The 67,295-nt window shown below is 36.2% G+C and overlaps 1 protein-coding gene across 1 annotated transcript; it reads left to right on the forward strand.

Annotated features, from left to right (window-relative positions):
* The first annotated feature begins 44,795 nt into the window (after window positions 1-44,795).
* On the forward strand, window positions 44,796-48,219 carry LOC127873933 (uncharacterized). Its single transcript, XM_052418039.1, has 3 exons — window positions 44,796-45,642; window positions 45,751-47,425; window positions 47,764-48,219. Exons 1-2 carry the CDS (start codon window positions 45,330-45,332, stop codon window positions 46,245-46,247), a joined length of 810 nt encoding a protein of 269 aa, XP_052273999.1. The 5' UTR covers window positions 44,796-45,329; the 3' UTR covers window positions 46,248-47,425; window positions 47,764-48,219.
* The last annotated feature ends 19,076 nt before the right edge of the window (window positions 48,220-67,295 follow it).

Consider the following 67,295-nt stretch of genomic DNA (forward strand, 5'->3'; position numbering starts at 1 on the left):
AGTCATTTTAAAAATATGTATGAATGAAAACGACTTCATATGTTTGTACAATTGACCTTTCGACAGCCGATTGATTGACAGGCTTATTAACCAATTAGATTACAGCATAGATTAGGCCCGTTTCTATCCGCCATTTTGTCCGTCAAACTCGCTGTTGTCCGACACATAAGCTTATACGTAATTCTGTGTTTTAAACAAAGAAAATGATTTAAAGGTGCTGTTATGGCACTTGTAATTCAGACACAAGTTATCCAGAACGGTTAAAAGATGGAACTACGTTTTTTCCGTTCCCTAAACCTGGTACTTATCTTGAAAAATGCAAACGTTGGATTCGTCTTTGTGGTCGTCCACACGAACAGCTTAATCTCAACATATTAAGCGATCGCCCAAAAGAAAAACACCTCTATGTTTGTTCTTAGGTCGTTATAATAAGATACTACGCGAAAATAGAAAATGTAAGTTTTGCAACGGGCACGCTATAGAAAACGAGTATCACTTTTTTTACTTGTTTGTCCTCTATATAGAGAAATTAGAAAGGAACATTTAAAACCATATTTTCAAAGGTAGCCAACATTAAATAAATTTGACATTCTAATGCAGTAGGCTAATAAAAAAGACATTATAAACATTATAAACTTTGCTAAATATTTTTTTTAATGCTAATGAAATGCGAAATAATAAAGACAATCGGTTATAGTTTTTAATAATATCACATAAAATAAAGCACTTTTTATTTCTTTCGGTTTAAGTCTTCCGAATTTAATGTAGCTAGTTTTATATCGTTAAAAGTTAAGAAACTATGTTAAAATGCGCAAGTAATTATCAATAGGTGCCAATAAGTGTCATTTTACACCATATGTGGGCTTTCTACTAATCCCTTATCAAAACAGACGCCGCAAACTGTGAATGACCCTTGACACTTGGATACCCAGGTTGATTAGCGATTTTTTTTGTACATGAAACTTATTTCAACTTCTTATATTTAAAACATTGTAAAAAATAGTTTAAGAGGAAATTAATAATATATAATAGTATATTGTGTATGCTACTTTTTTGACGACATTGACTATGTTATACGATTTTAACAAAGCTCATGGGTCATTTTGATATATCGGATTTCAATAAAACCTTCTTCGTCTTCTTTTATAATAAATTTACTTACCTGTGCCACATTTGCGATGTTGCCATCGGTTGCAAAATTAATGGCTTTTAATTAAAAAACTGAAACATCTATTACTCAAGGAAAAGTATTGTGACAAACGAACAATGCATTCTGTATGCGATAATTGGCGATAATTTTGCCGACTTTGATTATAAAATTAACGGCTTTTAAGTAGACTAATAAAAAAGTTACGACTATTTAATAGATTTGATAATAATCTTCAGCATAACTATTCAATGATAATAACAAATATTGTATGACCTTACCTGTATACCATGAGGCCTTTTTGGTTCACTTATGCGGCCTTTTTGGGAAGGTCTTTTTTGGAAAACGGCCTTTCTGGTACTATATCTTTGAGGGGAGCTAAACACCCATTTGATACATTACACTTAAAGCGGGTATATACGATTTTTTTTATGTGTTTAATTGTAATATATTGATAAAATATGTTACAATAACACAAAATAGGCAAGAAAAAGTATACATTAAAGCTGAATTTCATAAAATGCAGCAAAGACAAATTAGCGCCCGAGCCGATTGTGACGTACATATTTTCCTACAATAACCGAAGCATTAGTCTTTGTATTAGTGTTCGCGTGTCGTATATATATATATCGTTGCAGGAATTGAAATAAACCGTTAAACTAAGTTTAGATTCACATCGTACATGTATGGTATACATGCTGGCGAATTCGGCTGAATAGCCGTTTTCAATTTCAGAATTAAATATCTGGCTTATTTCGCATTTTTCGACACATGTTCTTCTTAACTTTTATTTTAATGTATATTGAAATATATATATAATAAGTTTTGTACACATTTTATATAAATTCGTAAATATTTGACGAAATCCGCTTTAACACATTTTAAATAAAAAATGATAGCAATAGAAAAAATATCATGTAATTTGGACCGAAATCATCGGGAATATCTTCCAACGTACCGATTACCGATTCGCGTAGCCATTTTTATGACGGACTTCGGCGGAGTGACCTCCCTTGAAATCGGGGGGCGTGGCTTCACTCTCGCTGTCGAAAGGTCAATTCAATGACGTAACTAAATAGTGAACTTTGTACTTAGAAGGGCGGAGTATTGAAAAATATAGATTACGTCCAAAAGCTTGAACCAAATCAATCAGAATCGTGTTAGAATCGATGTAATATTTTTTTTTATGATGGTTTGTTGTCGAATAACCCACACGTGTGATTTAATTCCTACGCATCTATACCAGAGGGCCATATAAGATTTTAAACAAAAGTGATTGCTGTATTGTGTACAAGACTGCTTTTTTATAGCGAGTTAACACTACATGTACAAATTTATTATTAATTGTGATCCTTTGAACATAAATACTCCTTTAAATTATCGGATTTTGATTTTACTCATTAATTAAAAATTTCATGAGTGAAATACCCCTCGGCTGAAAAAATTATCTGGAGCTCTGATCTATACTCCTTACTGTGGGTTATTGGACAACAAACCTTGATAGAAAATTATTATTTCTTAAATAACCTATATGATAGCGTCCACACAGTGCTGAACTTAATTAAGTGTCCTCAGTAAAGAGGAAGTAAAACTACTGTCGTATGTCATGAAAGTGATCAATAACAGGTATAATACAGGGAATGAACAAAAGCTGACGATACACATGGTAATATGTAAACCTTGAAAAGCATTTGTTTATAAACGATACGTGGATAAGTATGCGAAAAAAGGCAAGAATGGATAAGAAAACTAATGATTATCAATGCTGATGGCAACGCTGTACAAGCATATTGTGCATACAGCAATTATTTGTCTTTATCACAAAGGTTTATGGCCGTTGCGAACTAAAGAAAGTAGTGATAGAAAATGTGAAGAAATCATTCCGACATTGAAAACATTTTATGGAAAAGTGACAATTTATCAGGCGTATGTTGGTGACCTCGAGGAAATTTAGGTACACTTGTGTCGAAATCTATTGCGCGACGGTAATCAATTATAACGTTAATTTTGTAGTTCAGATTCTGAGCGAATTTCATCCAGGATTGACTGATTAAGTTATATATCATGGGAGTTATTTGGTAGGAAATACCAAAGCATGTTAGCTTATCAATCGGATTGGACAAACCATTAAATATTCTGGTCCGATAAATCACTTCGGGGCTATGAAAACCAATTCAATAATAAGTATTTTGTTGTTATTATTTGCCTTTGTAAGTCAAGTTATTTGAATTATTGTGTACTACTTAAAGAATTCGAAATTTATTTAAGTTGTATACATATACTTTTTAAGTTATATTTTGTTTTATTCCTTTTATTGCATGTGTAATCGGACTTCAGCTACTTCGCGTTCATTCGCGGTCTCAGTACCGCCTCCATGCAAACATAATTGATCTACATGCATTTACATGTATTTAATATGATGTAAGCATGGTTCACACGAAATAAACACGGTGGGGACTTGGATATTAACATACGCATTACACTGCTCCAGACATCGTGCAAGGTATGCGTACATAGGAGCAACTAGAAAGTATAAAAAAGTTTTAGTCTCGAACTACACAATAGCAAAGTACCATTTTGGCGTCTATTAAGTTGTAACCTTTGTTAGTGGAAATATAGACGATCAACTTCGTATAAATATTTACGACTTGTTTATACAAATGTTCCATAACACAAATTTCTCGTTTTAAATTGTGAATTGCAAGGTTATTTCGTCCCAAGGGTTTGTTATAGAATATTGTGCACAATAGCAGGTCATTGATCAAACAAGCCAACCAAAGAGAAGAAGTTTTGCCTACAGAACCTGTCCACACAATGATTATTTGTCAAGTTCATCTCGTACTTGCTAGACGAAATATGAGTTGTTACATCAGCAATACGAATCAGAATATATTGACATAGTTATGTATGTATATTGCTTGATAAGAATATACATTAAAGATGTTAAGTTAGGAAACACATGCTCATAAACCGAATTGAGTATATTCGAATTTTTTAATTTCTTCATAATATTAACTTATTAGAAGTTACTTGTTTATGTTTTGCTTATACTGTTGCAAGTATAACACAATTGTTTCCGTAGATGCCTGTTAAAAGATCGGAACACTTAGTTTGAAAACATATCAAATTGCCACAGTGTTTATGTTGACTATGGTCGATTAAGCCAAATACAATATCTCAATGACAGTGGATGACTCACGACTTATATGTATATTATAGCGTCTCTGTCGTACCACAAAAATCTAAGACCGCTGTAAGTCACAGTTAAGGTTTGTAAGCTAACAATTACTATTAAGCAAGTCTAATAAAAAATATGTTATAATATATATTCTTATGGAATCATTTTTGATTTCATCCATTTACTTACGCCCAAATTCGCAATACTCTGAGCTTGATATTGACAAGCTCGCAATTTGCTTTAGGAAAATCCGTTTGTGGACAGAAAACAATAAGAACACTGAACCGTAACTGGCTACTTCCTTAATTTTGATTAATGATCTTATTCTCATTTGCTGCGATGAATCAAACATTGGCCTCTGAGCGATGTTTTCAATGTTCATTGAATAGTATTTTTAGTTTTCTCATAGTTGGTATTTTGCAAAGCTTTATCTGATACTTTATAACCGCAATATAATTCAACAAGCAAAAGCATTCATGTAAGTTAACAGTATATATTTTTTTTTAAATATTTTTAAAGCGTCGAACGAAGCATAAACGTATTTCGGATTGTGTGTTTGGCATTCATAATTGTTAACTTCTATAGGAAATAAAAAATTCGCTACGACATGATTACAATTTCGTAAAACGTGTTATGGGTCAGAGTGGTAAGAATTCGATACTAACGCTATCAAAAAAACAGTGTGGTTTAAAAAACATTTCGATAATAGGAAAGGAAGAACAGAAAATGGACCTAAACAAAGGGAGGGAAGAACTTATTGAAATACGCGTGCAGGCCGGGAACCTCGCTCTTTCTCTACAACAACATCCTTATCTGTCAAGTTTAAGAATTGGTAAGGAATGATTCATGTGTTTGCAATTTACAACATATTTTGTTGATTACCCCCATTAAGTGAGTGAAACAATAGTTACAGGGATTTACAAGAAAAGTATTGATGCAAAGCATCAAAGGGCGTCGGGAATTTCAGTGTAAAAGGCACTCAATGAAGTAACATGGAACGATTTTTTTTCTACTGTAAATATTAATAAATGGCCCGATTATTTTAAACAAAATCGAAAAAGATACTGGTATAACCATTATCTATGATTTTGTGTAATAACCCCCAAACAACCATTATCTATGATGTTGTGTTATAACCCCCAAATAACCATTATCTATGATTTTTTGTTGTAACCCCCAAATATTTCATAGTTCATTTTATTTACATTGGTTTCCTTTTTATACTGGCATCCTTGTGCAGTTTTCATGAATGGAACAGAACTGTGTAGGTTTTTTTAAAAATCTGCTTCATCTTGTAAGCGTAATTTTCTATTTTTCTCAACTTCAAGGGGAGATGATTCTGAACTTATTCTTACGTTGCTCATTTACGATAGGGGTGGAGTACTCATTGATATGAAAACACTGTAAAAGTTTTAATGTGTTTACGAAACCCCCCACCCTCTCACACATATATTTCATGGGCATCAAATAAACAAAAAATGGTTACAATAAAACAACATATTTATTTTAACTAAAATGTCTACATCAAAACAAAAAGTTAACATAGAACACAAATAAAATAATTTGATTCTACTGGGGCTCGAACCTTGAACCTCTCACATGTGCAGCGAGCGTGTAACCACTACACTACGGAATCGCTTGGAAAATCACCTTCTAACTAAGATATTTATAAGTGACTGTAGTGTAACGGTTATCAATAAAGCATTAAACCGTGTAATTGCTGTCGTCTTGTAAAATTGAAGAAAATACTCGTTAACCAAAACTCGAACAGCAAAAGTCTGCGCTATTGTTACAAAAAACCACAAAATAAATATATTTTGATTATGTTTTGTTTTTTATACAAAACCAGAAAATTTCACCGGTTCGAGTATTTGCCGAGTCCCTGTGATCTTTTATTATTACCCAGTCCCTGTGATCAGTTATTAATTAAAAGAATTAGCTTTGCATTATTGGCAATAAATGTTGTAGTAAATGTAATAGGCACAAATGCAGCACTTATTTACAATAAATTACACAAAAAATCACCACTATGCAAGATATTCTGACAACAAAAATACATACATTGATCCGTAAAATAACTTCTCCTTCCATAAGTGAAAAAAACAACAACGTATTACATACGAGTCGCCGCACTTCGTATGTGGACTTTGTCACACCTTGTATGTGAGAGCATCGATCAACAACTTTACGTGGAGATTAGTTTTGTTGTGATTTCGAAATTAAGTCGCAGGATAATAAACTTTCGAAAACAAAATAAATTGTACACATCTTTATTGTCGGCCTATTTCAGTCTTCCGAGCTGTTAGCAGTACTTAGAGCTACAGTATTTATCGGCTTAGCTGTTTTTTCACAGCTTTTCATCTAAGATGACCTTTTAGATAATCCAGCTGTGTTAAAGTACCACCAATAACTGACTTTATCTGCAAAACACGAACTTGTAAAGTTGTGTTAATATATGAAACAAGCGTTTGTGATTCGCTATTCATTGATCAATAAGATCACATAACCGTCATCACTAACAAAATATTTCTGTCATTTAAAGCCTATATGTTTTAAAAGTTAAATTTATAAATACATTTTATTTGTATTAAATGTATTAGAAATAGGACAGGCTTTCTTCTATTTTGTATGTATTTAGACGAAGTATGTAGGTATATATGCTCTGTTCTATAAAAGTCCAGCCATTTTTCAATAATCTGACACACTTTTAACCGGTGCGTGACTCAAACATTCTGTTCCCGCGTTGTAGGCGAACGCGCTTAACATTAGACTATGTGAAGCTTTTTTGAATTGGGAGAGGGGCGTATTTGTAATGCAACTAAAAACTGGGACAGCGTGGATAGCGAAGAGGACGATGACTCATCATTACATATTGGGTGGTGTATTGGTTTTGAAAACATACTATACACAAGTCTGTTTACAAATGAAAGAAAATCCGACAAACGCCATTACATTTACAAAATGAACAAAAACATATTTCATTTATTTGAAACTGTGTGGCGAAGGTGCGGAAATAGACTTTCTGTTTTTTTTATTTTTTTAACTAATGTTTGCAACGAACCATGAGCAATTTGATACGGTAGTTGATTTAACACATTATGCTTATTATGGTAAATTAAATAACTTTTAAAAATAAAATTGAAAATATTTGCTGCGAGGTACAATTATGTGTCAATATATGTTAGACGACGTCGAAGCAAAGCGTTGCGAATATCTTTAAAAGTTGGGGTGACAAGGGCTAAAACACCCAGCTTCTGTGGAATCAATGCTATTTGTATGGCAATATATAAACAAAAAATGACATTCTTAAATATGATAACCAATTCGCTTACTATAAACGCTCTAGCTATGACATATGCAAATGGCCACATCATAAATGTATTGATATACAAAATTGATTGGAAACTTGTTGTATCCGCTTCACCCTAGTATACGAGATCAACTAGTCTGGGGTGGTATTTCAGTAGCTTCTTATCTTGTGGAAGTTTCCTTAAATAATAAGTTTTCACATAAAATAGCAATTTTTTCCTTAATATTTAATAAATTTCTTAAGTGGTATTCCATAAATTTCTTATATTAAGAAATTCCTTAAAACTGTTCGTTTTTTCCTTAAAATTTAAGAGACAAAATTCTTCCCTTTAACTCGTCCTTACAGTTAAAAACACGAACGCGCCCATTGTTCATTGACACGTATTTTTATATTGACGAGCTATTTTGGAGAAATTTTCATAAAGAGCGATTTTTTATTGGTAAGTAGCCTCGACAACTCGAGTTTATTTATAGTTAGTCGGTTGTCTTCGCTTGTTAAATCCATACTGTGTTGTGATAATTGCACTTTGTAAAGATATGAAAGTAGTAAACTCATTATGGCTTATTGCGAAAATAACGTTTCCAAGCGTTCATTGTTCAGGAAAAATGAAAAAAGCTAAACATTATGATTATATGTTTTTGTAATGATATTGTTTGCAAATTAAAAAGCCATTTGAATTGCATATTCATTTATCTTCAATGTCAATGAAATTACCCCACCCATTTTGAAATGGTGGTTGATTTTTATAATACCCGTTATTGTGACACGCGTTATGTTGTTGTACAAAGATTGGAAGGATTAAACTGCTGTGTATTGAAATTGTGTGATGTGTAATATTACAGAGGGATAATGGATATTAATAAATGAATGCATTCTCTGACAGTGACGTGTTTTATATACAAGTAAGCACTGGCACTTCTGAGAATTGTTCAAAAACTCCATTGGATTTTAATTGAAATCACAAGGCGAAATAGATCCATGTTGAAATGCAGGTAAGTGAATTTTATATTTTATTGTTATTTAATAATAATGTTGTATCGTCCTTTTTGTAGAAAATCATGCAAGTAAGAGAAAAAACAGTTGATCTGCTTACAAATGGTCAACTATTGGAACGATTTAGGTTTGATAGAAATGGGTTGGTGTATCTCGAACAATTACTGGGCCCAAGAATACAGCCAGCAACTCGCCGACATGATAGTCTATCTGCTAAGGAAAAAATCCTTTTGACCTTAAGATTCTTGGCCACCGATGGCATACAGTTGAATGATGCCGACATACACCATGTTTCACAGTCCACCGTTTCTAAGTAATTAATGAGGTTACACAACATCTTTCATCTCACCAGTTTGTAACCAGATTTATTAAATTTCCAACCACCATTCAAGAGCTAGATGTTCAGGAAGAAAAGTTTCATGGAATTGCCGGATTTCCAAGAGTGGTGGGATTAATTGATGGAACTCATGTGCGAATAAAGGCGCCATCAGAAGATGAAGCAGTGTATGTAAACCGTAAAGGTTTCCACAGTATGAATGTGCAAATTGTCATTGACGCTTTTGATAAAATCACAAATATTGTTGCACGTTGGCCTGGTAGTGTACATGACAGCAGAATGCTCCAAAACAGTGGTCTACGCCAGATGTTTGCAGATGGGCAAATTCCATTTAGAGGCAAATACCACATTCTGGGCGACAGTGGATATGCCTGGTCAGAATGGCTCCTTACACCATACCTGAATCCACAGCCAGGGAGTCAGATTGCCTACAACAGGTATTCATTTATTAAATAATAATTGTTAATAAAAAAAATGTTTGTCTAAAAATTTAACTTATAATAAAAGTTTATAGCATGAATGACGAACACATTAAAACAATAAAATTTAAGTGTTCATACAATTTATTGACAACACAATAATTTATAAGTTATAACACATCTGCGCCATGAATAATTTCATATAGAGCAATAAAAAGGAGATGAATTTTCTTAGGAATGTGTAGAGTGAAATTTTAATTAATGAGTGTTTCAATGTGTATATATTAAATCTTATCAATAGGTTGTTATGATAAAGTATCTTGATGAAATAAAATGTACAGTACCTACCAATAATGTACTGGAGTATAATTAGTTTGTTTTTACATATGTATTGTGCACTGTTTACAAAATATTTTCTTGCATGTAATAATAAATTAATAACCATGTTAAACAGATTTATAGTAACTTGCTTCTTTACATGTGCACAGACAGTTTTTATGACATCGGACAACTGAAAAGAAGGTGGGGTGTGTTACATGGTGAAGTAAGAATAAAACCAGAAAGAGTCTGCAGGTAAGAATATATTAAATGAAATAAAATAAATATTGCCTAGCCAAAAGCTATACGAGACAATTTGAAATAAGTTTGGTAACTTAAGTAAAGAAATAAATAATGATCTGACAATTGACACTTGATTTACATCGTTGCAAACTCAGAGCTGATCATCTGCCATCTTCAAAATTAAATATGTGAAATTCAAATATATTCATTCACGCCTACTGGCGGGAAAATTTCCCAACATTTCATTTCATATTAATCAAGGACAAAAACCTTTCTTAAACCTTTCTTTCAAAAAACACACAGTGATCAAGGGTGGTCAAACATCGATCTATATCGAAACCAACAGTCCATATCTCTTTTAATTCATGTGTTTCAAGCGTTTTTTAAGTGGGCAAAAACGAAAAAAGTCGAGCGTATACCAACATCATGCCGTTAAAAAAGAACATTTTCGTTATTTGTGATTTTTGGTCACTTATGATATAAAACCGTTTTGAAAAAAATATTTGTTATTCATCATCATCATCATCATCATCATCATCATCATCATCATCAACATCATCATCATCATCATCATCATCATCATCATCATCATCATCATCATCATCATCATCATCATCATCATCATCATTTTCTCTAACAGACCGGAACCATTTCCAAGTCAAAAAAGTTGCAAGTACGTATAAGGAAAATTTTCTCGACCCTTGATGGCCATGTTTTTCAATAGTGTAGAACCATTTTTGTATCAGCCCAGATATCATTAGAACATATGTTCCGAGCTTTTAAATGATGACTGAAGTAAACTGTGACTTTTAGACTGTTATCAAGGTTTCAATTCAGCCATAAAATAAAATCTAACCGCAACCTGATGGCAAGTTTTTTTTAATGGACTGAAACAATTTTCGAACTCGGCTGAGATATCATTTGAACAAATGTTCTGACCAAGTTTCACGAAGATTTCACTTACACGTGACTTTTAGTGTGTTTACAAGCTGTTCCTTTCATTTAACGCAATGACCTTTTTTGCGTCACATAACCCCGTTTCAAGCTCGCATATCAAGTGTTAAATTATCCCCTTTAGATGCTTTGCCACAATTGCTCTCCTGGTTTTATGACTTCACTTCTCCACAATTTCTACTTGGCCTGATGTATGAGCTGCAGCTATGATTACGTGACGAGTAAATCCTTGACTGTTTCTCAAAGTGTCTTCTCGCTTCAGAGAATCTCGTTTACCAAGTTCAAATTCAGATATGTACAACACATTTTACAGACTAGCATAATTTATTTTCGCAGTTATTACACTGGTAAGTCTCTGTTTTAACTTTTGCTTGATAAACTAGAAATATGTCCATAGGACACCGATAACACTGCTGATGTGTGCCATAAATAATGTGAGAAAATTGTAGAAATTATTACAATAAATACAGTTATTAGTAAAAATAATAAAGACGATAAACATACGAAATTAGTTGCTCTAAATATGATTACACATACTGCCAATTATATAGTTTAAAATTACAAAATGAAGATCTGTTGCGCGAATTTATTTCAAAATCCGCCCCCCCCCGAATATATTGTCATGACCCCATATTTGACATTTTAATTAAATAGGTCACGAGTACAAGTTTGTTTTTATGACAATGTTTTATATTTTAACTCTATGTCAAGTGTAATTTCTTATTGCATATAAAACTAAACATCCTATTATCAATGTCTACTATGCTTAATTTACCATTTGTTCGGTTCATATCCACGTAAAATCCATTTTTGGTGGTCACTACGATCACATATTTGGATAGACGCCATATTTAAAGGAAGTGACTTTTGACCTTTTTGTTGAATTATGGGTAGTGTACATTGACGACCTCTGTCAAACTTGTCAGCAGACGGTTTAATCTGGCATTTTCGCAGTACATTTCTTCAGTATGCGGAGGTTTGATTTTTATCAAATAATTAAAATAATGTGCATTTAAATGTTCTAAACCTTATTATAAAGTTTATTATTATACTTAAAGAAACATTTCTAGTCGTTTTAGTGAAGTTTTTATTGTTTAAACTTTAGGCGGTAACTCTATTTATTTTGAGGTGCTCGGTTACGCTCGGAAGACGCGCGGTAGGTGCGCGGTTGAGTTATTGCTCGGATTAATGTTATGACCGCGCAAGGCTCGGACCTGCTCGGAGCCTAAGTATAAAAACTCTGTTAATTTCACAGTCAGATTTTTCTCTGATAAATATTATTTTTAGACATTTTTAATTAAAAGTAAGTTAAAAACATCTTACATATTTTGCATACAATAGAGCTTTGAATAAGATTTAAGGCTAAGGTTTAGGGTTATCTTATCGTACATTTTATTGAGACTGATTGAGAATTGTACATGTGAGTTGAATAATTATATTATTTATGATAAATTGTTGAAGGAATTGATGTTATAATCTTGATGCAAGTTAGTTAATAATAAAAATTTGTTGAACTTTAATAGGTTGTTTATTATAATTATTATTTGAGAGTCATTAAATGACTTAGGCTGTTATCTTCAGTTTATTTTAACAGAGTCCATTTAAGTTAAAAATGTTTAAATACAACTTAATGAAAGAAAGGTTGGATTGACACCAATATCACATTGCAATAAGGAAAAGAAAAAGAAGAAACGCTCGTCTCGTTACATATTTATGGTGGCAGCTGCGGGGATAAAGTAACATCTTTATTCCAGTGATTGACTTCACACCTCAAAAGAAAATGTCAGATATTGACACAGATCAAGAAAATGAAAATTTCTTCAAAGATGAATTACAGCAAAGGGAAAGAACAACTAGCCATCAAGATGAGAACCAAGTCCATTAAGAACAAGAACCTACTGATCAGGATGATCAATGGTTAAAGGCAGCGTTCGGAAAATTAGTATACATGCAAGGACAAATGGTTGAAACACTCGAAGGAGTGAATACGATGATATCAAGCATTCAAAGGCAATATGAAAGTACACTTATTGTACAACATAGCAATATTCAACAACAAAATGATCTCCCCTCTCTTCATAGAAATAATAATTTTGCAGGAGAACCTGCCATACAGCACAACATATTACCTAGGTCAAGCATAAGCTGCTCCAATCATAAATGTAATAACAGCACTAAAATCCCACCTTTCAATGGGAAGGATGAATGGAAAGTATGGTTCAACAGGTTTGAAACTATTGCAAATAGACAAGGATGGAATGAAGAAGAAAAGCTAGACCATCTTCTACCAAAACTATAATGATCAGTAGGGGAATTTGTTTTCACACAACTACAAAGAGAGACCTTAGATAATTATGATGAACTAGTAGGGGAAATTAACAACAGATTTAGAATAATAGAAACTCCCAGAACGTTTGCAGCCAAATTTAGTCAAAGAGACAAGAAACAAAATGAGACAGCAGAAGACTACGCCGCTGAACTCAAAAGGCTATATGATCGAGCGCACAAGCGTCGTGATGGAGCAACAAGAAAAGAAGATTTGGTAAGAAGGTTCCTTGACGGACTGCGAGATGAAGATGTAAGGTGGGAAGTAGAGTATGTGAAAGAGCCCAGGGATATCGATGAGGCTGTTTATCACGTAGTAAACTACATTCAAACTAGAGGCTCAGGATACTCTAAAATCAATAACTGCATATTATTAGATACACAATACCAACCGCAAATAAAACAAGAAATACTTAATACAGTTCAAAATAGTAAAGATGCGAACCCAACACCTTATGGGAAGTAATTAAAGGAAATATACGTAACACAACAATTAGATACACATCATTTAAACAAAAAGAAACACGCAAACTTGAAACTGAAACCATCAAAATCATTGAAACACTTGAAAAACAATTACATGAAACAAACACAAACGATACCAAAGACATTGAGAATGAAATAACAAAAAAAACAACAAGTATTAGAAGGAATTTATCATACACAACTCAATGGAATTATATAACGAGCACCTGCACAGCATGTTGAACACGATGAAAAAAATACAAAATACTTCGCAAACATCGAAAAACGCAGAATTGAACAAAAAAACTGTACACAAATTAGTAGTTAATGGCGAAGATATAACACACAGAACTCAAATACTAGAAGAACAACGTTTATTTTTCGAAACCCTCTATAAACGAAAACATGTTGAAAATAACACCCTCTTTAAAAATAAACATCATGCTTTAAATCAAGAAGAAAAACAACTGTGCGACGGATTACTTAATGAATATGAATGTGGATTAGCACTCAATGAAATGCAAAATAACAAAAGTCCAGGATCTGATGGCATCACAGTCGAATTTTATAAAATATTCTGGAACGATTTTAAAACACATTTAATTAATTCACTTAACTATTCATTTAACAACAAAGACCTAACTTCGCTACAAAAACAAGGTATAATATCACTTATTCCAAAACCTGGAAAAAACCTAGAATCCTTATCAAACTGGCGCCCGATTAGTCTACTTAACAATGATTATTAAATTGCAACGAAAAGTATATCAAACAGAATCAAACAAGTATTACCATCAGTCATTTCAAGATCTCAATCTGGTTTTATTAAAGGACGATACATCGGTGAAAATGTACGTCTGATACAAGAATGCATAAATTATTTCAACCAACCAAACAATTCTGGCCTCATCTTCTTTGCAGACTTTGAAAAGGCTTTCGATTCACTAGACCATTCGTTTATGTTCTCTTGCTTAGAAAATATGAATTTCGGTGAAAGTCTAATTTAAATGGGTAAAACTATTTTATACCGATATTTACAGTATGATAATTAACAATGGCTTCTTCTCAAACAGTTTTAACATCGAACGGGGGGTACGACAAGGATGTCCACTCTCATCCTATTTATTATATGCATCGAGTATCTATCACACTATATCCAATCAAATAAACATATAAATGTAATATCGCTAGAATCTGACGAAGATATTAAACAGTCCCTATTTGCTGACGACGCAACTTATTTTTTAAATGACAGTATTGACGCATTCAATAATCTTTTAGAATCGCTTACCCTTTTTGGAATGGCGTCGGGTCTTAAACTTAAAAATAGTATATGCACTGTGCTATGAGTAGGTAAATTTAAACAAAGTAATATTCAACTTAAAAAAAGAAATGAAATTCCACTGGACATCAGATGAAGCATCAACGTTAGGAATAACCTTTACAAACAATGAAAATGAAACAGTTCAACAAAGCATACTGCCTCAATACAAAAATTTAAAAAAATTTTAAAATCATGGCAGCATCGTAAACTTACACTAATCGGAAAAAACACAGTGTTGAAAACGTTTGCACTCCCTAAATTAATTTATACACTAACAGTTCTCCCAAATCCACCAAATGATATTATTAAAGATATACAATCAGAAATATTTAATTTCATATGGGACGGTAAACCTGATAAAATTAAGCGAACTCAGTTAATTCAATCTGTAGAAAATGGAGGTATTTAATTAACGGACATCGACTCATTCTTGAATGCAATAAAATGCAGCTGGGTTAAAAGATATCTAGATAATACCAATACAAGTAAATGGAAATTATTCTACCAGGAAATCCTAAAACAATATGGTGACTCCTTACTTTTTGAATTTAACATCAGCAATACCATTTTGCATGAAATTGCAAACGAAAACATATTTCTATCTAATGTTTTATCGGCATGGACTAATGCTACTCATAATCTAGAAACCCAAATCACCAGTAAAATTATTTTATGGAACAATCAAGACATTTCTTCAAATAATAAGACTTTGTTCTATAAACATTGGTTTGAAAAAACATTAAATATGTTGACCATTTGTACGATTACAGAATTAAAGACTTCTATTCTTTTGAGAATATATGTTATATATACGGAATACCTTCAGGCAATTTCCTAATGTATTACACATTAATTAAAAGCATACCCATACATATTAAATCTACAATTAATACAAATAACACACCATGTACTCAAACATCATTCACGGAAAACATACTTGCAAAACAAAACAAAACAAACAAAATATTTTACAAACTACAAATTAAACACCCTGCAGAAAACTCCAAGATTCAAAATAAATGGCATAGCCTTCTTCGAGAACAAGAATTTAATTGGAAACAAATATTTATCATGCCATATAAAATAACAATAGATAGCACACTGAGAAATTTTCAATATAAATATGTCCATAGAATCATAGCTACAAATAAATACCTTTTTAAGTGCAACCTATCCAACACAAATTTATGTGATATATGCAGCGAACACATTGAAACAATAGAACACCTTTTCTGGGAGTGCAAACATATTCAAATTCTATGGAACCAGTTAACAACATTTGTAGAGAAACAACAATTAAAATTAAAACTGTCTCTCTTAAATATCAGTTTCGGTGTGAATACTTTTAAAATACCAGAAATTAATAACACTGTGAACCACATTATTATATTAATGAAATATTTTATATTTAGCTTCAAATGCAAAAAACAAATACCTACTTTCAACTGTTTTATAAACTATTTACAACTGAAGATCCAAATTGAAAAAGAAATAGCCATCAACAACGATAAACTTCATATTTTTGAACAAAAATGGAAACGCATTATCTTTCATAACCCAGTCCAGTTGTCTTCTACCGAACTCTACGCAACTCATCTATAGGATTGATTATTACATTTAAAAATAACAGCATACACCACATGGACCCACAGCAAAAAAACAACAGTATATCCTAGCATATCATGTATAATATGTGTTTGACATTATTACTGTTGTTTTATACCACTTTTGTTCTTGCTTATGCACATATTTACATTGTATGTTTTATATTGAATAAAAAAAAAGGTTATGGGCGGAAACGTGAAACTATACTTCAAAAATTTAAAACCTCATGCATGTTTATTTTTTTTAATCTTTTAAATATTTCAGCAATAAGCAACATGATAAAGATTCGATCGATAACAGCAACACTGTGTAGTAACAAAATCTTTCAAATAAAAACTTTTTCGATGATGAACTTCGTCATTTTTGATGTGGAACGTATGATATTTACAATGTTACATATGACGAGTTATCATGCGGCTGATTTTTCGTTCATGGAAAAACTGTTCAAATGTTCATAAACCGGAATTATAAATTTCAGACTGCCTTGTTTTATCAAAAGGGTGACATAAGAAGCTTATTCTTGAACATTATTGTTTATCAAATCCAATTTAAGAGTGTCATGTTGGAGACCTACAGTAAGGACATCTTTGCAATTGTCGGCAAGCATCAGATACGTGACGGTATTGAATGTTTACACGCGAAATTGAGGTTTCAATTATTAACTTACAGCTCTTGATAGAAAAGTGAAGGGTCTTCACATTATGTAGAAAGATTATTGTGTGCTTTACTGTGGGTTTTAGAGAAATATCAGCGAATTAAAACTTATAATTCACTGTTTCAAACAGGGCAGATGAACAGTGAAAATTAATTTTAAATTATCGATATTTTTCACTATAAAACTGTGAAATGGCGTCATGCTCATGACTTTATGACGTCGTTATTTTAGCATAATTAAAAAATAATCATTAGTAAGCATGACATATAAAGACACTGTGTTGGAATTGGTGGAATATCGATTTTAATTCACTCGTGATTAATAATGTTTTTATATGATCACTCGTGAATAAAAATCTATATTCCACCAAATCCAACAAATATCCTGCTTGCAATTGTCTTTTGAAATTAACATTATAACGGTTGTTTGAGGACTCCAGAATGCAAGGCGATTTTAAAAACTTTAAACGTCAAAAAGGCTTAAGAAAAGGCGAGAGCATAAACCAAAACAGTGGCCCATAATAAATTTGCGATCCTGAACTTGTAACACTCAGTTTATTTTTTACTTATTATGAAAAAAAAAATGTTTAAAAAAACAAAACGGAAGTTCGGACTTACTATAAGTTTAGGACTTTGTTTCCAAACATTATAATTTGATTGTTAATATATTGTGTCACATATATATGATTTGAATCGATAGTTTCTGGTCTGCAGCCAAAGTTTTATTCTATTTTGAGCGTATGTGTATGTTGTGTTATTCTTCCTTGCCATAAACTGACGTGTAGCGAGCATGTAAACATTTGGGCGATGAACATGAAACATGCTGAAAGGTATACACAAAGGCACAAAGACGAATTGATTATACGATTTCAATTGATTACCTATATTTAATCATAAGCTTATAGTAAATTATTGATTCCAACTCTGCAATATTACTTAAAACAGCATTAGTTTATTACAAAATGCCGGCAACACAACTCCATTAGCACACGTGTTTACACACTTCACAAATAAGATACATCGTGACTTGCTCGAGTGAGAATAATGACTTCTGTGCACCTCCACCTGTGCGTATGCGTATGCGGTCAAATCCATTGTAGCACGGGGTAAAAGTTGTTGTAGATTCGTCTTTTCAAATGTATGTTTCCGACATTAGAAATGTTTTAGTTGATTATGAAGTTTACTTTTAAACATTAACACATGTTCACACCTCGACAATAAGTTTATTTAACACTCTGGTATTTATTATGTATCGCAACAATTGTTAGGAAATAATCACTTATTAGGAAAAACGGGAATAAAAGAATAAAGAAAGCTACATAAATACCTACACTCAATACACTACATTGGGAAATAAAACCATACAACCAATTAATGGGATGTGATCTTGACGGGTCCCCTGTTCACAGTCAACAGACGGACTTCGACGCAATGACTTAAGGGTAACACAACGTTTACTGTAACTTTCGTAAAAAGGCCCTTGGGGTAATGTTTCTGTCCTGATGGTGCTCCTGCAATTTGTCTTGCTGGTTGAAATTTGAAATAAATGCTACTTACCGGTAATGTCAATAATACTTTTTATTGCACTTATTAAATGTGAAATCATTGCACTCAACTGTTTTTGTGTCTTGATGTATCTCAGCAACAGGGCGTGGGTACGATTGAAAGTTAATATTGATAAAACTAAAATAAGTAAATTGAATAGCAACCGTGTTAATCAGCGATTTATTTTTTTGATTTATTGACATTACAACATGCATTTTCTTGAAAAACTAAATCGGAATATGTTAATTTTACACCTGAGTGTTTTCTGTTTATACGTGTATATACAACCATTTACTAAGTGTAACCAAAAAGTAATGTTTTTTCAAATGAATCATGAGACTCGAAAAGATTCACCATGATCACAGCTCTAATTTATAAGACAATTCACATGTCACATATAAGGCTAACTTTAAAATAAAATTCTCGACACAGATGTTGTCCGTTGTGTTACTTAAACGACAACCTAATAATGTTCAAAGCACTCCTCTATCAAGTATACGGATGTGATACATTAACGTTGTATCTGACATAAGGTAGGTGTCACACAGTGCAAAATAAACTTAAGCGGTTGTTTAAAAATGAAATCTTTAATGACAGATGTACTCCATACCTTGACATCCTGTTTTTTTTTCATTTTTTTATATTCAATATAATACATACGATGTATACATGTATATGATCATACAACAAAGTGATTGTACAAAGTAATAATGTTCAGACATGTTATACAAGATATGCTAATATATATATTATTTTTTTGGTTTCCTTAAGATTAAAAAATAAATAAAACAACAAAAACTGGGTTAATATGTTTTTTCTTTGGTTGTTTGTGATAGGTGTTTTTTTTTTAAAGGAGAAAAGAAAAGAACAACAGAAGAATAGTTATAAAAATGATGAGTTGTAAAAAGTGGGAAGAAAGCATACTGGACTTGTGTGTTTTGTTGTTTATTCACAATCATCTTAAAAGATTTAAAAAAATATACACAAATATTTTGAAAGATAAACTAACATTAGAGTGAACTGTATATAAGTGGACAAACATTGTGAGAATTTAATCCGATTCCATTTTTGTTCAAAGATTTGTGATGTGTCATTACTGAGGGCTAATTTCCTGTTTTCATTGAGTAAGCAAAGAATTATGTTGACAAAGACGACAGTGAACCATGGAGTGATCCTTAAACACTTCTCCCAGGTGTTAGATCTGGGACATTTGCTTAGTTGGTAGACCGAAGTGAAAGGAGATAATCACCAAAAAGCGCCTTTCGTCAAATATTGTTCACGATGCAAATAACGAAATAAATCGCGGTTTATAAAGAGTAACTAAAAAAAAAAGTTCATGGAATATAGTCATAAATGAAACATATCTGTCTGTCTGTCTGTCTGTCTATCAATCTATATATCTATATATCTATCTATCTTGTCTGTCTATCTATCTATCCATCTATCTATCCATCCATCCATCCATCCATCCATCCATCCATCCATCCATCCATCCATCCATCCATCCATCCATCCATCCATCCATATACCCATCCATATACCCATCCATCCATCCATCCATCCATCCATCCATCCATCCATCCATCCATCCATCCATCCATCCATCCATCCATCCATCCATCCATCCATCCATCCATCCATATACCCATCCATATACCCATCCATATACCCATCCATCCATCCATCCATCCATCCATCCATCCATCCATCCATCCATCCATCCATCCATCCATCCATCCATCCATCCATCCATCCATCCATCCATCCTCTCTCTCTCTCTCTCTCTCTCTCTCTCTCTTTCTCTCTCTCTCTCATTCTCTCTCTCTCTCTCTCTCTCTCTCTCTCACTCTCTTCACTCTCTTCTCTCTCTTGTCTCTCTTCCTCTCTCTCTCTCTCTCTCTTTCTCTCTCTCTTTATATATATATATATATATATATATATATATATATATATATATATATATATATATATATATATATATATATATGAGAAAAAACCTGTATTTGTGAAAAAAAATCACATTTTTTGGTGTCTATAGATTGATAAAGACCGTTCTGTGCTTGTTATTATGATACCAAATTTAAAGATATAGCCCCATTACTTACTGAGAATCTTTTATTTTAGCAACAGAACTGCAGAGGTGTTTTGACGTTAACAACGTTTTCAAGTAAACCGCATTCAGATGTATGTTACATCAAAATCCACAATTATAAACAAGACATGAAATGAAATTTAAAAACACATTTATTTTGTTATATATATATATATTATCAGGTATCTATTTGTTCTAAAAATAGTTGTGATTCACAATAAACAGTTATCTTATCAAACATGCGGTGCTTAGCAACAAAGTCCACTTATATTTACATCGACCAGCAAACCATACAGTTTAAATATGTGTTTCTAAACCAATCTCTCATATTTTTACAACATATTTAGTTTTTCATAGGAAAACACACATCATGTTCAAAACAAACACTATCAATTACACCATCAATAATAAACGAACAATGATCAATAATTATAATAAAAATAATTTCATTGTGTTGAAATGTTACATTTTAATTTCCCAAAAGTGCTTTTCCTAAAAATTAAGGGTCGAGTAATCTTTAATAATATATACTTTTCACACTTAGCTATTTTTTAATAACTATTCTTAGCGTGTTCAAAATTCATTTATCATGCAGCTTATATTGTATGTAGAATTCTTCGTTTGACATGAATTCTATGAAACACGCAGAAGTGAATACAAATATTTCATTTTATATGAAAAAGTGTTATTTAAATGTGTTATAAATAAACCAATGTATTCAAACAGACATTTAAGGATGTTCAAAAAGTACTGAACAATAAGTTTAAAGTTATTTGTCATTCCACTGTAAATATTGACATAATAATGTGTGTAATATTTAGCCGTATATGCAGGCCTTGAAAAATCCACTCGACCGCTTGCGTATGCGAGTGAAGATGACGGTCGGGCGAGTAAGGTTTGTTAAATACTCAACCGACCGGGCGAGTGCTGTTTTTCAAGTTGAGAAATATAAATACAGATCCAGAACTCCTGCCACATCGATACAAATTGCGAACAATTTTTCGAACGAACAAAAAATAGGTTTAGTACACAAAGAAACTGCACTTTCGTTTTGACAATGAAAAATGACGTCACGGGCACAGTAAAAATAATTTTCGAAATCGGCGCGCTCTTTTCGTATGTGTCAGTGCTCTTAGCTAATCGATTAAAAGTGAAAACAAACCAGTTAAATATATTGGTCATTCCGTGAAGAATAAAATTTCATTGTAATGTAAATATCAATAAAAAATAATACATGACTGGAGATTATAATACTTCTTATATTTAATTAAAGATAAACAGAAACAATAATTACTAATAAACAGAATAATTCGTGATCGTAAGCCTTTGCCAAAATTTACCATATTGTAACCATTTGTCAATCAAGCGTGTTTTTCAGTAAAAGTTCGCCTGAAATATTAAAACTCAGCATGAAAAAGGGTTCAGAAAGAAGGGTCATCAAAACAAGAAGCGGAAAGTATTGAGAAAAGGAAAAAGGTGCAGAAAACGTAAGGAAAGCAAATAAAATCCACCAGATAATGTTAATTTGTTTGCAGTTTAGTGTCACTATGTTACGTAGGTTAAAAAGGTTCTGGTTGATCATAACTATAAATATAGATTAGAAATATATTTTTTGTATGCAGGGCGAGTAGATTAAAGTGAAGGGCGAGTGGATTGTCAGGCCTACTCGTCGCCCTGCAGGGCGAGTGTCTCTTGAAAATTTCTTCAAGGCCTGCGTATATGCCATAGATGCAACAACATAACTACTTGTTATGTTTCTGGGAAAGGGCAAGCAGCATCCTTGTAAGCATCGCTGAGATATGGCCTGACAACTTTGTACAAGTAGACCTGTCTGTTTCGGCTGAGTCCTTTGGCCTCTACAATCTGCGATTGTTGATATAGAATATGGTCGCCATCCATAGCCACAGTAACCTTGAGCTCTGGACATCCGACTCCCTTGCGCATTGTGACCACACCTGGCTCTTCCGTCGTCATGTGGAAGTACTGATAGTGTCTGAAAATAAAAATAAATACTATTTTGGCAAACATTTTAATACGTTGTGTAGGACAAAAAAAAAAGGATGCATTTGCGAATAATATTCACTTGCATTGATAACTATAATTGAAGACAATTCGCATGATTATGTCCGAGTTTTGTTTTTCTTTCGCTTTGTATTGCACTTTAGAAACTTAACAATTTTCGTTAAACAGCATCATAAACCCGTTATACTGAAAAAAATATTAACAACCTTACCGATGGAGTTTGTCCAAAGTTTCGGACAATGAATTGCCCAGTTCCTGTTAACGTAAATATGCCAATTATTAAAACATAAAATAATCGATACGTGTTTCTATACGCGAAATTACAGACTCAGTGATTGAATGATAGGAGACAATGTAGATCTATATGTGCGACATACAAGCTATTTCCTACCGAAACAAGGATAATAAGTGACAAAAATCTTCCAAAATTCTATGCAATATCATTTCCTCCATGCACATCTATTAAAATCTATACAGAAGTTGGACAAATAATAATTTAGAAAATATGGTCGAGTTTATAATAAACATCGATAACAAATACTAACAAATACTATTTTGCTCCGAATTAGAAAAACTGTTTAGCCTTTAGGATCGGCACAAGGAGGTAAAAACGGTCGGGTTATTGGACATACAAAAAATTGGACGCCTTATTATGTGTAACCCCATGGTTGCCTTTAAAGGTTGGGATAAACTCTCACAACAATTCATGTACAAATAAAAAAATAACAAACTTTTAGTCTGAAAAGTTCTACTACCGTAAATATAAAATTTTTATTCACTGAATATCTTAACAACGTTTAACATGGTGGTTACTTTGTAAACACGTCTAGTTCACTATATTCTATTAAATATTTAGATCAACAATTTTTTGCAAATAGCTAATAATAAAATATATAACTTACTTCTATTTTATTATCCATATCACTTCATTTCACTTCATTTCATATTAACGATGTTTCACAAATACAAAACTGCCCAAAACAGCTACACAGATTCACATGTTTCAGTGATGACGAAATCGCGCAAATTATAAAAAATGTTGACGTCACTTTACAGAGAATTTACAAACGCCATAACTGATGTCACGAATACAGGTTTTGTCGTGACACGGCTCATATATATATTATATATATATAATTTATACGGATATGACGTCGAGAATTTCTGGCGTTTCGCATTCCGTGCCCTGTTATAAAAGTATATTCTTCTGTATTCATGCCGTGTGGCCGATATGCCCTAAGTTTATATATATATATATATATATATATATATATATATATATATATATATATATATATATATAATTGTGTACATTATGCATGTATTAAAAACTTGTTATACTTTAAGCCATGAAGAGTAAACGGTGTAATCTTTTAAAGTAAAACAAGTTTTTAATACAAGTTTTTAAAATCTAAAAGACATGATAAATGACACATGTGATATATCAGTTATTTGGGACAAATCATTCCGTGCATTACACGAAGCAGGGTTGAATAAAACTTTTTTCGCCTTTCTGAAGCAATTTAGCGACGGTAGATTTCCGCCTGATAATTTAGCTCTCCGTTTGTTTGCCGATGTTGTGAAGTGGTTTTCGTGCAAGCAAACAACAGAGATGAGATATTCTCGTGAAAGCAAAATGTTTTGAAAGCTTGGGTATAGGCTTTTCGGGAGCAGATTTTTGCATTTAATGGGTGGGAGTTAAAATGTAGGATCGTCAGTATTGAATTCAAGTGGTGCAATTGATTTGGATCCGAGCAAGTCGTGTATAAACTTCGCTGTTCCAGGTGAAAATGTACTTCGAGAATTTGACCCGTATTGTCTTCAGAAAAACATTTCAGATTACTGCCCACCAGGTGTTCTTAACAGTATGATTGGCCATTTAAAGAAAAATATTGACAACGCATCTTGTTGCCTATTCTTGGACGGAAAAAATCTTAAGCAGGGTTTAACACCAACAAGCGGTGATATTGACTTATTTGGTTTTGAACCTAAGGAAAGTTTGTCAAAAAAGCACCAAAATGTTAAAGCCAACTCAACAACTTCAAGACATATTTTCGACCATAGACAATGAATATTTGTCATCAATAGAATCGGACATTCAAAAACAGGTCCTTGATACATACACTGTGCATTGAAACAGATATCACTTGATATTCTAGATGTGAAAGACCTTCGCACGAAAAAAAATGTACGCAAAGCAGAAACTTGTTGAAAGATGTGGAGAGGTAGATTGCAAAAATAGTAAGTTCGTGATGGCGATCAGCAACACGATGGCATACATTCACGATATTGACAAATATATAGCTGACGTCAGAGACGTTCTTGACGAGCTCATACTGTGTATATCCTATCTAAACAAAAACGCCTCACATCTGATAAGAGGGGATAATGGAAATCTTAATACGTTGGCAAGTTTTGTTCAGATTCCTGCCAGCAACGCTGACATGAGTGATACACGAAACGTAAAACAACGGACTGAAGAACGGCATCCCAAACGGAAGACTGCTAAGGTAACTGGAAGCACTATTTATACGGCCATTGGGTTGGATAGTGTACAGAAACAAAGCGACTATTCTGATGAACTGTTATGTGGGTTCCCAAAACACATATCAGACAAGGTCAATGCCTTTATGGCCTATGGAACAGAGAAAGAGCCAAGTGCAATGCTAACGCTTGCTGGCAAGGTATTGCCTGTACTGTTTCCTGACACACTGTGCTGTGAGGAAGGATTTGTTGAACTTGGGAAAGATAAGAATAACACTCCATATATGGTTGTTTCCCCTGATGGAAGTGTCAGATGTAATACTACCGTGGAAAGTACTATAATAGCAATTGAATTAAAATGTCCAGTATTCGAAATACACAAAACTTTGCCTACGCAATACTTTCTCCAGTGTCAAGCTGAAATTGCCGCACTCAATGTCGATTCGTTAGTTTATTTATGTTGGAGACCGAATTTCAGCAGTGTCTTTATTGTTACAAAGCAAAGTGAACTGTTTTCAAGAGCATACAAATTGTCGGAGAATCTGTACAACAACGGTGCTCCAAAACGTGCGAGGGTATTATCACCAGAACTAAAATCACAAAAAAAAGGATATCGAACATGCGTGTGAATATGCGTGTAGGTTTGTGGGAATTTTTCTATCGATTGAACACAATAATACAACTTTGAATCAGTTTCATACAGAAACATTTACTGTTCGCAGAAGAGAGTTGTTGTTAGCAGCAATGCACAGATTGTTCAAACTAAAATTTGAACTTCTACGAGAAAAGGCAACGGAAGCTATTGTGTTTTTGTGAAGTACGATGGAAAGATGCAACACCAGCAAGTGTCTTACTGCACCTGTATGTTGGTTTACCAAAGGATACTGATTGGACTGTTCGACGATGCGAACGATTGCAGAACATGTGATGAATGAATGTAGAAACGCAGGTATTCACATACCAGCGGTATCTTTTGATGGACAATGGCATGTCCTCTCAGTGAGAGATGACAATGATAAACCACTAACTGTATTGCAGCTGCAAAAAGATGTGTGGAGAGAAGTTGAGAAAAAAAAAGTGGACATTGTCAAAGAATTAAAGGACCTCAATAAGAATCCACAATTGGAAGTGCTTAAGAATGACAGATCAAAACTAACAGGATATATTCTCACGTCTATAAGCAGTGCAGCGTCCAGCGTCAAAACAGGTCCGACAAAAATAGCGATATCGAATGTGAAATAGAATCGACTTACCGTTCACAAATTGATAGTGTTTTAGAGGTTGTGCAACAGTTACCAGATGGAACTCATGAGGAAAACGAATTTGTGAACATATACGCTAATGCTGAAATTATTGATTCGACTCAGCTGGAAAGTGAATTAAACTGTGAAGAAATGCAGAAGAAGGTACTTGATTCACAAGACGCATCAGTTTTACTAAACATGCTTAAAACGGATCAAACAGTAACAACAAAAACAAATGGACGAATATTACCGAGGAACAATTCGAAGATATTTGCATAACAACAAAGGAACTGTCTAGGTTACGTGATGTTGATTTGAAAGTGATAGTCAGATACTTTAAGAAGAAAGGAATACCAGAGATGAAGGAAAGCGAAAGCAAATACCTTAAACTGAATAAATTATATAAGGCACTACAACTGTCCGATACATCGTCAGAAACGTTAAAAAACGTGAAAGAAAATCAAGAAGTAACGCTGTTGTACCGAGTTTACAGGCGTTAGCATTTAGCACGGTGGCGAAATATTGGAAGTGTGATTTGAACATAATTTATGTCGAATATTTATGGCCTTTAAAGCTGACTTAATGGCAAGCAAAGGCATATCAACTGAAAACTAGTTTGTATGACGAAACAGTTGTGGTTGAAAATGACAGTTGGGTCAGCAGTGAGAGGAATCAGTCAACAGATAACACAGAAAGAGACCAAATAGAGCTGCGTAATAATGGTTCTAACGTAATAATGGACTCTAGTTTCTTTTACGTACCAGCCTTCAGTAGTAAACGAAAGCAACACGAAGTAAGTTGCATTGACTCCAGTCACTTGTTAACCAGAACCAGGCGAAAGTGCTGCAAGGGCGGTTTAGATGGCCTTCTAAATGATGCTTGGAACATAGTTGCAAAGACTGGTCACACAAATTTATCGATCGCCATGACAGATTGTGTTATAGATCCAATGTCAGTACCATTAGCAGCAACACATTTTAGTGAAGAAGTGGAAAAGGCAATGATAGAAGAAGGATACATAGATGAAGCAAATCTTTGTCGGGATGTACGTCTTTTGTGGAAAGCAGAAGGTGCTCCCGGCATACCAGCACGCGAACGAATAGGAATGCGACTAGGTTTGCGAAGACGCTTGCTACGTCATGTTACCTTTGGTCACTTCCCGCCACCCGGAATTTTCATTGGTGGATTGCCTTCTCAGCTTTGGGAGGGGTTAATATCAAGCATCGACGCAAAAACCCTGTTATACTCATTGGCGAACGGCAATACCTACAATACAAGAGCATTTTCGAGTCTGTGCGGAGAGACAATTTTTCTCTGAACTAACGTTGTATGATAGGAGAGGGCAGGATACAGTAACCGCGGCCGAATTCCAATCATTCATCGGTACAACTGTGGAGATGATGTACATGAAGATGGACCCTGAAAGGTTATTTTTACTCAACTAGTTTCTCATAGAATAGATTTCTAAATTATTAGACTGTACATTCTTAGCATCGTTGTAAAACTATGGTAAACTTAGCTAACGTAAAAGAAAGTGTATATGACTATTTATTCATTGCTGGCTTGCTTGCCTTATATAGCATAAACATGATTGTCAACACTTTTTCAATTCTTGCTACAATCGAAGCAAAAGGGCTACGTGTGGTACATGTGCTACTTTCAATCGAATGTGACTTGTGTAGAATAATAACCCATTTTCAAAAAAATAACCATACACACAAAGATATAAATAATATTTCAGACCATTTGTCTACAAAACTAGTAGAAAAACGGTGTACAAACTATTAGACGAAATGGACTTCGGAGATGAACAAGCTGACAAAGACATACTTGTTAGGTATGCAAAGATTACTTCCAATATATTCACAATCTCTTACTATATACCTAAGTCTTTCCATACTACTACTACTTCTACTTCTACTATATATTATTTGTAATTGTTTTATTATTATTATTATTTTATTATTATTTTTTTATTTGTATTGTTATTATTATTTATTTTTTTATATTATTATTAGTATTAGTATTATTATTATTATTATTATTATTATTATTATTATAATTATTATTATTATTTAATCTAGCATTATTATTTAAAAAATAACTCATTTCAGTAACCATCTATATGATACTATTAAACGGAAAAGGGTAAAGGGAAGAAAAAAAAGAAGAAACAGTTTCACGAGACAGGAATGCTATACAAAAGGGGACATTATGAGAAAGGTGGGAGCGAGCAAGACGAAACGATAGCAAACTGTTGCCAACAACAAGAATGGGGATAGAAGAACACAATTGAAATTTTAACATATTTTATGTTAAAGTATACATGAACGTTCATTCTCCACCGGTACACATTAATGGCTGTATTTTATTACTTCGGATAGTGTATACAACCGTTTGTTTTTGTATTCGAACACAAATTCTTCTAAAGAAATTGTGTTGACTTTTACACAGGTTGACAAGAAAGGAAAGCCATGTTCTTTGCTGAGTAATATGTACATTTTAAAATCAAATTTGAAATAAAAACTGATAAAACAGAATCCACCGAACATATTGGTTTGTCATGGAATTGAACTTTGCCTTGCATCATTATGAAGGAACTTGAAACGACAAACAAAATTACATTGTCGAAATTTTCTTTTTTTGCTTTTATTTTAAGTTGAAGGTAACCGGTATGATTCACTAGAAATAAAATAATAGTCATAATAGTAAAATATGACTTTTATTGTAAATGTTTCTGTATTTGCCTGAAATAATAGAACATTTTGTTCTTTAATTAATATATGTAATTGTTTATATAAGGCATTCATATTCTTTGTATTAGTTTATTACATAGTATAGATCTTGACACTCAGTTACTATGTGTTGGTGTTAATGTCGTTTTATTCCGTGTAACAAGTGTATGCTAATCTTTAGCGTTAAATATTTTAAAGAGAATATAAAAAGCAAATGTAGAAATATTATATTAAATGATTATATATTCACGATTCTCCTCTTGTATGTTGTGGGATGCAGCTGTAAAGAATGACAAGAGGTATTTCGAATTCAGGAGTATTGTATTGTATACAAATTCTCAGAGCACACATTGTTTACTGTCAATTATCACAGACTAGAATGAGTATTAACAGGCAGTTAATAATGTAACTCAATCGTGAAAATCACTAAAATTAGGAAATCTGACTTCGAATGATTCAAGAATGATTTAATGCGAACTAGTTCGTGACAGCGTCATGTAAGATGGAAAACAACGAAAACAAAATGCCAAAACTTTAATCAAGTTATAGTTACAAAAGAATCACAGTTTAGATAACACAAATCAAAGATGCGATATGTTAATCTATAACATAAGTCAAAATTATTGCACACTTATTTGAGAATGATTTCAACAGAAACACACAAACAAACTGAACGAAACATCAAAAGTAACCAAATTCGGATAACTAGGATCATATTTGAAGGCTTCAACGCATAACAATGCGACAGAAAGAATAGTATTGACGGTAAAAAAAAGCTCAACAATTTGCAGTTTGTATTAATTACTAAGTCTTGACAAGCACACATACAACCACATTTATTAAATAAAACATAACTCGGCAAATGACAATAATTTACAATATTAGTCAAAGTTATGGCGATAAAATTGTACAAAACGTCAATATAGAGTTGTAGTACGCTAGTTCAATAGCTAGCGGCTAATACGTCTAGTCTATCATATTTAATGTTTCTAAAAAAGGTATACTGAAGTGCATATATATGTCGTGTTCTGAGAAAACTAGGCATAGTGCATGTGCGTAAAATGTCATCCCAGATTAGCCTGTGAAGTCCGCACAGGCTAATCCGGGACGACACTTTCCGCCTAAACTGGAATTTCGCTAAGAAGAGACATCATTTAAACGAAAAATTTCATAAAAGCGGAAATTGTCGTCCCTGATAAGCCTGTGCGCACTGCACAGACTAATCTTGGATGGCACTTTACGCACAAGCATTATGCTTAGTTTTCTCAGAACACGACACATTTGTGTAAATGGCATTGACCAAACACGAAGTCATTGACCAAAGACATTAAGGCTTATATTATTATTAATTGTTAAACCCGTTAGTTAGCTGTTTTCGAGAAAACATATTCTCTGGAATTTCTGAACAGGATAATTTATGCAACGAACGAGCAAAATATATTGTGTGAGATTCTATGTCAGAGTTATTATTAATATGACTCTATGTTGAATATTATGTTTACCCCCTGTACGTCGATAATCAAAACTGAGTAGGATAATTCAAGCTGAAGAAAACAAAGGCAAAATAAATAAAGACTCCAGTCATTCTTTTCTAAGAACACGTTTATTTAAGGTAAGTTGTGACATAATAAACGTTTCTTTTTGATAAAATATTATTTTCCGGATACAATGCGCTAATAAACCCATAACAATTAAAAACAATTACGTCGAAATAAAATGAATATGTTTGAAAATCTGGAAAAAATAAAAAAAAATTGTCGAAAGTTTTAGGCCAAAAACAATTGTAATCGAATGTTTTAATGCTTTGACTTATGTATTAACCTTTCATATATTTATGTACAAAATTTGATTGGCGTAAATGCTCGAAAACGCAATATGTTAGTATTTGTTTTGGTCAAGAATATACAAATTGGATAATGACCTAACTAGTGTATGGATAATTCCAAACTATTTTGAGTTATTATCCACAGAAATTTTCATATCAGTTTGGATATATCCATAAACTTTTATACCCGTCCTGCAAACACATGATTTTAACACAGAAACACACTAGGTGTTAAAAGTAAAATTTTAAAGGACATTCATGATATAATTTGGCATATCTCTGTTACAGTTTCGTTCGCTCTTTTGTCAATTAACGTGTAAATAATTCAACACATAGGTCGCATTTCATGAAAATTAGCACTTTCCGAAGACAAAATTATCGTTTTTTACTAGAAAACTGTTAAATCATTGCAAAACTCAAAATGCATGTGTGTGTCAGACATTCATTATCACATGTGTAGAACAATTACGTCCTTATAGTTACTAAATTAGCAGATATGATATAATAATCACCTACCTTTCAGTTTCAGTTTCGGCCGACATTTTTTTTCTTCAGTTTGAATTATCCAACTCATTTTGGATTATCGACGTACAGGGGGTGATGTTTAACACTTAAGACAAAAATGATGTATTACCTAAGTCTTCTCAACAAAGTATCGGACCAAGATTTCTATGTAGGTGCCGACAAATCGGTGAACGAAATAGCACACACTATTCTTTGAAAGTAAAACAAAAATAAAACAATGAATAAAATAACGTAAACCGATAATCAAGTGGCAAAGAGAAGCTTCCAGGGTAAAATGTAAACTGTTAAGACGTGTGTGCACTCTTCACGGATGTGTGTGCAGTTCGAACGTGTCGCGACAGATTGGTCTTATGTTTGTAGGTCTTTAACACTCCTCGCATCAATAATTTTTATCCGGCATGTGGGTCTTGGCGTGCTCTTTTAGGTCATTTGCACTCCTCACTTCCAACCCACACTGGTCACATTTAACGAACCCTTCTTTACTTTCACTTTTTTCATGGGCCGTTAGTAAGAACTTGTCCGCAAAGCTTTTGCCACACTTAACACACACGTGACATTTGGAACCTTCGTGTTTTTAGGCCCTATGCCTTCAAAGATGGTAGGCATCCTGAGAAAAATAAACATGAAACCCCATTTTATTCACGTGTCATTGAAATGCGTTCTTTATTTTAAAGCTACCAACGATTTGACGATAATTAGGATATTTTAAAATATTTATTAACCTGATACACGAGATATATTGCATATGTGTGGGGGGTTTTCCGAGCATATCCGTTCATCTGTTTGTAAGTATAACTGTGTAAAAAATATAACTATGTTTAAGTTGTTTTAGTTAACTTAAATGCTTTCACACAGCAGTAATAACTCCTAGAGTGAGCGTGTGTCCTAGTGTGGCGCAATAATCCAGCTCTGGTCTTTAACATTTTTCCGCACTCGGAGCATTGAGTCATATCTTAAAGCAAATGTTATACTTAAAATAATATACGATACATTATTTCAAGTGACAGTAACGTTTGGCGTCCAAACAACAATGGAATTTAAAATAATAGCATAACCCGTGTACTTATTTTAGGTAAGAAATGGAATTTAAATCGATTTTGATAATGGAGATTGTATAACATGTATGTACATGTATTAGTCTAACAAGCGGTAAAAGCGTGATTTATAGCCATTCTGTGTAATATATGTTATCGCATTTAAAAATCCAGTATCAAATACATTGTTGATGAGTAGTTTTCGATTTTTAAACACTTGAATAGAAATGAAAAACTTAAGACAGTATACCACACAGATCCTTCTAAAAACGTATACCACACAGATCATATTACAATAAGAATGTTTTTCGTGACTGTGTTTCATAAATATATAACAGAAACCTGAAAATGCATACAACGTGATATATTATAGGCTCCGCTCTTAACGTTTATTGCTTAATTTAACCAGAGGTGATGTTTCTGTGTCAAAGTAATATAAAGTCCCCACACTGATCATTTATTTTTTCTACCCGTTAAAACGCGCGTTTGTACTTAACTGACAAAATACTTATTTGTTTAAAACAAATCATGATACATATAGAAAACTCTCACGAATCAGCGGGTTCCCCACTTTATCCCATTAAAAATGGTGAAATATTTAAAAAAAAATCATTGAAAATGTTACCTGGGCCGCGCTTTTGTTTACTGTTTTGTCCCCACACAGATCATAAAAAGTCACGTGGTATAGGCACCGTGTTCCTGTTGTTCTTTTGTATCAAATACGGAATATGATAATATGTTACTGTAAATTATTATAGTGACAATGTTAATATAGTTTTAAACTCTTGAAATCTTACTACAGATAATATTTTGTCAAATGTAATTATATCCTAATTTGACGTATCGCGTAATTCAAGAACATCAACCATCCATATACAATTCTGTAAAACTGTTTATTAAAGGTTTGTTTTAGTATTTTAATCAATAACATGAAAAGGCATCCATGCACAATGTGAACAACTCAACCGACCAGAGTTAACGATTATTCGATACATCAACACTGTCATTCCGTCATACCAATTACATTTAATAATACACGTCAACTAATTGTATTGACATATGAAGTAATGACTCTCTCCAAACCCTGTGCCAAGCTGCAAAGCCATACCACAGGGTACATCAGTCGATTCTACACCCTGCTTCATGATCACACAGTCGTTCAGCTGGTGTGTCCCGCTTGAATGGCCATTGTAATCGCCACCAAAGTGAGTGTAGGAAACTTGATCACCTGTGTGACAGATGCAAATCTAAAAAACAAGTTGTACAAACTTGAACATAAATATGTAAAACTAAATAATCGCTTATTCTCATAATTATTTTAGGTGTTCAAACTTGTTAGAGATGGTTACATGTAATAGCGAATGTTAATCATATATTTCTTAAATAAGTAGAATCTTTCTCATCCAAACAGTATAATACTATAAAAATAATTACATGCTGTGCGGTTTTTGGTACGGAATTGATCGAACTCCAGCTGTTGCAACTGGATTTTCAGTTTTTTTTTGGGAGTTTTATATTTGAGGTTTAAACATGAAAACGGTATCGGATGAATTGTGCGTTCCGTAGAACAATCGAATCAATTTTTATTTTTATTTGAATGGTAATGCTATGAGTTTATTTTAGAAATTTACAATTCACTCGTTTAAACTTCATGAATTCATCTGAACCATATGTTAGGTTAGGGCGCCCTTAATCGGGTGTTAACCCTCCTTAAGGATCTTTTAGTGATAATAAGAACGAATTCTGGATTTCGAATTGGTTATATTTGCCAGCTTATGTTTACAATATATTTAATTTAACAGTGACCTTGATCTGATATTCACCAAAGATACAAATAACTGAATCTTAAATAAAGATTACACTATTACCCTCTACATTGCGACATGTTAACAATTTTTGCGGACATCTTGTATAAACTAGCTAAATAAATGCAAATGTGAATGTTAACATGCCTGTTATCCAAGTCCAGTGTCCATCTGAGGGAGCACCTTCCTGTACGTTGTCTGTCAATCCAAGCCATATAGAGTTTACATCCGGGTGCTTTGCCAGAAATCGCACGACATAGTCCTGCATTCAAGGATCATGAATATCAATCAAACTTCCATGTCCGGCCAACTGACAGTGCCTTTGAGCGTTGTGCAACTGCGTTTGTAACTTTACTAGTTCCAAGCAAAACTCCCCATACTGGCCTAGATAGCCACCGAATACGTTTACGTCACCGATCACATTGTGAGGGCAGAGGTCGATATGACCTTCTTTAAACATGATAAGTACAAGTTGTGTGGTTCATTGCATTGAACAATTGTAAAGAAAATACATTTAATACTATTTAACTTCATAATGCCTACCAAATAATGTCACACATTATACAAGTATTGAAGATCAACTCTTGTACATTAAGAACAAATGGCGTATACATTAATCTCGCATTCCACTTAACTGTCACCGAGAAAATTAATGTCTTACAAGTCCTTTTAAAACTAAGATAAGTTACCTTCCGGTACATGTGTTGATGGTTCCAGTGTTGCCGTAATAATTCACGGCAGTAGTTGTCGTCGGCTCAGTAGTTGCTGTTGACGTGGCATTTACTATTGGATAAGTTAAAGTAAAAGAGGTAACATATGCCATTATTGTGGGTGCTTAATGGTTGGATAGAACAACGTTAATCTATCGATTTGGTTCCATTTGTAGCGTGTTTTACACATTGTCGTTATTAAATGACTGAATTATTATTATTATTACTATCAGAGGGGATTAACACGTGACAAACACAATGGCGACGTCCATGCCGAGAGATATATTTTTCGCTGTGTAATACCCTTCAATCCTTTTATTATGTTTTTAAATGCCGCTCATTTTCCAGACATATCAGCGAGAAAGTCATTTGCGTTTTAAGGCATTTTAATACGAAATAGACGCTAATCACTTCTTGCTAATATGGCTGGAAAGTGAGCGGCATTTAAACAGGTAATACAAGTAACAAGACTATTGCCAAGCAATATGGTCCGCTACCGGCGAAACTCCACCATTTTAAGTAAAATTTCTAGTCTATTTGTTGCCACAACAACCAGAGTTCATGATGTAACAAAATTAAATGATGTGCATAATCTCCATATTGCCATCTGTCTATGTTTTAAGTTTTATGAAAAAATATGAAGAACTTAAAGTTATCGCAGGATCCACCATTTTCAGCAATATTTCTAGTCTATTTGTTGCCAAAGCAACCAGAATTCTTGACGTAGGAACAATTTGAAATGACGAGCATAATCCCCATATTGCAATCTATCCATGTTTCAAGTTTCATGAAAAAATACGAAGAATTTTTAAAGTAATCGCAGGATCCAGAAGTGTGACGGACTGACAGACAGACTGACACACAGAGCGCAAACCATAAGTCTCCTCCGGTGAAACCGGTAGGGGACAATAAAGGGTATAAACGGCGAAAATTACTTTTCTCGGCATGGACGTCGCCATCTTTATTTGTCATGTGATTACCCCCTCTGACTATGGTTATTATTAGTATTAAATTAATTAATGTTATTATTTACCTGTTGCTGTAGGTGTTGGTGTTAATCGTACTGTTGTTGTGGTCTGTAAGGCGTTTTATCATGGATAATCAATGTCGACGATGCCGGCGTCGGCTTATTCGTGTATTGTGAGGACGCTGTGGTAAAATTGATTTACTCGATTGTGGTAAAAGTGTTTGCATTGGAAATGTTAGATGTTGATTTATTGATCCCGGAAATTGCTTCGAGGTCAGTTGTTTCTACCAACGTCGTTGATGTTTACACTGGCACGCTTGTTGTGACTGGAAATAAACACATAAAGGTTTGAGTTTACTGATTATAAAAAAAGGCCAAAAGCGCCTGTCCGCCTATTCCGAATTGTTCAGAACCATTCGCGTTGTGTTATGCTAACATGTTATTTTACAAGCAATCTAACAACCTTGATTGTTATTTGTAATTGATAACAAATATGATAAATGTGTTTATTATTAAATTAGCTTGTTTACAAGAGACAAAACATGGAGCAGTACAACAATACAACAAGCAGTAACTTGCATGTATCCATGGAGGTGAGGCGACACGTTTGTAGACTGCTGACATTGGCGAGAACGAACCCGACCTTGAAAACATGTCACCGTTAATATATTTCATTTCAGAGTTGAGTGAAATGAGTCATATTCATTTATATGAGTGCCACATTTACTTTATTATCACAACATTTTGTTCGTATTGTAAACTATATGAGTAGAAAAGGAAACGCAGCATCATCAACGTATGTTATTTAATATATCAGTACAACCTGATGCATGAACACTAACGCGTTCAAACTGGCGTCCAATGCGTACAGATACTGCCTACAGTCATATTCGAACATAAATCCTACAGTGCCATGGGAGACGTCCGACTGTTGAAATATCGGCACAGCTCTAACAACGGCACAAACCCATCGGTAATCAGCGTGGGCAGGAGACAGCAGTCATGTGAGAACACACACGACAAATGAGTTGAGTATGCATTTTAATTTCATACTTATAAACATACGATCGTATATATGATTGTGACAATATTCACGTTTCCCCAAATTAATTAAACTTACAAACGTTTGCACCTTATATATCATGCTGATTTTACACGAGATTCCATGACCCAGTCTTTGGTCGCATGTTCTACGCACGACTGCGTCGATAACACAATTAATAAGCGTTCATATGATTATAACATGTAACATTGACTGTATATTAACAAGTGTCACTTCATGCTATTTGAATGGGAAACTACTTATCCCGTACACACTTATTACAAACGGTATACTTCTATGCGAATGTAATGCGACGACACGAACTCCCTCTCTCCCTAAACTAAATCTGTAGTTTTAGTTGAAGCTTTAGTCGTAGTTGTTGTTGCAGAGCTAGATGAAGTTTAAGGAGTGGTGGTTGTATATTAAGAAGAGGACATTGTCGCAGATGTTTCATTTTAATTTCCGGCTGTTGTTTTAGTAACGTAAAAAAAACACAAGATACTGCTGGCACAGTTGTTTTTATAAATGAAGAGCATGGACAACACATAGAGTACACATTCCAAAGTAGTCCCCATATTTTAACATTAATTTATATGCGTGTATATACTGTTGAACATAAAGTTGTCAAGTGGCTTAGAAAAGCAGGTTTGAATTATGCTTGTGATAGATATGATAAAACCTAGCTGAAAGAGGAATAAAGAAAGAAAAATGTGACGTTTGTGCAAAAATAAAGTTGTTACATTTTGTTTTATATATAAATGTATCAACTACCATATTTACTTTTATGTTATACAAACCTGATGCATTAACATGGAAGCGTTTCATTGTCATCCACAGGAGAAACAAACTGACGACATATATTGGCTGCTAGGAAACCGATCACGTCAAAGGTCTTGTCAGCCTTTCTTGATAACGGCCTTGCTTCGTGCAAACTACACACGCACTTGTGTTCTGCTTGTTCTCACGTTATAAGATATCACAAAAGCCATAGACGTCCGAACATTTGACATAATTTTATTGTTTAAGTTTCGCGTGTTTCTTTGCAAAATTAAGCAGCTATTATGTTTTCTAATACAAGCCGATGTGAACGTCGTTCCTTCCTACCCGAATACTGTTCTTAACTTTACTTGACGCTTATTTGTAATTTAAGTTAAACAAATGTTTACCATCATTCATGAATTACTATAGCCAGCATTCGAAGTGATCGCGTTCATTCCAACATAAACTTATTTCGTCGTGGGATATTGTCCAAATATTTTTTTAATAACTTGGAATAACGTCTATTTATTGACGATTGATGCTAAAACTAGATGAATAAGCAACACGACACCAACGATCGGTCGTTCAAAAACGAATTTGGCCTAAAAATGTTGTTAGCCCTATACCGTTTCGTTCTAAATCGCCTTACTAAATGGAATACAATCTCCATACTGTTAGTGCACGTTAATATGTTGAGTTTGATGCCTATTAATATTTGTCGTACACAAAAAATAGGTAACGAAACGAGCAAAAAAACCGAGGTCACTGCACTGGTAGATGGGTTAATCGCTGTTCCGATCTTGTCTTAAATTTACGTTTGAGCTTTAAAGCAACTGTAACAAATGCTGCGTTCACATTATCATGTTCATTGTCCTAAAGGTGCTGCTGTTTAAGTAGTATGCTTTTTATTTACTGCTTTAAACCTGAAATTCATTTCAGCCAAATGTTCAACGCTAGGTGTGATGTGTTAACATAGATTAAACAAAATACAAAATGCTCTTTTTATTGTTTTGTGGTACACTATATTCAACACATGATCATGTACCAATTTAGTGTTCGTGTGTCGTATGAGTAGATATCGTTGCGGGAAATTAAAATGGAATATATTGTTGCTATTGTTTATGTGTTAACTTTATTTTACAAAATATTGTAAGAAATATTCGTTGATTTTGAGCGTTATAGGGGCTTTAAGAATTTCAACTAGTGTATAAAAGACAGTTTTTTACGCTGCTTGTTGCAATGTGAAATACATCAGAATTACTGTATTTAATAAGTCTACTATATCTAAAGAGCTATTTTTGTGTAAGTAAACACGAATTTCATCCAATTTAGGCAATAAATGTTGGATATTCAAATGCATAATATGCACACCTTTATATGTAAATGGAATATAACAATCATTATTCATTTTACATTTTAAAGCAGATTGTATGTGAGATATCATTATAACGTTATTATCGAGGGATGATTTAGATGTGCCCCGCACATTGTTGTTGTTCAATAGTTTACCATATGTACATCATTTACATGTAACATTCATAATTTGTTTAATGTACTTACCTGTTTACTTTATTTCCTGAGCTACACATTGTCCAATTTATCTGAGTGTCCACAGCTCCATTGTTTTGTTGATAGTAACAACTCACAAATACATTTTTACCTCATGAGCATATTGTATATTCAATCATTTAGGCAAAATGTAGAGTGAATTGTGTTAACTTTTCCAATAATTTTGTCGTTTCATATTTTACACTTGTTGTTTGATAAAGATTCTTCGTGTGTTTTAAATATACGACGCTATTCGCTCAAGTTTTCCATAAAACTAATAATTATACAGATAACTGCTCAGTGTTGATTGTGAAGCACTGTATTTTACCCTTTAAATCCAATGTTATTGTCCGTAAGATTATGTTTGCAAACATGTGTTCCACCATTTTGTCTTGAATGCTGGGACGTGTGTGTGTATTTCAGAGTTTATTTACAGGTCCTACTGGCCTCTTCACGAAGTTATAGTAGCCCGACCTGCCCCTGTGATCTTTCAGGGGAGAAAGATTAATTTAGAGCCAAAGTAGGTCAAATTTACCCCGGCTTCCCGGGTATTCGCCAAAGAAATAATTTAAATCCAAAAAGACCCGTGCACGGTGGCCAATGAAACCTTAATGTGCACTGGTAGTTAGACAATCTCAAAAGACAAATTCATGTCTGAACGCAGCACCGCTGCAGCAAAGAGCTCCGCCTTTATGGCCCACTTGTTGTCATCAGCCGTCGTCTTCATCCCCGAGACGGTTTCCCCAGCACGTTGAGCGCACTTGGTACCGCCGCCCCGGGGTCCCTCTTTAAAGCCACCCCCTCGATGTTCTTGTGTTCCCCCCCGCGCAGAAGCACAGACCCAGGTCCGTCCCGTATGTCCCCCACACTGGTGGTCTCGCTGTCCCGCCGTCCCCGGCCCTCTTCAGACGGGACCTCTGGCAGGTCCGTGCCGGCGAACTCTCGACGATAAACAGCGGGTGACAAGTCCGCTGCATCTTGGAGAAGACAGCAATCCCAGCAGTGTGGAAGACGTCCGGCTCGAGGGTGCTGGATTAGCAGAGCCACCCGCAGAAGTTCCCCTCTATAAGGAAATATGTACAGGTGAGAAAATCTTCTGCGGGCGACTCTCGCCTCGGTCGCGACGCGCACGCTCCAGCAGCTGACCGAGGAATGCTGGGACGTAGGTTAAATTCTACCTTATGTAGTGCCAGTGCCACGCCCCCCTGCAGAGTGGTACCCGGCTTGCGTCGCTCATATGACGGGACCATGCTGCATGATGTGGAGCCAATGGGATGGACGCAGATGCCTGATGGGATGACCATGCTCTCTTGCTACCGTGTCCGCGGACGTGTGCAGACGTGTTTCCTGAGGTGAGTATTTCCAGGAGCATAAGTGTGAGCCGGTATGTATTAGCCTGTGTAGATGAGTCTGTGTATGTGAGCCCGTGACGTAAGTATTAGCCTGTGACTTAGTGTCTTGCCCGGGGGGTTTAGCCTGTGCGCGCGGTAAGTATTACCAGAGGATCTGTGGTGTGCAGCTGACGATAGCAGACGAACGTTTCCCTCGAAGAGTGTACTGCCGAGGACGATTGATGCCATCCTGACAAGGTTTCCAGTCGACGACAATGTGAGTAGTCTAGTACATGTATAGTGTCATTGCTAGCGGTTGTGTAATTGTATACGAACCCACTGAGAGCTAACCGAAATGATCACTACAATGGTGTCTAGAAGTGGGGATTAGTGCAGTCGTGTTTTAACGGTTAGGCTTATTCTTTGCAAAAGTCGGCATCTTGTGTTTAAATTGAACAACGAATCGTATTTAGTGTGTATATTTTTCCAATCCAATTGTACCGTAAAGTGGTCTATGCTAGACATGTGTAACGCGCCAGCCGTCTATTTTTAGACGTGTTGCAAGGTGACCACGTGGTCTGACTGCTGGGAATTTACCTTGTCTGCATTCGTGGTCGCGTGATCATTGGTGCGGTGTAGTTTAAGTGCACTAGCTGACCTGAATGTTTACAATGTTTGCGTCGCTGTTCAAAATGTAAACAAAGTACGAGAAATCGGGGTTTATGAGCAAGTCCGTCTGTAGCATAGCTAGACCAGCGCGTGTGGGGTAGTGTTTTGTTTTGGATTGGTGTTATGGATATGGTTTAATAATTGTTTTATTGCAATTCATATTTAATTGTTTCATTGAATTTTGAAATAAATTAATAGACGTATTTTTTATTGTGCGTGCTGTGTTTCTTCAATTTTTTGTGTGTACTGTGCTGCATTAGAAATGAGTAGCCCAAATAAGTCTCCGGGTCTTGTACGTGTAAATTTCGACCCCCCACAAACGTTGATATTGATCTCCGGAATAGGGCCCAAATTGGCGCGGATCATTGTCCAACTTCGAAAGGAATCAGGTAACTTGGACCTGGACACCTTGGAGGTCCTGATAAGGCGGCCCCTAAGTGTTAGGGAGTTAGATCAGCTGGATTTTACAGAAAATCCAATGCTTGCAGCAGCATCCCAGGCTAGCGGAACCGATGACGACTACATTGATTGGGAGCCCTCAAGTAGGTCCAGGGCCCCTGAGCCCATGTTTGTAAGCACGCCATATCTAAACCAGGACCAGATGAAGGCAGAACTAGCCTCTCAGATATCAGATTAAGAGGCGGAGATCACTCGATGAGAGGAGTTCCCGGGGATATGGAGCGATTTCCTTCCCCAGATTGCAAAGCCTTTGTTCCCCAAGCGTCTGTTGTTTCAGCCAGATCCTGTGGTGGTGACAGGCATGCCGATACCGTCTGATGTCGCATCAAGCGTCCCCGCCCCACCCCAGTCGTTAGGTTTGCCCCAGGTGAGGGCTGGTAGGGAAATCAAGCGACCTAGGCAAAGTAGCCTTTGTCGCTCGGTTACTTCAGAGGCCTCCTGCATGGCCCCTTCAGCGAATAGCCCCTGGCGCCCGGCAGATTACAATGTGCCAGCACAATTTAGAGAGACGTCCGCAGAACATTTTGGGACACTTTCGGGCCCCAAGAAGCCCTCCTGCTCCTATAATGCGTCCTTGTCCAACCCATTACACCATGCCTAGCAACCAACCTGTTAGTGGCGTCCCATTGTATAACAGCCAACCTGTTGCAAGTGGCGTCTCACTGCCTAGCAACCAACCTGTTAGTGGCGTCTCACTGCCTAGCAACCAACCTGTTAGTGGCGTCCCATTGTATGGCAACCAACCTGTTGTAAGTGGCTTCTCAATGCCTCATAACCCAACCGTTGTGAGTAGTGCAAAACACCCTACCGGTGGTTGGTAATCTTACAGTAGCCAGCAATTTACCTATATTAGGTAATAACCCTGCACACAACAATCCACCCGTTGCAGGTAACCCTACCCTACCCAGCAGTGTCCCCGTTCAGACAAGCCCTCTAGTTCCAATTAACCCCCCGTCCCAGCGGGATCGGGATGTTTTGACCAAGCTGCCAAAGAGCCTGCTATTTGATTGATGTAGCAATTGGTTGTTGTTTAAGAGGAAGTTTGAGCGTTACGCCAGAATGCAAGATTGGTCTGACGAAGAATGCGGTGATTGTCTTGGTTGGTGTTTAACTGGTAAGGCGGTGGACTTTTATGCATTACTGACCGAAGGAAGGGAGACGTTACCTTACGCCGATCTTATGCAGCGGCTTCAGGAGCGCTTTGGTGCCAGGGAGCTCCCAGCCACCGCGCAGGGTCGTTTTCAGGAAATCCAACAAGTAGGCGAGTCCCTGGACGATTGGTCCGATCGAGTGCTGACGCTGGCAACAACGGCATTTCGTGATCTGCCCTATGCGTACGCCACTGAGCAGGCAGTGACGAAGTTTTGTCACGGTTTGCTTGACAAGGAGGCCGGCAAGCATGTAAGCCTGCAGTTACCCGCATCGATGGGAGATGCGATGAACATGATGAAGATATATAGCCATGTTCAGTTGGCTTGCGCCGCGGCTCCGAGGAATAGCCAAGAGAGTGAGCGAGTGTCGAGGTGTGTTCATGAGGTGAGAAGAGCAACCTCTCCAGATACGGTAATTGGGTCGGCGGTCGACAAATTGACCCAGGTGGTCGATCGGCTGCTGGGTTCTGTGGGGCAATTATCGGACTCTTGTGGGAGCCAGGACGATGATTCTCGCGTCAGACAACCGGTTCAGGTGTGCCGTTCCGATGGAGACGAGGGATTGCATGGCGAGTATGCAGCCGATTGTTCCAATGAACACGGCACCCAGAACCGGGGGCTCAACAAGCAACGCCACGTTAGGTGTCACGAGGGTACGGGTGGCGGCGGTCCACGTGGGCATCGGGACCAACATGCCTACGAAAGGGGATCCGGCCCAAATGCTTACCAAGGATGCGCCGGTAACCGGCGAAACAACGGGTACCGTAGTGGTTACCAAAATTCAAATGTCCGCCCCGAGGGAGCGAAGCGAGGCAGGTATGGTTCAAATTGGGGCGAGTATCCCGGGATGGCGAGGCGGGACATATCGTGCTTGTTTGGTGATTGGGAACATTTCCGGTGTGATTGTCGTGTGGGCGCCGGGTCTGTTGCCAACAATGAGTCGATACCGATGTCAGTTACCGAGGCGGCGGAGCAGCAGAGTAGATCGGAAGTAGGTCGCGTCAACCAGTTGGGTTCAGCTGCGCAGTTTTGTTTGAAGGTTCAGGTTGGTGACGTAATGGTTGATGCAGCGGAGGTCAGCCTCATCTCAGATCGGGTCTATAAGGCCATGAAGCAACCACCTCCCAAGCAGCGTGATGTCAAGCTGTTGATGACAGGAAGGGATGCCTTCATGCAGGGTTTTGTCGTAGGCCCAGTTAAGTTAAAGATTGGTAACTACTGGTATCAGAAACATTTGTATGTAGCCCCGACAGATGTCGATATGCGACTTGGTTTCGACATTTTGATGAATCCGGGCAGGGCCATCATCAATATGGCAGAGGCCACTATTATTTTTGATGGGCAGGTTTTGAGCCTCGAGGGGGGAAGCCTACAGCATACCGACCACGTGCATGAAGCAGTTCCGTTTGCGTTGCCGACAGCTTCAGAAGTCGTCCGAATCCACAGATGGTCACCGATGAGAGCACTGAGCGGGACCATGGGGGTTCTAGTTATGTCGGTATGTTTCGCGTGCAGCGGGTGGCGGTCCAGTCCGGAGTTAGGGCCACCTCGACCGCCGGACATGCAGATCCGGCTGGCGTCACCGCGGAAGACAGCCGGGAGAAAGCGTCCAGTTGTGGTGTCACCGCGGCAGACCGTCGGAAAAGGGCTTCCGGTTATGGCGTAACATCGAAAGTCCGCTGGAACAGTGCGTGCGGTTACCGAGTCTCAACTAGTAACATCAAGCTGCCGACCGTTCAAGAAGTTGTCCGTCACATTGGGGTGTGCATCGACGAGAGCACTGAAGGAGGCAACGGTTAGACTGGCGGCGTCGGCGGCAGAGAAGACGAGTTCACCGAAGGCATCGATGATGCGGTTCCGTTGCAGCTACCTACAGTTTGCGAAGTTGTCCGTCACATTGGGGTGTGCACCGACATGAGCACTGTAAGGGGCAACGGTGAGACTGGCGGCGTCGGTGACGGTGAAGCTACAGCGGAGGGATAAAACAGTTTCAAGACGTATCCAGTCCAGCAGGGATCTTCCAGATTTGTTTATTTTATTTTTATTTATTTGTTATGCTTGGCTTCGTCATCGGTGTTGCGGAGTATTCACGTTCCCATTTCCTTTCAGTATGGACACTAGCGAGATCGTCCCGGTCGCAGCCCTAGAAGAGTCGTCTAGCTACGGGGACTCTGTCGGCATAGTCCTTACAGAGTTGCCCAAGAGACCTGCCGGCATAGTCCCGCAGGAGTTGTCCAGTTTTCAGAGTACGTCAGAAGAATCGTCTAGCTACGGGAACTCTGTCGGCATAGTCCTTACAGAGTTGCCCAAGAGACCTGCCGGCATAGTCCCGCAGGAGTTGTCCAGTTTTCGGAGCACGTCAGAAGAATCGTCTAGCTACGGGAACTCTGTCGGCATAGTCCTTACAGAGTTGCCCAAGAGACCTGCCGGCAAAGTCCCGCAGGAGTTGTCCAGTTTTCAGAGTACGTCAGAAGAATCGTCTGGCTACGGGAACTCTGTCGGCATGGTCCTTACAGAGTTGCCCAAGAGACCTGCCGGCATAGTCCCGCAGGAGTTGTCCAGTTTTCGGAGCACGTCAGAAGAATCGTCTAGCTACGGGAACTCTGTCGGCATAGTCCTTACTGAGTTGCCGAAGAGACCTGCCGGAATAGTCCCGCAGGAGTTGTCCAGTTTTCGGAGCACGTCAGAAGAATCGTCTAGCTACGGGAACCCTTTCGGCATAGTCCTTACAGGGTTGCCCAAAAGATCTGTCGGCATAGTCCCACAGGAGTTGTCCAGTCGCCGGTTTCCCTCTGGTAACACCCAGAGGAACCAGTTCAGTCACGGCGACTCCTCGGTAAACCGCCAGAGCGGTGCGTGCGGTTACGGAGTCGCCGCGTGTGTACGCCAGAAGATCTCGGAGGATGGATCTCGGGGACCTTTCAGGCGTGGCTCTGAAGGGTGGCGACCCTCAAGTTCTCGCCGTTGGGAGCGGTCCCAGCGGTGGAAATTAAGTAAGTGTGTAAGCGAGCGTGGGTGCCTGAAGTAATTATCTATTTAAAGGGTGGGGGTGGGTACCTTTAATAGTTCTCTGTTTTTCTTGTTTTATTTTAGTTGTGTTTCGCTCCATTTAGTGTCAGTGAAGTGTTAACTTGTTTCCATTAGCCCTTTATTAGCCTCGCCCACCAGTCCATTATTCTTTTGTCTTTTGGTTCTTTTTATTTTTGTACGGTCTCCTGTGAGTAGACCTCACTGGTAGGTTCTTTTCATTTTTCTTGTTTAATATACCTTCTCTATTTTTTAATAATTCAGAGATTTTTTGTAATGTAAAATTTGGCTGGTAGGTTGTAGGTGCACGTTGGCCACTGTAAGGCGGTGGTTGTAGACCTGACACTCATACCTCGGCTTCCCCTCTTTGTGTACATCATTCATGTACTCTTATCATTTTTTGTCTCATCGGATTGTTTAGTATATCTGTTAACTCATGTTTCCCTGATTGGGAGTGGATATGCTGAAGTTGGTATTGCCACCCGGAAATAAATAGAGAATAAATAAAGATTATTATAATTGTGTTATTAGATATTAAAAAATACATTATTTATATATTTACATTTTTATTATTTCTATTTTCGTGCCTGGACTGATGGTGTGTTTTCACCCAAATGTAACACGCATAAGGTCGTAAATAGGTACGCGTAGCCTCGCTAAATACTGGCGGGTAGTTGGCGGCAGGGCGAGAGATTCAGGCAATAATAAGTTGCATCTAGTGTAGTCTAACGGTGAGCTCTTTCAGCCAACTATTATTGGTAGTTCTCTGAAAATCCGGACTTGTGAGAATGTCACTGCCGTGGGAAACTGTTGCATACCACTCCCTGTGGTGTTATTATTATTTAAATATTAATAATAATTTATGTTGTTGTTTACAGCCACCGCCATGGCGATTAACATAATTGTGCGTAACCCTCCAGTCTCCAGTACATTATGTCAGTGTTTCTTTTCTGTAGCGTGTTTTGCTGTCTATCCAGGCCTCTATAATGGCCAATTTCAATGCTGTAGCTGTTTGCAGCCGAAGGCTGTTAATTGCTCCACTTTGTAGATGAACTGGCAGGGCGAGCCCATTTATCCCAGAGTCCCTTCTTTCTTGTTTTTGTAATATTCCTGATTTCGTCTATGCACGAGTCGCCCACTGCGGGTACACTATAAATCAAAATAACACTGTTTGCATAAGTACTATAGATATTCTTTTCCGGGAACATAATAATAATATTAGATGTTAATATGTCTATAACAAAATCACAATAATCTGTATGCATGCATATTAAAATATTCTTGGTGGTCGTACGAAAACCGGCCAATGGGTTAAATTAGTTGTGATCTATTTAGGGTTGAGGCCCCCATTCTGCGCACGTTGTGGCGTGCCTGTAGTTTTGAAACAATTAGGTTGTCCCGACTTTGGGGAGTCTGGGCACTGTCATAGTTCCGCTAAGTCGCTGCGTCTAGGCGTACATCGCATGGCAAAGGCGCCCACCTTGCTTACGAAAGGGGCATTGGGGTCCGAGAGATAGTCAATATACTTCCTTGGGGTGCATGGGACGGCTTGGGCGCAGTGGCTTTAGAGTACGTTGCATGGCGAAGGCGCCCTCCTTGCTTACGAAAGGGGCATTGGGGTCCGAGAGATAGTCAATATACTTCCTCGGGTGCGACGGGACGTCTGTTGCGGACTGACTATGACATTCGGTGGGACGATTCCTTTGTGAGTATGGGGTCGTCCCAAAAAGAGAAAAGTGAGGGAAGTGTAGTGCCAGTGCCACGCCCCCCTGCAGAGTGGTACCCGGCTTGCGTCGCTCATGTGACGTGACCATGCTGCATGATGTGGAGCCAATGGGATGGACGCAGATGCCTGATGGGATGACCATGCTCTCTTGCTACCCGGTCCGCGGACGTGTGCAGACGTGTTTCCTGAGGTGAGTATTTCCAGGAGCATAAGTGTGAGCCGGTATGTATTAGCCTGTGTAGATGAGCCTGTGTATGTGAGCCCGTGACGTAAGTATTAGCCTGTGACTTAGTGTCTTGCCCGGGGGGTTTAGCCTGTGCGCGCGGTAAGTATTCCCAGAGGATCAGTGGTGTGCAGCTGACGATAGCAGACGAGCGTTTCCCTCGAAGAGTGTACTGCCGAGGACGATTGATGCCATCCTGACAAGGTTTTTAGTCGACGACCATGTGAGTAGTCTAGTATAGTGTCATTGCTAGCGGTTGTGTAATTGTATACGAACCCACTGAGAGCTAACCGAAATAATCACTACACTTATTTGCATCGTCTGGTCTATTGTAACTTGCGGAGAAAACATGAAAAGATCATTCTCTATTATGAATTCAGTAGGTTTTACTGTCAAATATTGATTGTTTAAGTTATGTTGATAGATTGTTATCAATTTCCAATATGGCGACTGTTCCTGTCCGTTTCCTTCTGGTATCCATGGAGCGCGTTCCATAAATGGGTTATTTTTGGGACTGAGCGTTCTTTTTGTTGGTCATTATTTGGGCATTTTCGGGGATGGGACAAAAACGGGTTTTAAGTGGGTTTTATTTGGTCTTAGTCCAGTTTGGGGTTTTTGCCCATCCATGGGTATAAAAGGAGCGGTTTTCACTATTCAGGACACTTAAAATTTTCATAACTTTAAACACTGGTCGCATAACATCTTAAGCGAAATATTAAAGTAACGGAAACGAACATTGATAAAGTACGTTTTATTGATAAATCTGAATAAGAATAAGAAACATATTTAATTTAATTGTAAATTGTTTTACGCTTTTTCTACTATTTTATATTTAATAAGCCTGTGTCATTGCACTTAATTTATTAGTAGACTGTAACCTTTTTAAAAGACGACGTGGACACTCAAATCGTTAAGACAAATTGTTTATTTGTTAACATTTTATGCCAAGAACTGTTACAGTTGAATTCTGACGCTATATAACAAGCCATTAAATGGCAGAGAAATAAAAAGTAAAGCGTAAACAGACATGTTTTCCATTTATATTGACGATATGAAATAACAACTACAAGCCCTAGAGAGCTAGGCGCTACAATATATCAGGGTCTAAATTGTTTTTTTGTGCTACATCTAACATTATTCAATCTTAAGCAATATGGTGTATGTTGATTTTTATTATCATTAGCAATAATTTAACTACACTTACATTTGTGCGAGTCAAATTGGTTACAAACCGACGAAAGAATGCCAAATGTATGTGTGCTATATAACGGTGTAGTACGTCTGTCATCAGTAACCTATTGTCTTCTGGTAGTCTGCAGTCACGTGTTACGTGATTATGACGTCCACAGTTCGTGCAATGTTGACTGTTTTTATGATTGACGTATCGACGAACGTACCGGAAGTCACGATTTTCATTATGACAATCCGGGTGTCCAGGTGTCCGTTTCTCAGATCATGATGCCTGATTAAGTCATGGTGCCCATTACGGAAGTCATGATGCCCTTTCCGGAAGTCATGATAACCGTTCCGGAAGTCACGATGCCCGTTCCTAAAGCCATGAAGCTCGTTTTAGAAGTTCGGTATAGCGCTCCGGAATTCACGATGCCCGTTAATGAAGTCACCGTTAGAAGTACGCCTCCGCTGATTTTGATGGTGTTGACGATGTTGTTGTTGTTGTTGCTGCATTCTTTTCTTAGTAATATGCACTACTTCGTTGAGTTGCTGCCACAAGTAAATTTGGTCCATAATTATTTGAGTGAATTTCATCTTGTCTGAATAGTCGTTTCGCTTATTGTCCGTTTCCGTACACAAAATAATTATAACAATCGATCAGTTTTACCGGAAGTTCGCTCGATACATCTTCTAGCATGAAGTTGAAATCGCGTACAGCAACATCACGTCGAGGACTTATTTTACAGATAAATATATCACAATTTGTCTGATCTTGAATGCATTGCGCAGTCTTGAAGATTATATCTTTGATAAGTGAAATCGGCTGGCCATTGGAGACATCATTCTCACCAGCAAATATTACTATTTTCGAGGTATTCATATTACTCAGCTTCTCACAGATATCTAGCATTGTCTTCCCTGGCAAAGTGCATATGTCCAAATATTCGAATAATCCTCGCTTAGTTATGCCTCTCAAAATTAAATCTCCAATCAGTAAAGTCTTCGACGTTTGTGGCGTAATGTTCGATATATGTTCGCCTGTATTGGTTTCTTCTTCAAAATGCACTGTACTTTCTTGTATATCGGAGATCGCTTGTCGGCTCGGATCAAGTGTAGTGGTGGTTATCTTGGTCCAAACTTCAGTTTGACGTTTTTATTTGTTTTCATATTTCTCTGCACCGTAGTGCGGTAATGACTGCTGAATTAATTAATAATAACTGATTATTGGACGTTAAAAATACCCGTGGATGATGGCCAACTCGCCTTGTGGGCGAGAACCTGTACCTCTAGTACATTGACTGCGAAGCACATAAAACAAGAAGCTTATTCGACCAATATGCAATACACGTCAACGTACATGCGAGTGAGAAGTTTCATTTACGTTCACGCCTATACTCTCTTGTATGGCAATTCAGTCTTGAAAACCGTACATTGAATATAATTCAATAAATGTTGATTACCACCAGAGAAACTCTCGTATCAATCTCGTTACTTAATCAAATAAAATAATCCCAATATAGTTCCTCATTTAAGGAGATTTTCGAGAAAAAAATATTTTGTTCTATTATAGTTTAATTATATGATTATATATTTTTCACTTAGTGAAAATATAGGAAAACATCGCTATATTGATCCCTCAATAATCTTTCAGTACATTTTAATTTTACATACAAATAAAAACGCATGTAGAATATTCACAAACATTGTTTTTAGCATACATTTATGAACATATCAACACAACTATCATTTGGCTAGCCAGATGCCCGGATTATGACACGTTATACTGACTATATTAACATTTATTGTCGTTTAGCAAATATGCTGATGACGTCATTACACACAAACGCAATCCGTTGAAGCTTTTGTTTATCGCGTGTTTGTGTTTATTTATTGTACTAAAGCATACAATGTTAAGATTTATTGTTATCGGTGAATTATCAAATATTAGCCTGTGGTTATAAAAAAGTTGATTTTCCACCGTGTTTCAAAAGTTCACAGTCGTTCAGTTTACGGGTAGCCAGTCAATGAGTAGTTAGTTGCAATAATCCAACTCCCAGCTATATTAACCCTTCCGGATCGCCTGGAGTTGCAATTGATTACAGGATTTACCATGGAAATTTTACCGCCTAGATTCCGGGCGCTACTTAATCGGTAAAATTAGCAGCATAAACTATTTTCTGGCATAAATAACCACAAACATATCATAAATATATCACTAATACGCCATTTAAAACAACTTACGTGATACGATGTGATCGCATAACAATTATATTAATCGAAAGTTTCAAACACATCAACGGTTCATTTAAATGTGTACGTTTTTGCTATATGCCAGTTACCCATAACTCATTGCGGCACGACAAATCGGATATTCCGAATTCGAAAAATTAATACGCTATCGGCTAGCTCCGCAATCATCCGCGAGATATATATCGTGTCTAATCAACCAATCGTAATACACCGACTATATCCGGAACCTCCGTACGATTGATCGAATCGTTAATTCAAAACCTTGGCTTTCGGTATGATTACGTTTTTTATCAACTTAATCAACAAACAACACGCAAATTGATGTCGATTGTAACAGGTTTTGTGTTTGTAACAATGTATTAGGTTGATTGAACTCGATTTGATAGACATATGTGAGACATAATATTTTTACATTGAATTTGATTTTAGCAATAAGAACTCTGAGCGGTACGAATGTACTCATAAAAGCTCAGAGCATTAAATAAGAACTAAATGAGAAGTAGTCTGTGCACCTGTGTAAATCATGAGGAGAAGATTTAAACAACACAAAGCATATAAAAAGTAAACTTGGTTTTGCTGCGTTTGTCAACATATACCTAGTTATTACGCTTGTGGCTTAATGAATACGATGGTCAACAGTTATGAATGATTATTTAAAGTTGCAAAGGCCACTGTTTATCCGTGTACATAGTTTGTTATACATTATGAAATATCTATTTTTTCGAAAGTATTTTTCCGTATATTTAACAAGAGCTATTTCATACACTTTCAATGATGGTACGTTTAATTATCACTGAATTAACGATTCTTCATTGATTCATTGTACATAATGACTTTCTTTAGCGTGGGGATACTCGTCGGCATCTGCCGCACCATTTCTAGTTTTAATTTGAATTGTAATGCTATGAGTTTATTTTGGAAATTTACAATTCACTCGTAAATATTACATGAATTAATCTGAACCATATGTTAAGTTACGGCTCCCTTAATCGCGTGTTTAACCTCCAAAAGGGCCTTTTAGTGGTTATAAGAACGAACTCTGTAGTTCGAATTGGTAATATTTGCCAACTTATGTATACACTATATTTAATTTAACAGTGACCTTGATCTGATATTCATCGGAGATACATAAAACTGAATCGCGTATACAGATTCAATGATGGAACCCCGAAATGCAACGTATTTAATGTTTGTATGCGGGCATCTTGTATAATGGTCCATCAACGATACAATAGAAAACATCGCAAAGAAAAGTTAAGAGACATTTGAATGCAAACATGCCTGTTACCCAAGTTCATTTTCCCCCTGGAGACATTTTAATATAAACATGCCTGTTACCCAGGGAAGCGGACAACTACAATGAGCGAGGCCAGGTATTATTAAGCGCATGCGCCAACAAGGCATTTTAAATAGATTCTGGAAAACCAACAAGTTATAAATAACACAACATCATGTTTACAATTCCGTACGTTATACCCATTGAGTCATTCTCTATGCACGGGTTCGAAAATTAATAATGTTCATTTATTATTGCATAAACTCTATCTATAATGCCCTCTGGCGGGGTGCAGAAACTTTGCAAAAGAAGGGCTTGAACGGGAGAAATCGTGTATTAACAATGCGATTCACGTGCCGTTCAAGCCCTGTTATGTGTTTTTCATATCCATAACCTGGTCCACGCGCAGTTACTTCCCTTCTCCAGCCTTCGATGACTTTCCAAGCATAAATGGGGAACTGAATAATCACAAGTTTCCCCATGCATGCAGGGATAATGACTATTTCAATCCACTTTTCAAGTTATACCATCTGCACTCTCTTGACAACAGCTTTTATTTTATTGGCAACGTCAATGAAGTTAAAGTTATTTACTCAACACTTTCAAAAGACAATGCCGTGAATGTAAGTGTTGATGTACCTTCAACGTTACTGCTGTAAATTCCAAAATAATTCCTTATTTCTTACTTTTCGCGGCTGCATTTCAACTTTGCATTAATCCACTGTTTAAACACATTTTAAATCGAAAACTGCCTATCCGAAGGAAAAGCCTCGTCATTATGGATGATGACCGAGTGAGGCATATGTAAACCACAACATTGAACTGTATTGAAATAATCGAATTATTTTGTCGATGTCGAATGAACAAAATATATTGTTTTCAATGTTATTCAACATTATTTTGGGATGTGTGATTTGTTTATGCAATAATAGCGAAAATACACATTTTCTCGGACATGATCATCTGCGGGCGCTCTCAAAATCCGTTCCTGCCCTCGTGCCTTCGAGCGCCCGCAGATGATCATGCCCTCGAAAACGTGTATTATTCCTATAACCTTACTCGTACCATATGGAAGCCTTTATTCACTAGTATTGATCAATATATTTTTATACAATGAAACTTTATTTGTATACACGGGGAACTATCCAAGATTGTACTGTTAATAATGATTTATACTGCATTATATATAATTATCCTATATAAAATGATTTATAACCGGTCCATACGCAATCTGTTTTATGAATGTTTAAGCATGCATGTAATTTAGTTTATCTGTTATGAATAACCAGATTTCTCGTATATAATATGCAATATATTCGGTCACCATTTGCTAATTCTTCCACTACATTTTTGTCTCAAATCATTGTATAAAAGTTAAATGGACAGTATATAAGGCCGCATTAAATAGATTGGCCGAGTTTTATCAAAAGGTGATATATATTCTATTGGTGACATATAGAACATGCTTCGCCTGTTGGTATATGTTCATGGCAACAGTCAAGGCAGTATATTCTATTGTAAACCTATGGAACAGGCTCCACCTGTTGTTATATGTACATTACAACAGTCAAGGCATGGTATTCTATAGTCAACATACAGAACATGCTCCGCCTGTTGTTATATGTTCATGACAACAGCCAAGGCAGGATATTCTATTGTCAACCGTTAGAACATACTCCTCCTGCTGTTATATGTTCATGACAACAGTCAAGGCAGGATATACTATCGTCAACCTATAGAACAGGCTCCGCCTGTTGTTACATGTTCAAGGCATGATATTCTATTGTCAACCTATAATACAAACGTCGCCTGTTGTTATATGTTCATGACAACAGTCAAGGCAGGATATTTTTTTGTCAACATATAGAACATTCTCTGTCTGTTCTTATATGTTCATGAAAACAATTACGGCAGGATATTCTACTATCAACCTATAAAACAGACTCCGCCTGTTGTTATATGTTCCTGACCACAGTCAAGGCATGGTATTTAATTGTCAACATATAGAACATGCTCCGCCTGTTATTATATGTTCATGACAACAGTCAAGGCAGGGTATTCTATTGTCAACCTATAGAACATACTCCGCCTGTTGTTATATGTTCATGACAACAGTCAAGATAGGATATTCTAGAGTCAACCTTTAGAACAGGCTCCGTCTGTTGTTATATGTTCATGACAACAGTCAAGGCATGGTATTTTATTGTCAACATAAACAACAAGCTCCGCCTGTTGTTAGATGTTCATGACAACAGTCAAGGCAGGATATTCTATTTTCAACCTATAGAACATACTCCGCCTGTTGTTATATGTTCATGACAACAGTCAAGGCAGGATATTATATTGTCAACATATAGAACAGGCTCCGCCTGTCACTATAGGTTCATACAACAGTCAAGGCAAGATAATTAAATTGTCAACCTATAGAGCAGGCTCCGCCTGTTGTGATATGTTCATGACAATAGTCAAGGCATGGTATTTTATTGTCAACATATAGAACATACTCTGCCTGATGTTATACGTTCATGACAACAGTCAAGGAAGGATATTATATTGTCAACATATATAATAACCATCTACCTGGTATTTTACGTTGATGGCATCAGTCCATACATGGTATTTTATTCCCAAAGCACAGACAATGCTATACCTGTTGTTATATACGCTAATAACAACATTCGAAGCATCGTACTATATTGTCAACAATTTCTCTATTTTAACCAGTCAAATTCTACATTAAATCTGCACTTTTAGAATGAATAAACATTGATGGTCGAAAATATAATAAAGGTACTGGTAATTCTCGGGAGCGAGTAGTATCTCGGAAGATTTTCATCATTTTCATCTATGATAGAAATATTTTCTACAAAACTATCCCACACATGTTATCAAATCATCTACAAGTTCTCTGTAATCGATATAAAACTTCACAAGGCCGAATATTGAGATGTATCTTATGTTGTTTTTTTGGCTAGTACAATACATAGTGTGGAAATCTGACGACGTTGTGCTAAATTGACATAAATGATACATCGTCCCCGGGGCCATGTTGAATTTTGTTACGCGAATGGATACTTGATTTTAATGATTAAGTTCAGTCCAAAATTATTTTAAAATGCATCATTGTCTTGCACCAATCTACGATGTAATAGTGTTACAAATTCCTTAATGGCATCAGTTTGCTGAAAAATTATGTTCCGCAATACTACTCTTAAGTTTGTTAGTTTCAGCGTATTTTGATTTACTTTTGGAGCCCCGAATTAAGGCTTGAAAATATTTGCACACAGGACAGAAGATCAACTTGAAACTAATGTATTTTGACCAAAGAAATTGTTTTTGTTTTTGCATCGTTCCGTTTTCTTAAAATGTTAAAAAAATGATCGATTTTCTAAAGAGAATTGCTCGGCAATCAGTACAGGACAGAAGGAAGAACAGATGAACATACACATACATCTCACTTATTTATGGATGAGTTTATTTAATTGTTTACACGTTTTATTTTTGTTTTCATGAACTGTATGCAAACATACATCGTGCATGAATTACTGTTGATCAAACTACGGAGAAAGTCCGGCAAAACCCCTGACAACAGGTAAAACACGGGATAAGTTAAAACCTATTTATTTTAGCTCGATTGCATCGGAAGCCTAAGGGTTATTTGAAACGCTATCGAGTCCGTTTCCTGAGACAAGAACCAGTACTTGGTGTCTTTGGGAAGAACGCTCCCATATTGTGGAACGAGCCCGTCACCTCCCGATCGCTAGGCGGACACCATATCCACTACGCCACGGCGACCCATAAAACACGGGATTGATCCCCCGCTATCTCCCGCCCATCCCCAGGGGTTGGTGGTGTGATTTGGTTTCAATTGGACTGGTGCATACTCGGTTATACTCCGAAGTTTTAAAGCGAACAAGTAAATAAACAACATTGTTTTTTATAATGCACTGTAAATTAGCTGTTATTATTGTTATCGGCAGACAAATTCCACTGCGGAGGTTAATTGGTTCAATGATCTTCAATCCCGATGGGTGAATCCTTGAGATTTTTCAGAAACATACAACGCCGTCACCCTCTCGAATACTGAGCAAATTAAATGTTAACTTCTTGGTTTTGGAAAATGTGGTATGATTATTGACAATGACGATGGAACTTCAACACTCGTTAAAGAAAAGGGAAAATTCAAAATCCCAATAACATACAGCGTCCAACTGCATGATGAACTTAATCAAATGCTCTGGACTTAAAACGATGATTTCGAAAAAATGGAAGTAAAGAAAAAGAGTCAATGAAACAGTGGAACAACGTTAAAAAACGGGATCAACTTAGGCTATCGACAAATACGTTTTTAAATTAGAGTGTGCTATGGAGGAGAAAAAATATCGCAAATGTGCTTTTACCAATGCTTTCTTACTTGGATGATCAAACCAAACGACATTGTTTACCAAGACTTTGAAATTAAACATATAAAAGGAAAACAAGTTTCAAAGGCCTAAACAAAATGTAAAATTCACGAATAATGGTAGTGGTCAAAAGTCCTCCATCAACCTGTTTTGCGCCAGCAGCCCGTCACGTCAGTTGCAATCATTCTGGTGATGTTGAAAAAAAATGAATTTTCATGTATTTCGCAAATTATGGTGAAAGTGTGGCTATAATTTGGATGAATTTTTGGATAAATTCATCAATATCGTGGTCGAAACGGGTATTCCCCCGACAAAATTTTACGAAATCTGCATTTAACCATCTAGATACCGGCCTTGCTCCGTGCAAACTACACACGCACTTGTATTCTGCTTGTACTTACGTTATAAGATATCACAAAGCCATAGACGTCCGAACATTTGACATACTTTTATTGTTTCGCGTTTTTGTCTTTGCAAAATTAAGCAGCTATTGTGTTTTCTTATACAAGCCTATGTGTACGTCGTTTCTTCCTACCCGAATACTGTTCTAAACTTTATTTGACACTTATTTGTGATTGTAGTAAAAACAAAAAATGTTTACCATCATTCATGAATTACTATATCCAGCACTCGAAGTAATCGCGCTCATTCAAACATAAACTTATTTCGTCGCAGTATATTGTCAAAATATTTGTTTAATAAGTTGGAAAAACGTCTATTTATTGACCAATGATGCTAAAAATAGATGACGAAGCAACACGACACCAACAGTCGGTCGTTCAATAACGGATTACGCCCAAGAATGTTGTTCGCCCTACACCGTTTAGTCCTACATCGCCTTACTAAATGGAATACAATCTCCATATTTTTAGTGCACATTAATGTGTTGAGGTTGATGCATATTAATTAGTATTAATACTTTTTTACACACAAAATAGGTAACGAAACGAGCAAAAAAAACGAGGTCACTGATCTGGTAGATTGGTTAATCGCTGTTCCGATCTTGGCTTAAATTCATCTTTGAGCTTTTACTCAACTGTAACAACTGCTGAGAGCACATTAGTATGTTCATTGTCCTAAAGGGTCTGCTGACAAAGCAGTATGCTATTTATTTACTGATTTAAACCTGAAATTCATTTCAGCCAAATTTTCAACGCAAGGTGGGCTCTGGTAACATATATTTAACAAGATACACACATTTTATTGTTGTGTGGTAAAATATATTCAACACGTGTTTATGTACCAATTTAGTGTTCGTGCGTCGTATGAATTGATATCGGTGCGGGAAATTAAAATATTTTGTGTTACAAAAAAAAGCATTTTATATCTTGTTAAATCTATGTTATCAAAACACACCTAGCGTTGAAAGTTTGGCTATTGTTATTGTTTATGTGTTAACTTTATTTTACAAAATATTGTAAGAAATATTCGTTGATTTTTAGCGCTATAGGGGCTTTAAGAATTTCAACTAGTGTATAAAAGACAGTTTTTTACGCTGTTTGTGGCAATGTGAAATACATCAGAATAACTGTATTTAATAAGCCTGTGTTCTTGGCCAACCATTCGATGTCTGCAGCATTCATGTACACGGTTATGCTTCACGCAGAGTAAAATTTTGGCACCGATTTCAGAAGTATTTAAGGATTTATTCTTAAATCTTATTATATCGGCACAAACTGCAAGAAAAACTGTCTTGTACGTACTAAAGATATCTGCAAATTTATTTCAATAACTTGAGATATTTTCAAAAATAAAGTTAAAGTTTGTTCGTACGTCATACATCCTGTTTAAGGTGTAAGTCAATAAACTTCAGTACAGTGGTTTCTGAACTTAATGTTTCATGTTATGTGTTCATAAATCGTACAAACTGTTTAAGGAAAGACTAATACAATAAACTGCAGTATATTGATTTCTGAACATTTTATTTGCGTAAGTGGTAAAAACTGTTAAATGTGTTGAACTTTTAATATAACAAGTCTATTTTTTATTTATATTCTGCAACCATATACTATACTATACTAATCACATTCCTCCATGGTCGGAGTCTGCATCTGGTCACGAGCACGTTTATATAGCTAGTAACGATATGATGCCAAGGCTTTACCGCATCTGGCAGTGGAGTTTAAACACTTTTAGTAAAATTGTTCCAGGAATGAGGAATTTTTTGGATAATTCTCCATAACAATATAAAAGGTAAATCTCTTTTTTTCTCATGCTTGCATGCATCGAACTTTAAACAAAACAAAAGTTATCGAATATAAAACACTCAATGCACATTTTTGATAGAATCCAAAAACAAAAATAAGGATAAATAATACTTATATGATAATGAGTCAAAATACTTATAAAAAAAACGATATCATAACACTTCGTTATTTGCATTACAATTATCTCAAAACATCTTTGCTTTTTGAATATTTGATTGGTTTAAATACTTTGCAATATATTGAAGTCATTTAATTATTGCAACAATAATGATTTCCATCGTGTATATCATCGCTCAAGTTGCATCCCTGGTGGTGTTTATAGCCTTAGATGCCTTCGGATTGAACGTTGGCGACCAAGCTAAGTCCGGAATGGAAAAAGATCAAGTCGTCCCGTTGCAAGGCAAACTGGTCCTTGCCATCGACGATTCTGCTGCGCTGGTTCCTGTCTTGGCTGAGCACTCCGCAAATTTGATGAACGTTATTACAGCGAATGCAAAACGTATTCTGAATGAAAAGAAACAAACGAACTCTAAAGGAAAGCGGCGTCAAAGGAAGAACAAGCGTCGACACAAACGTTCGAGGTCGATCCACCGATTGCCAAAGCATCTTGGATTTCCAAGAAAAGCATGTGGTACTAGCACGAGTTATGTCTTCAAACAGGAAGCGAAGGACATATTCGGAGACACGGTATCTTTTCATCCTGTAAGTAAGTTTGGTAAAAGCTCTGTCAACCAGTTCTTTCGTGAGACCTTTTGTTCGGACGGAGGTTGTTCGTGCGGTGGAATTGACTCTAAAACGTTCACCTCGTCGTGCGAGACGACACACAGCTATATGAACGCAAGGACTGTCAAGAACGAAACGTTGGGCTGGACTCGTGTTAAGGTCCGCTCCGGCTGTGCGTGTATTATCAACGAAAAACAGCAAGAAACTCGGGACCTGCAATATCTATTATGACAATCACAATTAAAGTTATGGACAAATAACTTAAATCCACTTGACAATATGTTCATAATTGACCATTTTACTTATTTATACAATTTTATAACTATTTGAATGGAAAGCATTAAGTTATAATTTAGTTTCTTGCATTTTATATTACCGTTAGTATGCTTAGACGACGTTCTTGCTATTATATTAACAAGATAAGACATTTGTAAACATGTCTGGAAAATGGAAGTTCATTACTGAACAATTTATCAAAAAAGGCCTTTGTAAAAGGTTTATGGGAATCATTTTGTCAAAACGAACATCATTAAGTTTACAATTAAGGTGGTTCTCAAATTAGGAATACAATAATTATATAGTTATTAATGTGAGAGTAGTGGCCCTACTTAATGTCATTTAAATGAACAAGTCCACTGTTAAAAACAACACCTCGCATAGCTGTACATAACACAATTAAAGATGAATTTGAATAATTGTAAATGAATCAATTCGAATGCATTTAATTGCATATTCACTATTGTCAATTGATTCATTTCGAAAGAATCTGATATTTGTAAATTATAGCATTCAACATTCCTCAACAAGAAAGATGCCTTGCTTTTACCGAAACATGGCTCCTTACGACAGCTAGTACATTTGACCTGTTATTCACATATTTCCATACACCTTTCCGTTACAAACCGATCCCATGGAGATATTCTCCTTTTTGTCAAATCTGAAAGTTATCGAGCTCAACGACTTCGTTAAAGGCATTCGGATTAAAATACGAATCAATAATAAACGCTTTTTATTCTGTTCCTGCTCCTATGAATCATTTTACTAAAAACCCACACATTATGGAATGTTTTAGTGATTCGATCTCGGTGGATGTTGATTCTGTGATTTGCAACAATTATTATCGCTGTTGATGTTAAAATTGACATGAACAAACCTACATTTGTACTTGCAAAACCGAAATAGACTCCCTTATGTGTATATAGTTTTACTCAAAATTGACTTCTCGCTCTCTTGTAGATTAGTCTTTGTTGTTGTTTATGTAATCGTTATAACATTGTTAAATAGATTCAAACTGAAATCCAATTGTCCTATACCTGTTCATTTATTGATACTGTATTTAACAATTTATGCAGTTCGATACTGATCACAGTTGATGCCTGTATATATGTTACTTTGTTTAAAACATGTATACTCATGGACTGTGTATCTATTGTATATTGAATAAACAAACATATGTTACAGTTTGACCTTTCTCATCTGAACACATTCACACTAAAGATAAACCTCTGAAACTATTCTCGATAGTATACTTTGATTGTCTCCTGTTCTGCATTTTAAACTTTCAAACGGGTGGTGAATTAATAGTTCAACGTAAAATATGGAAATAGTCAGATACAGACTAAGGTACGCTAAGAGAACGCGTAAATCACCTTGCTAGGAAAATAGATGAATATACTACACAATTCACACAATGGTAAATAGTGTTCTGTGACGTAACTATTCCATCTAAACATGTTACCATTCGAACAACTGATCCTCTTTGGTTTCATAGCAACCTACGTAAGTGAATTTGTAGTCTCAAAATAGCAAACACGAAAGACAAGGTAATCCTACTTGAAGTTTGCACCTACTGAGGTCCCATCAATATCCGTTAGAATGACTTTAATATCTTATAGACTTGAGTCAGTCTGGTCTCGCTGCGGTCGCCATAGCAATTCGTATTCGTACCTCAGCGATAATGGTACCATCTTTGGACAGGTTTGCCAAGTACGTTAAGCTGGTCATTTCCCCGTACAGCTCAACGAGTGCCGCAGTCTTGAACATGTGGACTGAATACAAAAGAGACCTCGATATCTTCTTGCTGCAACCAGGCCCCAGTCTCCCTCTGAACGATCCAAAAAAAGATGCGGACAACGAAAGTCCGTCAGTTTCTGAGGCAGAGGTTGTGGAGGCAGTGCGCAGTCTGAAGGCAGGGACATCTTCTGGAGCGGATAACGTAACTTCTGAGCTGATTAAGCACGAAGGGGAGACAACGACTGCAGCAATGCCGGCACTATACCATAATATCTTGGAGGATAAGAAGTGGCCCAATCAGTTGACCCCGTCTATGGTAATAAAAAATACCCCCCCCCTCCCCAAAAAAAGCGCAACATCAAGTGGTGATAGAATTACCGCACCATCAGCCTTATCAGCCAACCCAGCAAGGTCATGCTACGCATCATCCTAAACAGATTGAACAAGAAATATCTTTAAAAAAGATATACGGCGTAAATAGTTTAATGAATGAAATCAAGGATAGCGAATGTCTTTTTCTGTGCAGTTCTTAGCTGCATCACACGCAGTACGGGATGTTACGGGGAGTTTTCGCGGCTTATTTTACATTATAACATATTGCCGGTCATAAACCTATAGATACAAAACGGAAAACCAAAAGAAGAATGGAAGTGAAATTTAAACATATGAGCCACACGAGAACAAACCTGTTTTAGTGGTCTGTCGGGCATTGCTATTTGATTCGATTATTAACAGTATCGAGAATCATCGTGCTCATGCTTAAAGTGATATTATGGGCATTTTGCACTGTTGAATTGAGCTGAAAAGAATTAACAGGTCAAAATAGTTAGTTAAAATGTGGTTACTGATCAATTATCTGCAACTCACCTTGCTACCAGTTGTTTATAAAAATATATTTTATATTCGATATTCTTACGTGACCCACCCAGTCCTGTAAGCCGAAATGATCCGTAAAACAATATTGTGTCTTTGTGTCGTATGAACAAATCTGCACTAAAACTAAATTTAGGTTCAACTCGTAAACGCATGATCAGTTGTCAAACGAAAGTACGGTTAATATTCAAATGCATTATTTTTCTCTTTCTGGTATATTGTTTTAGTATGTTGATGCTGCATTAATTACTATAAGTGTATATGAAGTAGAAACATAAAAAATAATCAACGGTTGCGATAGACACCTATAAACTGTTACATGCTCATAATATCACTTTAGTACATTAGGCAATATGGTGGAATAATTATTGTTAAATTTATTAAAAATAATATTTATCATTGTATTGTTGAAAACACATTAAGAATGTATTATTGACATACCATAATTATATTGCTGAATATCTTCTTTTAACATATTTCTGGTCTAAAGAAAATTCCAGGTCACCTAGTTCACGGATAGCGTCTTTATTATATAACGATTATTTTACTGACCGCGAACTCCGGTGATGACCTGTATATAAACTCTGAATGTCCGCGACTTGACCCGAAACCTCGCGGGTTGAAATGCAATTCTTTAAAGTGAGGCCTCGCTTCCACTGCTCTTTATACTTTTACATGTTAACATGTTGACAGGAATATGGAAGTAAGTACTAAATATGAGAACATAGCCTTTTAAGTATAAACGCTTTTGCGCTGGTAATACTCTGAAAATAAAAGGTGTACGCACAAACTGTATTGATGTCGAGAATTGAGTGTAAAACTGTTCTATCTATTAAGCCTTTATATTAGAGATAAAATTGTTTCATACAGTAAAACAGTGTTACAAAGACGCGGATATGTTTCCAATGTTCTGGTGGTATACTCAAATCAGCCAATGGAATAAATGAAGTGTATTCATTCGTACCTAGCCGCGGGAAATTTTATTTGAATCTTATTGGACACTTACAAAGGTCAAGTCAGGGTGAAAAGCTGGCTTATGCAGCTTACGCCGAAAAACAAGGCAGAGGAATCGCTGGCGGAATAGCGCCACATCTCGTGCGTAAGTTCGTTGACCTTGCCGCAGGCATGAAATTTTCTTACGTTCCAAGTACCTATGGTTTTTCTCTTTGTCGTTAACTTAACCGCTGGATTAGCTCCATAACAAAAAACAAAACATACTCCGTTTTTAGATATGTTAACAAGACTAGTGATCGAATCCAGGTGTTATACAATTTTAAACAAAAACACGTTCACGTTTTGCAACACGAAATTCGTGTCTGTCGTTTCGATTTCACTGAGTTTGTACTGTAAAGATGAATGAACTTTCAAGGTGTTTGCATGTACTTTGTACAACTGATATACCGTATTTTTTCTCACTGCCTCGTGAATACCCGTTAAAAAGCGAACGCATAAATAAAAAACAAAAACGCCATTAGGTATAATTTATTGAAAGCCATAAATTTGAAAGCAAACATAAGAAAGCATTTTCAATAAGAAGAGGCCAATGGCATTTACAAAATAAAAAAAATATTATGTTTAAAAAATAAACGTTAAATGGTCATTTTGTTGTTTGAAATAGTGTATTGGAGTATGTTGCCAAGTATTTCCATCATGACGCTAGTGGTTATTAAGATATCGCTGTTGACAAAAAAAGCCGTTCAGTCTGGCATGTAAGGTTCGTTTGTCGGGATATGCTAAACTTTAAATTAAAATAGAACCAACATATTATCAAATAAGATGAATAATATCATCAATAATGTTTATAAATATGTTTTCATAATTGATTTAGTTATTGTAAATATCGTACACTATGTTTAAACGATACAGTAGCAATTGAAAAGTGTTGTTGTTTGTAACTTTTAGAAAATAAAACGGATTTATTTATTATGCATTATAAATGACGTTTGCATTTATATCTGTGACTCTTGTTTACTCTTTATTTATCATTGATTGGACCCATGAGGGGATTGATGGTTAAAAACAAAGTTCAAGTGCTTACTCAGGCACACAGGTAAACACACATAAGCTTGTCGAATACTGGGCTTCTTAAATAACGAACCTTACTAAATTTCATCAAGTTTGTGTAATAGACAATGAGAAATATAAAACGCAAATTAAACTGTCAAATGCTTTTATTAACATCAAGTAAACTCGAACACATATACGCACTTGATAATTTTTAACTAAGTAGTGCATTCAATTAATAATGTTACATGCAAGTTATGATTACGATTTCTGACAAACGTGAACACACAAAAACATATTTAAACACACATGTTGTTCATTATTGCTCATTGAACACGTTCGTTAAAATAACAAACAACCGCAACATGGAGTAGAGCGATTTAAAATTCATCAAGAACATCATGCGTAGGTTTACTTAATTGATTCTATCAATGTAAGGTTCGTTACACTATTACGATACAATCATTTGCGCATTATACTTCACATATATACGCATTATACAAGTAAAAAATACAGAGTATTTACAAATGCAATATCGGTATACTTGTAGTAGGCTACAGACGAATGTAACACAAATGTACAGTATTATACTTTTTTGTGCATATTTTTATACGCTTCTATTGTGACGAGATCGGACGAACTAAGCTTAAAGCTCAGCTTTGATTTGGATTCTCCGGCTGGTATAGGTTCTGCAACTGTACAAACGATTGCTGTTCTATCAACCCATATCCGGTCCTCACTCGATGGCCACTGCAACAGACTTCTCATGTTTTTCATGAATGTAATCTCAACTTCGTTGTCATCTCCATCGACCTGTACAACTTTTCCAATATAAACTTTTCTTTCATACATTGCAGCAACAAATGTCCCAATTTCAACATCACGTGTCTGGCTATCTTTGGGGATCTCATTTTCATTTTCAGTCATGCTGGGTCCTTCAAGGATCTCATCATGTTCATTTTCGTGGGTGTGATCTACATGAATCTCATTCGGATCTACATGCATGTTCTCTTGATCTTTTTTATCGTGAACTATAATTGACACCTCGGTCCACTGATTTGACGAACAACATTCACCTTTCATGCAGGTGTCACAATAACAGCTTACATGTGATGTCATAATGGTGTTGTGTCCTTTTCCGATCACGGCATGAACTTTCATTGTACCCTTTACTGCCTTAATTTCCTGGCGATTAATTTCTTTGACTTTTGTTTGGCACTCAATTGAAGAAACATAAAGGAATTGCACGTTTCTCATTGAACACTTTTGCGACTGCGTCCAACTATAAAAGTCTTCAGCATCTTGTATGGCAACTTTTCCTGCATTCACAGCTTCATCAGCCATACGTTTTGTTGAGCCGCCCAATCCGTCGCAGGGGCCTTTACCGTGGCCGGCTTCAAAGTAATTCCAGACGGCTTTGCATCCAAATATGTTTTCATGATTTGCCACAACTCTGAATATTGTTTTATTCCTGTATTGTGATGTCGGACTGTCAGTGTAATAGTGAATTTTCTTGACTGACTGGACCAGTTTCTTCACTTCAGGTACAATGTTATCAATAAATGAAACCACTGTACTTGCGTTATGTCCAAGTTCGTCAGAAACTATTACCACGCTCTTGTGTTGTAACTTATCCGGCTCGGTCTTATAGTAAATCACTAGAGGATGTAAAGTTACGGCGCTCTGGTTCCAATATGCTGACTGGATTTCATTTACGCTTCGGCAGCTGTAGTTCTCTGAAAAATCCATATGTACAATCACTTCATTTTCAGGTAACTTATGTTTAATGTTCAGAGATTGTTCATATTGCCGTCTCACCCTTCCAACATGAGCTGAGAAATCCACTATCTGCTGTTCCATCTGCTTTAAAAAGTCCTCTTTCTTCAATGTACTTGCCACCACCTTCATTACCATCTTCTTTTTTCCCTTGTCGTCAACTGCTACTCTTTTCCATTGACCAAGCTCGATTTCGTTGGGAATTTCAGCTTTTATTTTCTCTATGTTGTTGGCATCTTCAATGAACCTTTCTGGGTTAAGAGGCACATTAATTTGACACTTTCGCAGCGCTGATGTGCACAGAGCAAAGTTCTGATGTTTTGTGCAAAGACAGCAACTTCGTGAAATAAACCTTGTAAGCTTTACATAAGCAGGGCGAATGCGAGTAAACGATGTGAACGA

This window comes from Dreissena polymorpha, chromosome 3 (assembly GCF_020536995.1).
Source record: "Dreissena polymorpha isolate Duluth1 chromosome 3, UMN_Dpol_1.0, whole genome shotgun sequence".
NCBI classification, from domain to species: Eukaryota; Metazoa; Mollusca; class Bivalvia; order Myida; family Dreissenidae; genus Dreissena; species Dreissena polymorpha.

Bases quoted from the DNA above. Each gene is read 5' to 3' on its own strand.
- LOC127873933 (XM_052418039.1), top strand. From the start codon at position 45,330: ATGGACACTAGCGAGATCGTCCCGGTCGCAGCCCTAGAAGAGTCGTCT. The intron at 45,643-45,750 runs CTGCCGGCAAAG...TGCCCAAGAGAC, and splicing joins TACAGAGTTGCCCAAGAGAC to CTGCCGGCATAGTCCCGCAG.